This window comes from Aotus nancymaae, unplaced genomic scaffold (genome assembly GCF_030222135.1).
Source record: "Aotus nancymaae isolate 86718 unplaced genomic scaffold, 86718_ANA_hifiasm-v0.15.2.pri h1tg000025l, whole genome shotgun sequence".
NCBI lineage: Eukaryota > Metazoa > Chordata > Mammalia > Primates > Aotidae > Aotus > Aotus nancymaae.
In genome coordinates, this window is record NW_026988438.1 from 37,335,229 (window position 1) to 37,388,458 (window position 53,230).

A 53,230-nucleotide genomic window follows, 5' to 3' on the forward strand; every position below is an offset into this window, starting at 1 on the left:
TCCTGGAATTGCACCGTTCTTCTGAGCATAGTGGTCTTAATTAGGACGAGAGGTTAAACAACATAAGCAAAAATAACAAAGCATTTGTCCTTTTATGTAGCAATGTTCTAGAAAAATCTTAATGGATTTCACTAATTTAAATGTCACAACGCAATTAACTTTGTTTTTCCATCTCTTCTAGAGTGTGGGTGCATCCTAATTTTTCTTAATTATAGTTATAAACAGTGTTGACTATTCCATATACACAAATTAGTATTGTAATTACCACAACTGTGGATAAAAATGTCATCTCTTGTTCATCTTCTCACGCTGTTAACTTGTGAATTGTGGAGTGTGATGTGGAGGGCTGTTTGGGGAGGAGAGATAAAGGTGGGACCCCCCCAACCAAGAAGGCTGACTCACAGAGAGGGCGCCTTACTCCACATTAAATGTTCACAGTCTTTTGCCCCACTGTCGAATTGAGAAGAACATTAGCACATCAGGAGCTCAATCCCAAGTAAATTTCCAAATGGGAATTCTTACAACACTTTTAGAAGATGTGTGGATGAGGCTTTTAGGTGATTTGTTGGTCTTTTTTTCTTTTTTTAAATATTTTTTGAGACAGAGTCTCCCTCTGTCGCCCAGGCTGGAGTGCAGTGGTGTGATCTCAGCTCACTGCAACCTCCACCTCCTGGGTTCAAGTGATTCCCCTGTCTCAGCCTCCGAGTAGCTGGGACTACACGTCTGCGCCACCACACCTGGCTAATTTTTGTGTTTTTAGTAGAGATGGAGTTTCACTGTGTTGGCCAGGCTGGTCTCGAACTCCTGACCTAAACTGATCCACCTGCCTCCACCTTCCAAAGTAAATCAGCTTTATACATTTAAATTTAATCAGCGATTAACTTTAAATCACGCCCAGCCTGATTTGTTAGTGTTAACTCCAAAGCTTTATTCCAATCTTCCCAGGGGCACTATGGGCCCAGAGCCAGCATAGGCTAGAAAGTGAACTTTGTAGTCACAGGAGGAGAGAGTGGAGAATGTTTCTATTTTATTAAAAGGAGAAGAAGGCCAGAAGTGGTGGCTCATGCCTGTACTACTCTCAGCACTTTGGGAGGCCGAGGCAGGTGGACCATTTGAGGTCAGGAGTTTGAGACCATCCCGGCCAACATGGTGAAACCCCGTCTCTACTAAAAACACAAAATTAGTGGCCTGTAATGCCAACTACTCAGGAGGCTGAGGCAGGAGAATCGCTCTAACCCAGGAGGCAGAGGTTGCAGTGAGCCGAGATTGTGCCACTGCACTCCAGCTTGGGTGACAGAGCGAGACTCCATCTCAAAAATAAATAAATAAAAATAAATTAAGTCCTGGTGTGGTGGCTCATGCCTATAATCCCAGCACTTTGGGAGGCTGAGGCAGGTGGATCATGAGGTCAAGAGATTGAAACCATCCTGGCCAACATGGTGAAACCCCATTTCTACTAAAAATACAAGAATTAGCTGAGTGTTGTGGTGCTCACCTGTAGTCCCAGCTTCTTGGGAGGCTGAGGCAGAAGAATCGCTTGAACCTGGGAGGTGGAGATTACAGTAAGTTGAGATTGTGCCACTGCACTCCAGCCTGGTGACAGAGTGACACTTCATTTCAAAAAAAAAAAAAAAAAAAAAAAGAAAATAAAAATAAGTACGTAATAAATTACAATTTTTAAAAAAGGAGAAAAAATGAAATGAAATCCCAAGTTCCATTTGTGTGAACATTTATGTGAAAATTTTATCCAACCAAAAAACACATTTTTGTGTTAAATGTGTTTTGTGATAAAGGAAACCGAATACGGATTAGCGCTCAGGTGATATCAGAGAATCGTTCACATTCTTAGGAGGGATAATCGCATTGTGGTTATGAAGGAAAATGTTCTTTTTAGGAGAGATGTGCTGAAGGGCTAAAGTGTTACGTCTACAATTTGTCTTCCACATATATTGAAAACTTACACACAGAGAGAAAAAAGCAAATATGGTAAATATTAGAAGTAGTTAAATTTTAGATATTGGGGGTATGGGCAGTCATTGAACTAGCAATTAACGGTCTGTGAATCAGCTGGAAACGCTTCCGGCTGCAAATAAAACTCAATTGAGAAGCATTTCAGTTTTAAGAACCTTCAGCCTTGGCTGAACAAAAATTGCAGTGGTCGTCCACTCAGTGTTGGTGCAGCCCTCGGTGATGCCATTGAGACCCCATATTGATCTAGCCATCTGCCTTGTCATTTTCAGCAGATTGGCTTCTGACACTGTCAATTCATGATTGCAAGACAGGGCTGCAGCTGTAGGCACTGTCACACTCACAGACGGGGTGTGGGTGGGGAGGAGCAAAAGCAAACTCTCCTCTTGCACTTGCATCATTTATCAGACCGTAGAGTCTTTCCCCGAAGCCCCCAGGAGACTGCTACCTGTCCCTCAGTGTCCAGAACGGCCCTATGCCAATCCCAGCTACAGGGGAGTCTAGGGACGGAAATCACCACATGGAATTTATATCTACTGTGATTCATCCCCTTGGGCTACAGGTGCACTGTCACCCTGAACAAAAGTGCCATTTTGTTAACAAAAACAAGAAAAAAGAAGAAGAAAAAAAAAAAGAAAAAAGAAAATGGGAGCTACTTGTCATTGGCTCAACAGATACCCTTCTTCTCTAGAAGGGAAATTGTTCTGTTTCACTAGATAACAGAAATGATTTTTAAATGAAACTGAAACTCCTTCCCCACTATATCAGATTGATGTTTAACAGAAAGATAAATGCCCAAAAGGAGCTTTTAGATTACTTGTCTTTCTTTCGCTCAGTAAAATAGAAAGTTTTTAGCTATCCATGGAAACTCTTTCTTGCTTCACTTTTGATTTTGGTAGTACATTTCAATATGCGGTTTACTTCCAACAATTGTTTTCATTGTGATAGACACTGTGCAGCAGAATGGAATATATATTACTACTCATTGTATTATTAGCCACTGTTTGTTGAGTGTTCTTTATGTGCAAGGCAATATAATAGGTGGTTACATCTTCTCTCATTTATGTAAGAAAGATGTGCCTGGCTGTTACAAAAAGCCCTAGATCAAGTCTGAGTCATCAGACTTAATAAAGAAGAAAACTGAAAGCTTTCAACAACGCTTCTAATTTCTACTTCATTCCCAGCCTGTGTGAGGCCATTATAATAAGATACTCTTGACATCTGGGCTCTTAAAATGGAAACCCATTTATTGGTTAAAACAAAGAACAGTCATAAATAGAATTCCCTTCTATTTCCTTCCCTATCCCTTGGCCCAAGGGTAGAGTTTCTTTTAGAAAGGAAGCAAGACACTCATTGTAGAGTCTTAGCCTAGTAATAGCCACCTAACCACCACTGGGGGCCACAGTCATGTGTCCTGGAAAGGCATAAAAAGGCATGACCTATGCTCAGAAGGTCTCTAAGTGTGCAGAAGTCCCTCATCATCAGGCCATCTGCTGATGATTTAGCACGTGGTGTTGATGACTGAGGTCCACCTGCTAGCTCTGGTTGACTGCCGAGAGATGCTGTGAAGCGCTGCGTTGTTTTCTGGAGTCTTAGCAAAGAGAAGTATCGGCTGACAGCACTCTCGGGCTACCCCACGGCTCTTGGCCGTTTGTTGTCCCAGGTAAGCCTCATTGAAGAGAAGCTCAACCAAGCCAAGCCTGGCAGAGAGGACCAAGAGGCTATAGACGGGTGGGTTGAGGTGAAGGCAGTGGGTACACCACTGGGAAACTAGATACTGGTTTCTGAATGAAGAAGCCACTCAGAAGGAGAAGGGCTAGAAGAACACATGAACTTCCAGGTCAGGAGATGAAAGTTCGATCAACATCTAGCAAATTAGCAGAGAGCAGACATAGACAGAGAGCAGACCAATGTCCGAGTGGAGCTTCTAGTCTTCCACTGTATGATCCTTCGCTCAACCAATATTTTTTTTCATATGTACTATGTGCCAGAAACTGTTCTAGGTACGAGGAATATAGTAGTGAACGAAACAGTCGAAGATCCCTGCCCCTTATTCTCCATGTAGTCATAATTTGTTCTTTCCATTTACATTCTAGTGAGAACAAATTATAAACAAGGTCTACAAATGAATTACATGTAAATTATATAGTATGTTAGTGGCAAATAGCAAACACAGAAAGCAGCAAAAGGAGATAAAGTGTGTAAAGGTGCTGTGCTTACAACACAGTAGCCACTAGCATTGTGTGGTCGACAATATTTACATTAAAGTTAAAAATTCAGTTTCCCAGTCACACAAGCCACATTTTCAGCGCTCAGAAGCCTCATAGTGGCCTTCCTATTTGACAGTGAAGATATAGTTTCATCAAGCAGAAAGTTCTATTGGTCAGTGCTTTTATAAATGGTGTAATTTTTACGTAGGGTAGGTAGAGAAGGCTCTACTGCAAAGAGAACTTTTAAATAAAGTTATCCCAATGGAGTTGATGGGGCTGATGGGCTGATGGGCTGAGCCATGAGCCTGCCTAGAGGAAGAGTATTCCAGACAGGGAACGGCGAGTGCGAAGGTTTGGAGATGGGAGCAAAGTTCATGTGGCTGGAGCATAGTGGATGAGGGAGTAGTAAAAGATGAGGTCAGAGAAGGGAATGGAGGAAACAGATCCTGAGGACCTTGTGGGCCATTATAAGCACTTTGTATTTTACCCTAAGTGAGATGGGAACCATTAGCGGTTTTGAGCAGAGGAGTTTCATGATCTTAGTTTTTTGTTTTTTTTTTTTTTTACTTTGTGTGTGTTTTCTTTTACTATTATTATTATTATACTTTAAGTTCTGGGGTACGACTTAGATTTTTAATAGAACCCCTCTGGCTGCTATGATGAGAATAGATTGAAAGTGGGCCAAGGCAGAGGTGTGGGGTAAACGCGGGGATGTTGCAATAACCCAGGAAGGAGGTGAAGGAGTCTAGGCTGGTAGCAGTGGTGGTGGTGAAAAGTAATCAGATTCAGGATATTTTTTTGAAGGCTGAGGCAACATGTTGCCTGACTGGGGTGTAGGGTTTAAAAGAGAGAATAGACGAAGGTTTTCTGGTCTGAGCAACAGGAAAGATGGAGTTTTCACTCACTAAGATGGGGAAAACTGGGGGTGGAACCAGTTTGAAGATCAGGAGTTCCATTTTGGACGTGTTAAATGTGATACGCCTTCTCAGCATCCCATAGACATTGAGGAAGTGGTGCTTGCTGGACTTAGAAATTTGGGACTTGTCGGCTTTGTGATATTTTAAATCATGAGGCTGGTGAGATCCTTAAGGGAGTGGGTTTAGATAGAAAATAGAAGAGGTGGCTGGGCGCTATGGCTCACGCCTGTAATCCTAGCACTTTGGGAGGCTGAGGTGGGCAGATTACTTGAGTCCAGGAGTTTGAGACTAACCTGGGCAACATGGTGAAATCCTGTTTGTTAAAAAAAAAAAAAAAAAAAAAAAAATAGGCAGACATGGTAGTGGGCGCCTGTAATCTCTGCTACTCAGGAGGTTGAGGTGGGAGAATCACAGGAGCCTGGGACCTCAAGGCTGCAGTGAGCCGAGATCACCATCACTGCACTTCAGCCTGGGCAACCAGAGTGAGACCCCTGACAGGGGGAGGGGAGGGGGAAGGAAGGGGAGGGGGAGGGGAGGGGGAGGGGAAGGGAAGGGGAGGAGGACAGAGGGGGAAGGAAGGGGGAGAGGATGGGAGGAAGAAGGAGGGAGAAGGGAGGGGGAAAGGAGGGGGAGAGGAGGGAGAAGGGAGGGGGAGGGGAGGGGGAGGGGAAGGGAAGGGGAGGAGGACAGAGGGGGAAGGAAGGGGGAGAGGACGGGGGAAGGAGGGGGAAGGGAGGGGGACGGGAGGAAGAGGGAGGGGGAAGGAAGGGGGAGAGGATGGGAGGAAGAAGGAGGGAGAAGGGAGGGGGAAAGGAGGGGGAGGGGAGGGAGAAGGGAGGGGGAGGGGAGGGGGACGAGAGGGGAGGGGAGGGGAGGGGTGGGGAAAGGGAGGGGAAGAGGACGGGGAGGGGGAAGGGAGGGGAGGGGAGGGGAGGGGAGGGGAGGGGAGGGAAGGGGAGGGGGAGGGGAGGACATCTAAGACCAGATACTTGAGGAGGCTAAAGGCAGGAGGTTGGGAAAGGAGGCACTAGAAGGAGCGGCCAGTGTGCGAAGAGAAAGGCCAGGAGAAGGGGGTGCATGAAGCCTAGTTCTTAAAGGAGGAAGGGAGCAAGATGTCACATGCAGAGATGAGATGCATTCAGAACTGATGGCTGGATTGAACCTCATGGGGGTCATAGATGACCTTGTGAGGAGTAGATAGATATGTTGAAATTTGTTCAGAGGAGGTTCAAGGGAGAATTGAAGCAAGAGCAAATGATCCTTTCAAGATAATAGGTGTGAGTAGAGAGCCAGGGTAGTAGCCAAGAGAACGGGGACGCAAGAGAAAGTTGTTGTTGCTGGTTTTTTGTTTTTGTTTTTGTCAAATGATCCTTTATTGAAATATTTTCTGTCGTGCTTCTTAACTAGCTGGGCATTCGACAGCACCACTGTTGATGCCATCTACGATGGCATGAGGGTGGCGGCCATCAGCATTGCAGCCCACAGACTGGGCAGTCCCCAGGATCTCTTCAATGGTTCCAGAGAGTTCTCTGACTAAAGATCGGTGCTGCATCTGTCTAGCAATGTTGACAGTCTCATAAAAAGTGATATTTCCACTGTGTTTAATGTTTTTCTGTTTCTTTCTGTCTCTGGCGGTTCCTTGAGGGCTTTGATGATCAGGGCAGAGGCAGAAGGCCCCACCTCAATCTGGGCCTGTCTGTTCTGAACGGTCAGTTTCACTGTAATCCTCAGATCCTTTCAGTCACTGGTTGCCTTGGCAATGTCATCACCAACCTTTTTTGCAGACAGACCCAGGGGGCCGATCTTGGGGGCCAGCACAGACGTGGCACCCGCTTCACACCCGGTGCACCTCAGGTACACAACTTTGATCTCATTGGGGTTGAACTTCGGCAGCATGGCAGAGGTGGCTGGTGTTAGATGAACCCAGATTCAGGACGACTGAAGAAATTTGCACCTTGGCCTCCTCCCAGCTGAAACCCGAAAGCCTGTTGCTGTTTTTTGAAGAGATACTTGGAATAACAGCTTATTTGTAAGACCTAGTAAAGAGAAAGTGTGAGGACACATGAGCGGAGTGGGAGAAAGGCTGGACCAATGTCTTCCAGAAGGGAAGAGAGATGTGGGGGAGGAACTGGCCTGTGCCAGGAGCCTGGAGACAGGAGGGGAGGCAGAGTCCGGGGCCAGGTGTAGGTGTCGATGGGGCGGGTGTGCGGATGAGAACTCAAGGAAGTCCTCTTCTGTGGTTTAGATGTTTAGTGACACAGGAAACACAGTCATCAGTGCAGAGTGAGTGTGGGAAAGTTTTCAGGAGAGAAGAGAAGTTATTTAGGGAAGTGGGAAAGTCAGTGGACAAGAGAAACGCAAGCCCAGCCTGAGGACCCACCATGGTGCTGAGACTTTGAAAGGAGACTAGTCAGTGAGGGGTGATCTGCCCCCTGGCCAGATCCTCTCCCCAGGCTGGGCCAGATGGAAGATCCTCACACATTCTGGAGAATTCCTGATGTGGCAGGCTAGCTCCCAAGAAGCTGTTTCCACAAGCAATGGGCCAGAGGGGCTAAGCCGAGCAGACAGGGGTTCCAGCACTTCAATGTAGTTTCTGTCACTGGAGGATTTGTCCAGTGCTGGGGTGTGGAGTGACAGCAAAACCCTTATGCCTCAGGCATTGCTGAGGTGCCAAAGCACAGAGGGTGCACCTGGGGAGAGGCCACAGGGTTGGTGACTTCTTTGGGTATGAATGACCCCAGGCACTTGTTTCAGTGTTGGGGTGGGTGGCTGGGCAGTGCTCCTGTGTCAGGGGATGACATGGCCAGCGTCAATGTCCTTCCTCAGTGTCGTATGCCAAACTTTCGGTTCCAGAGGGCCTTTTGAGTGACCTGCCATGGTTCCTCCATGAGTAGCTTCTGGGGTGATGGGATGGCACCTCGCCCTGTCTAATCTGTAACTCATCACATTGGGTTGTAATTCACGGTCTACTGTCTGTTATCGCTGGGCTGTAGATATAAGAACTCTCTCCAGTTCTCTCACCACTTTATCCCCAGTGCGTGGCAAAACCCCTGAATACGTGAATACATACAAGAGGGCAGGTGGGAAGGAAGGACAGGAGGAAGGAAGGAAGAAAGAGGGAAAGAAAAGAAAGGAAGGGAGGAGGGGAGGAAGGAAGGAAGGAGCAGACATGGAATCTCTGCCACTATAGCAGGGCTAGTCTAGTGAAGGTTGCAAGGATGGATCTGAATAGGTGGTAGCCTCCATAGACGATGTAGTGACGAGGTAGGGTAGAAGGTAGTGAGAGCCATAAAGAGGGCTTTCAGCAGGGCTCTCTAAAACCCAAAAGACACACAAGAGATTGCAGGGCATGTCAAGGAAGACTGGGATGCCAGTGCCTGGCCAGATGGGGGTCTGATCCAAAACTTTCCCACACTCACTCTGCACTGTGTTTTCTGTGTCACTAAAGATCTAAATCAGACCCTATTTCTGATGGGCATCAGAAAGGTGAAAATAAGGAGTGATGGTTAGGATGGGCAAGAGGAAGCAGGAGAGGAGTCCTGCCCCCAGCTCTGTGGGAAGGTGCGGGGTGGCTGTGCTGAAAGGCTGGAGAGGAGGCCCCCTGCAGCTGAGAATCCACAGAGGACTGTATTAGTCCATTTTCACACTGCTGATAAAGACATACCCAGGACTGGAAAGAAAAAGAGGTTTAATTGGACTTCCAGTTCCACATGGCTGAGGAGGCCTCAGAATCATGGTGGGAGGTGAAAGGCACTTCTTACATGTGGCAGCAAGAGAAAAATGAGGAAGAAGTAAAAGCAGAACCCCCCGATAAACCCATCAGATCTTGTGAGACTTATTCACTACCACGAGAATAGCATGGGAAAGACTGGTCCCCATGATTCAATTACCTCCCCCTGCGTCCCTCCCATAACACGTGAGAATTCTGGGAGATACAGTTCAAGTTGAGATTTGGGTGGGGACACAGCCAAACCGTATCAAGGCACAGAAGCTTTGGCGATCCACTACTCTTTCCTGCTCCTCCCAGGTAAAGGAGGGTCTCATTTCAGACTTGCTTCATCCCTTCCCTTTCTTATCCCTTTTTGACTTTTGGACCTTACACCCCAACCTCTGGATCTTGTCTGCAGTTATGCTTTCTCTTTTCCAGGCCTCTGTACCCACTGTTCTCCCAACCAGGAGAGCTGTCTCTATCCCTAATACTTACTTGCTAGGGCAGTTCCTTCTTGGCCCTCAGATATTGCCCTGGGGCAGTTTCCACTGAAAGCTCTTGTCCTGCCTTCACCAGTTGAGTTGGTTGCCATTTCTACATTCTTCCATTACATTCTGGGCTACTTCCTTTATGGCACATATGACAATGGAAATCCTTGCTTATTTCTCTATCTCTAGCCTTAGAAAAGGGACTGGGCATGGTGGCTCATGCCTGTAATCTCAGCACTTTGGGAGAGTGAGGTGGGTGAATCACCTGAGGTCAGGAGTTCAAGACCAGTCTGGCCAACATGGTGAAACCCCTGTCTCTAATAAAAATAAAAAATATTTAGCCAGGTGTGGTGGCGCATGCCTGTAGTCCCAGCTACTCGGGAGGCTGAGGCAGGAGAATCACTTGAACCTGGGAGGCGGAAGTTGTAGTGAGCCAAGATTGTGCCATTGCACTCTAGCCTGGGCTACAGAGTGAGACTCCATCTCAAAAATAAATAAATAAATGAAAATAGAAGAAAAGGGATACAGGTGGATATTTCCCCCTTAGTCACTCAGTGTCGAATGAATGAAGACAACTTTGTCAAAAGAAAACAAAATCCCTGAGAGTTTCCTAACTTGGTGCTTGTATTTTCATCCAGCACTGGTCTACTCTCTGAAAGCAAATTAATGCTAAACAGCATCTTACTCTTTCTGATTGACGGGCAAAATTTGCTCCAAATAAATATGTATACATATTTATTATTTAATAATGCTTATGGTTTAAATACATGTGTTTTAGGAGCAACTTTGATCTACCTCATGAGTCCGAGATTTTTTATTTTTGTAAGCTGTGCCTTATCAATATGGGTAAAAGGAATCAAAATGAAATTAATGTTTTGTCTTTGGATGGTTAAGAGAACTGCAATATTAAGGACATTAGGATGTCTCAAAATATTAGATGCAAAATGTGTATTTTTGTTTAAATATGTTTGAATTATCAAATATGGAACAAATAGAGGAAGGTGGCTGGGTGTGGTGGCTCATTCCTGTAATCTCAGCATTTTGGGAGGCCAAGGTGCGCAGATCACTTGAGGTCAGGAGTCCAAGACCAGCCTGGCCAACATGGTGAAACCCTGTCTCTATTAAAAATATAAAAATTAGCTGGGCATGGTGGTGCATGCCTGTAATCCTAGCTACTCAGGAAGCTGAGGCAGGAGAATCGCTTGAACCCAGGAGGCAGAGGTTGCAGTGAGCCGAGATTGTGCCACTGCCCTCCAGCCTGGGCGACAGAGTGAGACTCCATCTCAAAAAACAAAAATAAATTAATTAAAAAAAAGAAAAGAACAAATATATTAGAGACAGGTGCATAAAAACATGTGTTGGACTAAATATAATGAATAATTATAAAGGCTGGGTATCGTTGCTCACACTTGTAATCCCAGCACTTTGGGAGGCCAAGGTAGAAGTATTGCTTGAGCCCAGGAGACCAGCTTGGGCAACATAGTGAGACTCCATCTCTACAAAAAAAAAAAAAAAAAAAAAAATTAGCTGTGTATCATGGTGCATGCCTGTAGTCCCAGCTACTTGGGAGGCTGAGGTGGGAGGATCTCTTGAGCCTGGGAGGTTGAGGCTGCAGTGAGCTATGATTGCATTATTGTTCTCATCCTGGGAGACAGAGTGAGATCCATTCTCAAAATAAGAAGAAGAATACTTTTTATATTATTTTATAAAATTTTTTATTTTATTATTATTGTAGGAATACTTTGAAGCCAAAGATGGTGGCAACTTCCTTTAGAAATAATTTTAATTAGCTTCTACCAGATGCATAGTGGACACTAGTCATTTGGTAACACTAATCCACATTCAAGGTGTGAGATTTCCTGGCCCCCATGAGGTAGAACTAGACTACAAATCCAGGTGAGTGTCAGTTTACTTCAAGTTTACCCTTGCTTACACTTAGGATGTAATTACATGGGATTTCAGCTTAAAATGGGAACTGGTTTATCTTAGTCCCCATCTTTGGTAGCATGGACTTCCATAGTCTGCTGTTCTATTTCACAGCTGTTGCTCTGGAATCAGCAGATGTCCTCAGGGCCCTGTGGGCTTTGTTCTTGGAGTTCTCTTCTTCTTTGAAGTGTTTGTCTGATATCTTATTAGCTTATTGACTCTTTGAAGGTTTTAAGATTTTAAAATAGATTCTCTTTAGCTTTTAAAATTTAAAACTATATAGCACAAAAATGAAGTTATAGACGTACTGCATAGAAGTATAATTTTGACATTCTGTCTTGTAATCCTGCATATTACATCCCCTTTGGGAGAAATGCATCTTTCTGGATTTTAACTTTGATCCATCTTTTAGGTCAACGATTAAAACATGCTTTGCCTGTACTGCCTTGCAGGGAGACTGAATGTGGCACTTTGCCATGTCTGTTTCCGATAGAATTATACGGACATAATCTGCTTTTATCAGCAGTGTTTGGCTTAGTGCTGGCTGGATCTGTATTAATATTTGGGGTCTTAATTGGTGATTGTATTGACAAGAAACCAAGACATAAAGGTAACACTCTTACCTTTGACATACATATTTATGTGGCATATTATGACTTCACTGGCTTTTTTGGTTTATTTTGTGAAATAAAATTCATAAATTGCTATGAACTTAAGAGCAAAAGAGCACAAGTTAAAAACTAGAAAAAGTTATACAGGCCGGGCATGGTGGCTCACGCCTGTAATCCCAGCACTTTGAGAGGCCGAGGCAGGTGGATCACAAGGTTAGGAATTCAAGACCAACCTGGCCAAGATGGTGAAACCCCGTCTCTACTAAAAATACAAAAATTAGCTGGTCTTGGTGGTGAGCGCCTGTAATCCCAGCTACTCAGGAGGCTGAGGCAGGAGAGTTGCTTGAACCTGGGAGGCAGAGGTTGCAGTGAGGCGAGATCACACCACCGCACTCCAGCCTAGGTGACAGAGCGAGACTCTGTCTGAAAAAAAGAAAAGAAAAGAAAAACTTATCCAGCTTTGTGTCATTATTCTCTGATTCTACATGTAAAATATCTTAATGTAGTTTTTAGATTTTTGCTAAGTATAGGTTTTTAATATCAAATTCCTGAAAAATGCTTTCAATATTTTGGCATTACCTATGTATAATATACTTGTGTTGTTTTATTAGAGGCAATTTATTTGTGTAAATGATGTTTTGTACTGGGTAATCTGTCTAAACTAGTCATTAGTATCTGGAGACTTATTTGCTCAAATGTAGATAGATCTACTTTTAGCTTTTGGCTGTACTATCTCTTTAAGCTTCTTTTGTTCAATAAGAATGTAGGCTATTTTATGTTTTTCCTATTCTTTGATTTCTAGTCAACATGATTGTTTTCCTTCTACGACGGAATGTATGACTTTTCTCCTTCTACCATGAAAAGGCATTCTCTGAAGCCACACCATTGAAAACATTAGCTGATTAAAAATCTGGTGTGCTGGTCTTTAGACTAAATTGGTTAACTTCTGTTACAAATTAAATCCAGGAGAGTGTAATGTAGCACTAGAACATTTTAAGTTTCTTGACTTACGCAGAATCCAGTTTTTCACATGATCTGTCTCTCAAATATGTTTTCACTCATTGCAGAGTCCAGCTTTTTACTCTTCTGGTTGCAAAGGCTTTGTCTTTGTCTGCGTTTGCTTCCTACATAAGCCCGTGATCACCAAGGGAAATGCTAACCCTGGTTGCACAGAGATTTGGTCAAATGTAACTACTCTGCATTAATTTTTATTCTATTTTATTTTTTTGAGACAGGGTCTCATTCTGTCGCCCAGGCTGGAGTGCAGCGGTATGATATTGGCTCTCTGCAACCTCTGCCTCCCTGGTTCAAGCGATTCTCGTGCCTCAGCCTCACGAGTAGCTGGAATTACAGGTGCATGCCATTGTGCCTGGCTAATTTTTGTATTTTTAGTAGAGACGGCGTTTCGCCATGTTGGCCAGGCTCGTCTGGAACTCCTGCCTGCCTTGGCCTCCCAAAGTACTGGGATTACAGTCGTGAGCCACCGTGCCCGGCCGTCTCTCCATTAAATGACATGGCTGTGACCTGCCTGTTAAAACTGAGAGTAAAGATTGGGCCAGGTGTTTCCATTCACAGTTGCTTGTGCCTCGCTCTTCACTTAGAATGCCTTCGTCACTCAGAACACCTTCATCACCCAGAACGCCTTCGTCACTCAGAACGCCTTCATCACCCAGAACGCCTTCGTCACCCAGAACGCCTTCATCACCCAGAATGCCTTCGTCACTCAGAACGCCTTCATCACCCAGAATGCCTTCATCACCCAGAACGCCTTCGTCACTCAGAACGCCTTCATCACCCAGAATGCCTTCATCACCCAGAATGCCTTCGTCACCCAGAACACCTTCATCACCCAGAATGCCTTCATCACCCAGAACGCCTTCATCACCCAGAATGCCTTCGTCACTCAGAATGCCTTTGCCACCACCTGTTACACCTGATGCTCGTGCTCCCCTGCAAGAAGCAGACGGAGCAAATCCGGCATGGCTGGCTCACTGTGAGTGTCTCTCGTGCCCCTGCACCACCAGTGAGAGTGCTGAATGTCCACCAGCTAGTGTTTTCTTTGTGGCCCTGCTCACTGGTTTGGGATCAGGCTAGTCATTCCTCAGTGTTTTCCTCTCCCCTAATTTGTTAGTCTGAGCTGAAATCCCACTGACATGAAGGCAATAGAACAGCAGAGTTTGTATCTGCAAGATACAAACTAGCATCTGCTCTGGCTCTGATGAGGTGGGAGGAAGAAAATACTTAGCATTAACACAATAGCATTGGGCTCCAAACCTACGTTGAATCTTTTTCTCTCTAAGGTCTTTGTGTTCATTTAGATATTCCTTGAACTGTCAGATAAATAACCGTATGCATTGCAGTGGAGCCAGAAAATCTATTCTCGGGTTCCAAACTCCCTTTCCCCTCCTTCGGCAGGTGGCCTGCTGTGCACTGGTGAGCACCCTAGTGGCCTTGGAGATTCTGGCCGGCACAGTGCTGATCATCACCATTCAGACGGACTGGACTGTGAGCTGATGGTGACAATGGAGGCTAACTGGTTGGTGAGTGGTACCGCCGTGGGCACTAGTCCTCTGATCAGCTGAGCAGTAGAGAGCTGACAAGGCAATCAGGGCTCTGAGAGAGGCAGATAACAGCCTTTAGGAACATGCTATTTGGACTCAATGCAGACATAGGTTTAAGTTTGAATTTCACTAAAACCAGCTTTGCCTCTTACTAGACACATACTCGAGGGCAAGTTACTTGACTTTTCTTATCTGCAGAATGAGGGAAATAAAGTCACGCGTGCACACACACACAAACACACACACACACATTCAGCTTTGGGAAGGATTCTATGAAATAGAGGATTTGGAAAGCACTTAACACTATATCTGCATATAAGAAGCACCTAAGAAATGGTTGATACTCTATTATCTAAAGAGTATATAGACTGTACTTTTAGGAGAGAAGCCTCTCAAAATGTATCATAGAAGTTCCTTGGCCATTTTAGGCCTGGAAAATAAGTAAATTAAAAGATTTATTGGCCAGGCTTGGTGGCTCCTGCCTGTAATCCTGGAACTTTGGGAGGCCAAGATGGGAGGATGGCTTGAGGTCAGGAGTTCAAGGCCAGCCTGGGCAACATAGGGAAACACTGTCTCTACAAAAGAAAAAAAAAAAAAAAGAAAAAAAAGAGATTTCTATTTCTTAATTCTGGCCAATGATAAAACTTCCTCTTTCAAAAAAAAATTAATCCTCAAGTGTGACTGTCAATTATCATTGATAATAGAGGTAAAAAAATTTGATTTAGTAATAGAGCTAAATGAAAGAATCTAGCATTTTTGCTTTTTCTTCCATTTGCAAAACTCGGATTATTCACACTGAAATATATACACATTGCCAACTTAAAGCCGAAGGTCTCATCCTACTCTCTATTTGCGCGATCGGTGGTCTGCCAGAAAACATTTGTGAGCTTTGATGGCCAAGGTAAAGGGAGCTATTAAGGAGGAGTCTACAGAAATCATGCCTTGCAAAGACTAGGAACCCTTATAATCATGTTTTCTTTTAAACTATACTTATTTGGATATATTCTGGCTTAAATAACAGCACCTAAAATAAAACAGCTATGTGGGTAAAAGCCAAGTGACACGGTGACCTCTGTCTCTGAATGAAAAAAGTCTTCCTATCTCTGTTAATTAAATTTTTTTAAAAAGATAAAGGACAGAATTTATTACAATTTAAAAAACAATCTTGTAAGTATATCCTTCGATGATGGTGGAATAGTTAAGATGAGCAGCTTGGTAGTCACACTGCTTCGGTTTGAATCTCAGCTCAGCCATATGCCCTCTGTGACTTTGAACAAATAAAATCACCTCTGTGTGCCTCAGTTTCCTAATCAGTGAAAAGGAAACACTATTGCCCTGTAAGAGTTGTTGTGAGGATTGAGATGCATAGATGTAGAAAGCTTAGGGCTACTGCCTGGCACAGAGTAAGTGTTCGACTAATTCTGTCCTGTACCCACCCCTTGTCACCTTTCTTCCCCGACAAACATGTTGATTATAATAATGACTGTTAACACTATTATTGTTGCTAAGACAGTGAGCTGTGTTGGGAAAGAATGATGAGATGGAAGTTAAAATAATTAGCTACAAGTAACATAGTTTCTCTCTTTCTCAGTTTTTTTTTTTTTTAAATCTGTTAATTGTCCAAGTTCCAATAGAATTGATCTTGAAGGTCTTTTCCTGGTTGCAAATCCTATGACTAGCCTATAGTTAAACCCAAAGGGATCTTTCCTGTTTTCACCATAATTTCATGACTAGCAAATCTAGCAAGTGCATGATGTTAAATTCACCGGAAGGAAGGACTCACCCATTAGGTTGCAATGTTTCCTTCCTTTCATTTACAGGAACGAGTGCAACAGTCTGGCAGATGGACCAGATCATCGATATATTTGCTCCTCCATCTGTGGGTCAGGCAATGACATGGGCATGTCATGTGATTGGTTGTTGTTTCATTCTTGGATGGAGCTTGGTTTCACTTTGTGTAGTTTCCATATCTGTCCAGGGTTTGTCAGCTAGTTCCCCAATTGGCTATAAAACCTCAGCAACACACAGTGAAGAACTTCCTAGAAAGGCAACGGGAGGCTGTGAACATTCAAAGTAATGCAAACTCAGAGGGAGCTCCTATGCTTTTCTTCTCCTTTATGTCAGTGTTTCTTTCCAGAACTCTTGAAAGTTCTGACCATAATCAGATCTGATCATAATCTCAACATTTTATTTGCAAATATGCCTAGAAACAGTGACAATGAGAGGGCTCCAGCTGTGCCGTTGGTCATGCGGTTCATAGGGCTGATCTTATTGGTGACAGCAGGTGGGGCTGCCTTATACATAGGTTGTGCACTGCATAACTCTGGGGGCTCCATTCAGAAAGACTAAGACCCCATGGTCTGTGCAGTATACAACAACTCTCCCACAGTCCTGGGGGCAAATTACTCCTCCTATCTCACTTATGAACCTCCTCCCCCAAAGATACTAGAGAGGCTACTTTGTCAGAGTATGGGCTGCTCTTTGGTGAAGACAATACGAAGAATTGGTCATTCCTGTTTTCAAGTGTATTTTTTTTTTAATCAGAAATTCCTGAACACTATGGTGGGAATAAAAGAAGGGGACCTTGCCAGTATATGACCTCATTTTTCCAAAGAAAGAGACAGCACTGCATACTGACCATGCTGCCCGTCTGCCTGGTACAGCACAGTCCAGGAATTGCTCTGCTCTGTTTCTTTTTCTGTACTTCTTACAATTAATTCTCTTTTCTCTCAAGTTATTTTGCAATTAAAGTCCACCAGATCTCACTGCATAAATAAAATATATGTATTTGGAGAGCTAGATAGAGATACATATTTAGATGATGGATGAATAGATAGATATATAAGCAGTTAAATGGACAGATAGAATAAGGTATCTCCTTCCCCTCTGTGGCTATTACCTGTGTGGCCATGCAAGGTTAGTTTATTCACACTCTCTGTCTCACTCTCTGTAAATTAAGGACAACGAAACAAGTGATGTCATAGGGATGTTGTGACAATTAAATAAGAGTTTATATAAAGCCCAATTTTAATCGCTGGCATATAGTAAAACTTAAGTCAACATCAGCTATTTTTTTCATTGTGGTTGTCACTGTGATCTTTTTAAAAACTGTTATGGCAATACATTCATTTCTGCAATTAAGAGCTTCATCCTTCTCACACTTCCTGGTCTAGAACGGATCTGGCCCACCTGCCCCTTTCTCCTTCCTCCACAGTCCTATTTGGCTCCTCTAGTCCTTTGCAGGATTTGTCTTAATTTACACTAACTACCCCTCACAAGTGGTTATATATTTTTAAATCTACACTTAATCATTGTCTTTTCTATCCTGGAAGACTGCAAGGTATTTAGCCTTTTTTGCGTAAATATCTGTTTCTTCAGAAAAGTAATCAAAGGAAATATTTATCACTATTTCCTGGAGCTCATGACTGAGTTCCAAGCATGTGACATTTTATCTTCTACAAAATGTGTCCTCCTCTTCCTCCTCCCTTCAGTGCCATCCTCCTGGGGTGACTATGTCTTAGTTTGGATTCTTTCAGGAGTAATCCCTGAGATGAAAATTTGGGGTGAAAAGTCATCTATTAATATTTGGAAGGTGATTCCAGGAAGCATGGTGAGGGAATGGTAAGTGAGACAGGGATGGGAGAAAAGCCAATCAAAGGTGTGTTAATATATAGGTTACCACTGATGGCCACTGGGCTCAATCCTACTGGGGACCTTTTGAGAGACTATGTAGGACATACCTCAGAACTGTACCATCAAGGCCCAAGGAAACTAGGTGTTTATCCACCAACTCTTGTCCATCTTTTGCTGACAGCTGTTCTCAGGGCAACTTACAGCCCACCCCTCATGTTCCTGTGGCTGGAGAGGGATCTTTAGGCAAACAGACACAGGTGCTTGGGGTAGGAGGCCATCAGTGTACACCGGAATTGTCCAACAAAGAAGCAGATGAGACTGGGGATGGGTTGAGGGGAGATGGACAGGCACTGACTTAAAGCTTGTCTGGATTTTATTTTGGATGAAATGGACTGCTGGGAAATCAATGATGGATTTATCTACAAGCCCAGGACTTTGGAAGAGCCAAAGGACCACAAGTTTAACCTTGAAGAACAGACCACAACCACAGGTTTTCGTCTTCACCTTCAAAACATGCAAAGGCTACTCCGCATGTGCCGTGAGGGATGGGAAGCCTACTGCAGACAGTCTTCTTAGCTGGCGCGGGCTTGGCCTTCCTCTACATGACAGTTCTGGGGTCTGACTGTATCACCACTGGCTATGCATATACTCAAGGGGTTAGAGATTCCCTGCTTAGCATCCTCATGGCTCTTTCAGCTCTCTTTGGCCTGTTAGGCACTATTTTCTTCACCAAGCTTAGGGGGCACTATGGCGTGGTCACAACTGGAGTCATATCTAGTTAGCCAGCTCCACTTTGGTTGTCTAATGCCCTGTGTGTTTTCTGTCTTTGCTCCTGGAAGTCCTTTTAATCTGGCTGTTTTCTCACATCCATTAAGCAAAAAATCCTTCAAACCATGAGTTGTTGGTCCAGTGGATGGAAGAATGGTCCAGAGGAATGGCTTGGTTCAGGTTTCTTTCAAAAGAATAAACATATGTCTGGTTCTCTTTTAGCAACTCATGGTAAGACTTGGGATGCTCAGGGTCCTGCTTTTTGAAGGCCAGCAGGGCCCTGAGCATCCCGAGTCTTCCATCTCCGTTATCTTCCTCCTCTCAGGTGTGATTGTAAGGTTTGTTCTCGCCGAGTTTAAAGCGAAGAAAATGAGGCCAGCACAAGAAGATCCAATGCGAAGGAATTTATTCAGCCTCCTGGGTGAGGTTCTGCTGCCCGACAGGAGGGGCTGGAGAAGTCGCACAGACTCCTTTTAGACATGGGGTTTTATAGGGAGTGAAACAGCTCAATTGGTTGTGGGAGAGCAGGACTGCTATTGGGTAAGTTACAAGCCTTTACCTAGGACTTGGCTTGTTGTTGGTTGGAATTACTCGGCTGCTATTGGTTGTTAAGACTCGGCTGCTATTGGTTGTTAAGACTTGGCTGCTATTGGTTGTCAAGACTCGGCTGCTATTGGTCAATAAGGCTTGACTGCTATTGGTTGACAAGAGGCTAGGGTTACAAGAGCTTGTTTGCATATTGGGTTCTTTAAGGGAAGGCCGGGCTGTGCGAGCATGGGAGAAGGGAACATGCCTGAGCATGTATGAACTTGCCCGAGCTTGTCTGGGCTTGTCTGAGCTTTTTGAAAAAGAAAAGGGAGGGGTGTGTGCGTCTGAGCTCCCAGCGAGGCAACCGGCCTTACAGTGATCAGGCAAGAATCAGTAAGCAGCAGGTTGTATGTGGCATGGGATTCTGCGGCTTGCAATGTTGCTGATTTCAATCTTAGAAGCATTTGATGGCCTCACCACTGTGCTATTGTGTCTTTATCATTCATTCATCTAGAACCTGTCATGTGACCAGAACTGTCTTAGACAGTGGGGATACAATAGTTATTTGATCACACAAGGCGTTAGCTCTATGGAACTTACAGTCTGACCAATAAGTAAGTAGTTAACAATAGTCAGCAATACAGAGTGACAGGAGCTATGATAGGGAAGAGCAGAGCATTGAGGACACATGGGAGGGATGCCAAGTGTGGTCTTGTGGGTTAGGAAAGCCTTCCTAGAAAGAGGCACAATTAAGAAATCCCTGAAGAGCAAGCTAGGCAGGTGATGGAGAGGGGCAGACTGTTCCAGGCAAGGCAGAGACAGTAGTGCAAAGGTGAACACTGGGAGATGTGGGGAAGTTAAAATAGTTATTTCCCGGGTGTCAAGCGTGTAAATGCTACAGATGATGTCTACATTAAAGAACTATATTGACCTGAATCCTTTTTCTGCAGAATTGGGATAGGAGAGAGGAAAGAGAGCAGCTTGAGGGGAATGGCAAGTTTTTCCTTAGCTGCCTGGGGGAGGGCAGCACAATTCTTCCCCAAGAATGGCATGCCTAGCCTTGAGAGTCTACAAGCTGGTCTGCTCCAAATACTTGTTGTCTGAACTCTGCCGTCAACCATGTGTCGTTCATACTTGGCAGCAAGGATGTATCTGGTTTTGCAAGCATGTCTATTAAAAACAAGTATTTTTAAAATGTTGGTCGTTTGATGCCTGACAACTCCAAAAGTAACATGTTGGGGATCAGTGGTGATGGTGGCAGAAACCACTTAGTGGCACATTGGCCCTAGTGGTTAGACCTGCAGATTTCCAGCCTGGGAAGAGCCTGGGCCATGCTCTGAGCTGGTCTGGAGGTTCTAGCAGGGAAGTGCAGCTACTCGTATACCCTTGACCGAAGACTGGTCCTCTATCAGGGATGGTTGTCCTCTTCAACCAAGCGCGCAGCTTCGGGAGGGATGCACATGGAGCGGTGAGGGAGGAAGGGGACACTGCCTAGCCAGCCAGATCAGCCGAATCAACCCTGGCGATCAATGCGGTGACAGATGTCGCAGCCAGATCACCTTCACATCCTGGGCCATGCTTCTTGACATGGAATTCTCACAATCAGGTTTCTACCAAGAAAACATTTCTTTGAGCCTTTTTACTTCCTCCTCAATTCAGAGTCACCACCTACAAAACCCCTCTCTGAGGCCATACCTCAGAGCCAGGAGATTCCTCACTCTCAGGCTAGAAACAGGGTGGGAAGAGTGGAAATTGTGACAGTGAGTGGTGGAAGTTACAGATCAAAAACCCCCTTCATTCACCAGCCCTTCCCACACACCTCCTCCGTGCGCCACGTTCCCTACCCCAGGCACTGAGTCGAAGCACGGCCCTTGCCCTCCCGGGACTCAGAGCTTCACTTTCTCATCTCTGAGGCCACAATGGGGTGGGACCATGGGGTTGGGGGAGGCGTTCCTGACTTCTGCTATACTGACCCGGAGCCCCTTGGTCTGCAGAAGCTTTGAAATACTGGGAGAGAGGAAATAAGAATGTTGTAGGCTCACTTAAAGGGGTTACAAAACCATGAGCTAGCTTTGGAGTCTCCTTCCTTTGATGGAATATGTATATGTGAGAAAAAACTGTATTCCTAATTCCAAATGATTTAGAAACCTATTCTTTCATCTAAAGATTACCTAACTTCTAAAATATTTTAAGTTGGGAACCTGATGGGTAGATTATCTTTTATTGGGGTATTTGACTTGAACTTCTAGTCTTTAATTGCACAAAACTGAAGAACAGGCTGGGCACGGTGGCTCATACCTGTAATCCCAGCAGTTTGGGAGGCAGAGGCGGGTGGATCACCTGAGGTCAGGAGTTTGAGACCAGCCTGGCAAACATGGTGAAACCCTCTCTCTACTAAAAATAAAAAATTAGCTGGGTGTGGTAGTACACGACTGTAGTCCTAGCTACCTGGGAGGCTGAGGCAGGAGAATCACTTGAACCTGGGAGTTGGAGGTTGCAGTGAGCTGAGATCGCACCACTGCACTCCAGCCTGGGTGACAGAGTGAGACACTGTCTCAAAAAAAAAAAAAAAAAGATTTATGCAATTCACATAATATCACATTAAAGTATTTAGCTCAAAAAGAAAAAAAAAAGGTCCACTAGCAACTCCTGTCTACCAAGATAATTTGGCTCTTACTGACCCAAAGGAAATGACCACATTTGGAAAACACGAAAGCTCATCACAGTGCCTGAAATCTGGAAGAACATTCAGTATGAGAGACACTTGGTGTTTTCTCTATTGCAATAAGCAGTCTTTTTTGCTGTATCCTGAATGAAGATTCCAGAGACATAGATTAAAATTAAAACCTTTAAATTTTTTGTTTTATGTTTTTACTCTACATGAGATTTGGATTAATTTTTTTTTTCTTTTTTTCTTGAGTTGGGTTCTCGCTGTGTTGCTCAGGCTGGTCTCAAACTACTGGGCTCAAGCAATCCTCTCATCTCAGCCTCTTGAGTGGGTGGGACTACCGGCGTGTGCCACTGGCCCAGCAGAAACACAGAACACTCTTGACACTCATGAGGGATAAAGCTCAGGACCTGATGCCAGGCTGTCTGATGATGCTGGCAAGTTACTGAAGCTCTATGTCACTATTTCCTTTGCCATAAGATGGGATAAGAATAATGATGGTAGCTACTTATCAGGGAAATCCAGAGGATGCACTGAAATAATTTCCATTGGTAACATGTTTAGCCCAAAACTTTCTCAGTTGTACAAACTACTTGTCAAAAATGAAAACTGTCATGATCAGTCCTCATTGCCATTATAATTTAGTTACAATTTTGGTGGCTTTCATGAGTGTTGCTGTGTGAGGGCTGGGGTGCAGGGTGGGTAGTGAGACATACAGAGCCTTAGCCTGATGGTGAAATGGATACTTCTGACTCTCACACACCTAATGCCAGCAAGTACCATTTACATTCATTCATACTGGGATTACACATGACCTTGGGGTCGGTGGTGAGGGGTTGAAACTGCAGACATGAAAAGCACCAGTGCCACTGGGCACAGTGGCTCACCCCTGTAATCCTAGCACTTTGGGAGGCCCAGGTGGGTGGATCACCTGAGATCAGGAGATCGAGACCAGCCTAGCCAACATGGTGAAACCCCGTTTCTACTAAAAAATACAAAAATTAGCCAGGTGTGGTGGCGGGTGCCTGTAATTCCAGCTACTACTGAGGCTGAGGCAGGAGAATTGCTTGGACCTGGGAGGCAGAGGTTGCAGTGAGCCAAGATCATGCCATTGAACTCCAGCCTGGGGGAGAAGAGTGAAACTCCATCTCAGAAAACAAAAACAAAAACAAACAAACAAGAAAAGAAAAGAAAAGCACAAGTGCCCTAAATGATATATCATTTCATTTCTTAGCATGGCTCACACTATTGAAACTGGTGGCTATGATGACAGGTCCTCTCCCTGGTAGGGGTGGCCTGTGGCCTACCTTGGTATTCAATATGTATCACCAAGCACAGGTCTCATCCAGCTGCTTGCTCAGTAACTATTTATTTCCATTCTGGTGGAAATTAAGTTACAGAACTCTGACAACAGCAAGATTTGATGCATTGCTTAAAAGTTATTTTGCTTTTTAAAATTGAAGAACTGTAACTCTTTATGCCCTCAATTTAGAAATAATTCTCAGTGCATCATTAGCCCTCACTTCTTCTAGTGCTTCACGTTATACCATGGCAGCATTTTGTAAATGTTTCCTAACTTTATAAGCACTGCTTGCTAAGAGCCAAGTGTGGGGATTTTACAGGCGAACTCTGGGTCAGAGTCCAGAGTGAATCAAGGTCCTTGACAGGAGGTCCCAAGAGACATGGAGGCCAGCCAGAGTGGTCAGGACAGCCCAGGAGGATGGATGATGGGGACCTGGTCAGGACCTCCACGTGGGAGCCACAGATGGGGGCTGGATCAGCCGGGAAGACAAACGGCCTGGCCCGTGCCCTGCAAAGGGAGAGAATGGCGGACACAGCACATTATTCCAAATAATTCTTCAATCTGGAGTTAAGTGCAGGGATCAGGACAGAGGCAACCAGGAGGACTTTACAGGGCTGGCGGTGGATCTCAGGGAGAATCTAGAAGCTCAGCTGGCTGGGAAACCAATCAGGCTGGCAGAATCTGGGAGTGGGTCCCATGGGAGCAGGCACCAGAGCCCCAGGGGAGATGTTGTCATGTGAGGACACGGTCATTACCACAGCTCGCTTCTGTCCTATTTGATGCTGGCACAGTAAGTTCTGAGGCTGCTTCTGAAGTGTAATCAAACAGAGCCTCTTCATGTGGTTGAAAGGTGGGGAGGGGGGATGGGGAAGCGAGAGGCCAATTTGTCCTCTGCTAAACCAGGAAAGGAAGAGGAAAAATCTAAAATTGGAACTAGATTTGAAGCTCAATCTTTTCTTTTTGTCTTAAACACGTCTTAAACATTTTTTGTAATGAAGTGGGGGCATAAATAAATACCTCCAAATGAAGTTAGAGTGCCTCTGATGATAATGGTGGTGATGGTGATTCAAAAAGATAACTATAATACCACAAATTATGACAGTTACTACCATGTTCAGATGTCCAGGCACAGGGCTACACATCTTTTTTTTTTTTTTTGAGATGGAGTCTCGCTCTGTCACCCAGGGGGGAGTGTAATGGCACAGTCTCAGCTCACTGCAACCTCCGCCTTCTGGGTTCAAGCAATTCTCCTGCCTCAGCCTCCTGAGTAGCTGGGATTAGAGGTGCCCACCACCACACCGGCTAATTTTTTATATTTTTAGTAGAGATGGGGTTTCACCGTGTTGGCCAGGCTGGTCTCGAACTCCTGACCTCAGATGATCTGCCCGCCTCAGCTTCCCAAAGTGCTGGGATAACAGGTGTGAGCCACCACACCCAGCCAGGGTTACACATTTTATAGTACTATCATAGAATCTTCCAATGAGATAGCACCTGAAATATTCCTATTTCACAGATGAGGAAACTGAGCAACAGAAAAGTACCCAAGGCAACAGTCAATGCCAGAACCAGAATTCTCACCAAGGTCCTCTGATTTCTATTCACATTCATTCTTATCCTACGCTGCTGCCCTGCCAACCTCTTGTCCTTTGACCTCACAGCTGCTCCAGGAGAACATTTCAGAAGTGAATCGAGGGGCTGTGAACGGTGTGCAGTGCTCCCTGAACTACCATGGACCTTGTATTCGTCCATTCTCACAATGCTAAGAAACATAGCCCAAGACTAGGTAATTTATAAAGAAAAGAGGTTTAGTTGACCCACAGTTCTGCATGTCTGGGAAAGCCTCAGGAAACTTATTTTCATGGCGGAAGACACCTCTTCACAGGGTGACGGGAGAATGAATGCCAGCAGGGGACATGCCAGACACTTATAAAACCATCAGATCTCATAAGAACTCACTACCATGAGAACAGCATGGGGGAAACCACCTCCATGATCTAATCACCTTCCATGAGGTCCCCACTCTAACGCATGGGGATTACAATTCAGATTGCAATTCAAGATGAGATTTGACTGGGGACACGGAGCCAGACTATATCAGACTGCATCCACTTCATCCTCATCATGCTGGCCCCACAGCCCCGGCAGTTTGGCATGCTGATCTTCATCTCCATACTGTTTGTAACCATAGGGCATGTGCTATACTTTTTTTTTAATGCAAGAAAGTTTAAGATTAAAAATGTCCATGCAAATAAGACAATGAAGGGCATTTGGATGCCTTTAACCTAAGAGGTAGGCAGCACCTTTGGCTTCTCAAAGCTCGGGTAACACTGGCACCATCTCACACTGTTTCCAATGATTTCCCTGTGTTCCTGCTGTGTGTCTACCTTGTGCTTTGCTACATTTGAGAGCAATTGTGTCATAACCTGTTGCTGAAAGCGTCAACTGCATTAAAGATATCTTGCCAGTGGTGGTGCTATCCAGAGTTTGAAAGGGTCTGCTTCACTCCTGGCATACTCATTAGCCAAAGTCAGAGAGATTTCACCCCAGATATCTTGAAGGGACTTGTTTTGTTTTTGCCAATATAGTAAGTCAATGTTTTCAGGTTCTTATTGTTCTTCGATTTTTAAAATTAGCATTGGCTGGGTGCCATGCTCACGCATGTAATCCTAACACTTTGGGAAACCCAGGTGAGAGGTTCACTTTAGGCTAGGAGTTTGAGACAAGCCTGACCCACATAGCAAGCACCCGTCTCTATAGAATTTTTAAAAAATCAGCTGGGCATGGTGGCGTGTGGTTGTAGTTCCAGCTACTCAGGAGGCTGAAGCAGGAGGATTGCTTGCTCCCAGAAGTTTGAGGCTGCGGTAAGCTATATTGGTGCCACTGGACTCCAGCCTGGGAAACAGTGAGATCCTATCTCTAAAAAGATAAAACAGGCCGAGACAGGTGGATCACGAGGTCAAGAGATCGAGACCATCCTGGTCAACATGGTGAAACCCCGTCTCTACTAAAAATACAAAAATTAGCTGGGCATGGTGGCGCATGCCTGTAGTCCCAGCTACTCGGGAGGCTGAGGCAGGAGAATTGCTTGAACCCAGGAGACGGAGGTTGCAGTGAGCCAAGATCGCGCCATTGCACTCCAGCCTGGGTAAAAAGAGTGAAACTCTGTCTCAAAAAAAAAAAAAAAAAAAAAGATAAAACATAAATAAATAAAATTAGAATATTCTGGTCAATGTTAAAATTAGATAGGTGGAGGGTGATCACTGATGTGTGGTCTCAATTTGCTGGGTGTGGGTTTTTGGTTCTTTTTCCAGTTTGTACTCCCCCGAGAGGGACAAATTTTTCCCCTGGCCCCCAGTCACTATTAAGAACAACTACTTAAGAGAAACGTGAAAACTAAGGGAAGAATTCAATTACTGTTAAACACAAAAAGACAAAATGTCATTATTAGTAGCAAGGAAACTACCAAAGAATTCACACAGACCTGTTTTTTAGAGCACAAAGTGAAGACAGGAAAGGGAGAATTTTATGGAACATTTTGCATAACGTAAAGGGTTATCTTTAAAAGGGTGCTTTATATAAGGTAATATTTATGGTGCCAGTTGCCACAATCTCTTCCCTTCCATTAAAAACAAAACAAAACAAAACACCAAAAAACCAAAACCCTGAAAGACACTTTAGTACACACACACACACACACACACACACACACACACACACAACTGTATCAGGGATCAAGAAACTAGAATTATCCTTTATATGGTTTTTCATTAAGGAAGTTATATTGTGATGACATGTAGCATACCAAGTCCTCTTGCTCTTGATTTTTTTCTTAATTAAAAATATTTGGGGTCAGGCATGGTGGCTTATAACTATAATCATAGTACTTTGGGAGGCTGAGGTGGGTGAATCACTTGAGGTCAGGAGCTTGAGACCAGCCTGGCCAACATGGTAAAACTCCGTCTCTACTAAAAGTACAAAAATTAGCCAGGCATGGTGGTGTGCATATGTAATCCCAGCTATTGAGAGGCTGAGGCAGGAGAATTGCTTGAACCCAGGAGATTGCAGTGAGCTGAGACCACCATTGCACTCCAAGCTGTGTGACAGAGCAAGACTCCATCTCAAAATAAAAAAATTTTTTTTTTAACATTTATTTAGAGTTGGGATCTTGCCATGTTGCCCAGGCTGGTCTCATATTCCTGAGTTCAAGCAATCTGCCTGTCTTGGCCTCCCAATGTGCTGGATGGGAGCCATTGTGTGAGCCACTGCGCCTGGCCTGCTCTTGATTATTTTAATGAACACACAAATGCTTGCAAAGTGAGCATAGTAAAGTGTTTACTAAATACACTCTGAAGTCTTTCCTTTAGTCTCCAGACCAGGCGTGGTGTCTCACACCTGTAATCCCAGCACTTTGGGAGGCCAAGCCAGGTGGATCATGAGGTCAAGAGATAGAGACTATCCTGGCCAAGATGATGAAACCCCATCTCTACTAAAAATACAAAAATTAGCTGGGTGCAGTGGTGGGCACCTGTAATCTCAGCTATTTGGGAGGCTGAGGCAGGAGAATCGCTTGAACCTCGGAGGCGGAGGTTGCGGTGAGCCGAGATCATGCCACTGCACTCCTGCCTGGCAACAGAGAGAGACTCCATCTCAAAAATAAAATAAAATCTCCAAAAGTACTAGCAGCTTGAGTGAAGAATTTATGTCAAATCTTCTAAGTAGTGCTGACTCTCTACCCCTGCACCTTCTGCCCTTCAAAAAATATCTGTTTACCTTAAATTTTGCATTTTCAAGTACTAATTTTATTCTTCTTTTCCCTGAAGTTCCTATATGGTAAAACAGCAATACTTTTCTCTCTACTGGAGGGTGAATCAACTGTTTTAGACCAGTACTGTCCAATAGAAATATAACGCACACCATGTATCTAAAAAGAAGCATTTAACTCAATATATTCAAAACATCATTTAATTTGCATCAATATAAAATTGAGATCGCTTACATTCTTTCAAGTCAATTCTTCACTCCTGTTTTTCACCCTACAGCACATGTCAACTTGGTCTAGCCACATTTTAGGTGCTCAGTAGTATACATGACTAGTGGCTACCCCATCGGACTGCAGTTTTAGACTCTGATTCCTGAAGTTCCACATACTTCTCACTGTGAGAGGCATATAAATGACACAGTGTGCTCTATTCTGCCTGAAAGAGTAGCAGTAACATGGCAGGGCACTTGTCCAGCTGCAAAACCAATCGTATGAGACCTCATTCCCTCAGCTACAACATTCGGCTCTGTTCCCAGAAACATACATCAAACTGATTTGACCGGATTTTGTCTGTGTCTTTGAAACAGATTAGTGTGGAGCTGTCCTGGAGATGCAGATGTCACTGGAGGATGATTCCGAGAAAATTGGCCCCTTGCAGTGCAGATAAACTCCATGAGGGGGCCTTCTAGTCATGGTGGCATAATCCCGGATTGTGATCAATGTCAGTATTCATAACAAAATACTGCCATCAGAACTTTCCAGTTTATGAATACAAAGTCAATTTTGGAAAGGCAATGTTTTCTAGTACAAAATGAAAATAAGCCTTTCAAACAGATCTCTGGCTATCTGTTCACAGAACCTGAGCATGGCGTTTGTCTCCTCAAGAGGAAAGATATCCCTGGTTTTGGCTTGACAATCAGCTGAGTTGATCCAGAACCACCAGGTCATCTGGTCCACTGAGCTCCCTGCTCCAGAGGCAGCCTCCATTTTCTCTAGATCCCCATTTAGTTATGCAGACACCTTCTGATCCATTCCTTCCGTCAAAATAGAGTACTTGAGACCATGAAGAAAACATCCTCACTTGGCTTTAAGGAGCTTAGAATGCAAAGGGCCACTCCCCTCCTCCATTAGAAAATTAGGGCAATTGTCAGATTACTAACTTGCCAGTTGGCTCTTTGTTCTTAGGAAGCTCAGAGCCAACTTGGCTGGAGCCTGCAGCATGAGGTCTAATGGCTTAGTTTTTCTATTCTTGCTTTCTACTTGCTGAGCTTTTATCTGCTAATTATTGTTGCTTGATATTTGTTATAAACCACCCTAAATTATTTTGGGAATGTGGTGTGGGAAGGTATAACTAGATCTTTTCAGTTTGCCTTAACAATTTAATCTTTCAGATATTGACCCCGACACGAAATGAAAGTATTCCTTACAACAGAAGTCAACCAAAGCACATTCTATTAAAACTGACTTACATACTGAAATGAGTCACACTGTGAAAGCTTCAGAAAGGTAGGACTTGTCTCTATCACAGGACTTAACACAACAAAACGTAAACATTTGCCAAATCATATAATTAAATTTCTAAGGCTTAAGGACCTTCGAAAGACACATATTTTAGTCTGGAATATTCACTTGAACTACAAAGATTTGGCTACTTTTAGGAAACAGAATCTATTTGTATTCAAGTGCTTAGGAACACTGCAGGGTAAGATAAAATGGGATATGGCCATTCTTGAAATCAAATTGTGACTCAATTTACATGAACTGACATGTCATGTCAATGCCACAATTGTTACACTGGGTTTTACGTCACTACTTTGGAAGGTTTGGTGACCAGAGTTCTTAAATAAGATTTTCTACTTTCAATGAAATCATAACCATTAGCATAAAAATTATATTTCCAATCACAATTTCTTTTATAGTCATAATTAAAGATTCACATGCCCAAGTTTCTCACTTGAAATTAGTTTAAGTCCTCTTTAAACAAAAACATTTCATTCGACTCCAGGCTTACTTCCTTCATGGCGCTTGAGAACAAAATGGTGGTTTAATAGCCCATTCCTGCTTTTAGCTCTGCTAAATACGTAGACGTGCACTGTACTAAGGAAGGCAAGTTGATTCTGCAGAACTGTGGCACTGACTGTAACCACTCATTCCATTTTCCCGGGTGATGCTATGCTTAACCAGGGTTTTATATTGGACAACTCTGCATTGCTAGGGTATAAGTTAAGGAGATTTGGTAGTGGGGGAGTGGCAGGGAAGGTATCAAACTTAGAATCATAAGGGACATCTGAAGTACTTTGCTCATACAGGCAAGATGACACCACTGTTATGTCAGCAAATACTCGGTCACCAGGGCAGGGCTCAACAGGCCCTGCAGTTAGACCTATTACATACAGAAACAGTGACTCACAACCCAGACTTGAATCTATCCTTTTTAAGAAGCATCCTTGATTACTTTAAGGCAATAAGGACAAGGAACGCAGACTGGCTCTTTTCAGCCAGTCTTTCAGAGTCAACCATGTGGTTTATGCAGCATCAACCCGTTTCAACCCCAAACCAATTACTCCGCTTCCTTTCATTTTTCTAATTTCTTGGTTAGCCAGTATTTGTCAAGAACATCCTAAGCTTTCTTGGAATGGGAAACAGCCAATGTGGAAAGCAATACTGCAGGGAAGCCATAGTATTCAGAGTAATGGCACATGTAACAGATTTTCCATATCCCACTTTGTGCCACCTCATAGGCACTGCAATGGACACATCACAGATGAGACTTAAAATGCTGCTGTGAAGTGGATACAGCAGTGTTGTTGCCATCCAGAAGAGCAATTTTCACAGTACTGATGAGCGTGCCGATACATAACTGCCATTTGGCCCTGCTTCTCAGGTATTTATTGTGTGCATGAGTCACCTCTGTGACTTATGTCCCAAGAGTGACTTTGATGCATTTTTGCTATTTCAACTTGGCAGTTAATGTAAATAGTGACCCCTAAACCACCTTGCCATATATAGATTTCACCAGAAAGGCCACTGAAATGCCAAGGAGGGTTAAGTTTTTATAAAGTCATGTTTATTGAAGTATGGTTTTACATTCAGTAAAATTCATCCTGTTAAGATTTGACAAATGCATAGTCATACCATAATCAAGATGCAGAACAACTGTAGAATCACTCTAATGATTCCCTCCTGTCCATTTGCAATCAACCCCTTTTTGATCCCAAGGAACTCACTGACTTGTTTTTCTGTCAAAAGTGTCAAATTTAATCACTAAAATGATCTATAGTACTATGGAAGAATGTATAAGCACATAAAATACACAAACCAATTTTTTTAAAAAGTGAGATACTTTAAAATGAAGGTAGCATTGCATTTTACTATAGTTGTGCAAATATTCCAAGTCCACCATTTTCCTATATATGGCTCAACAGTAATGTTTAAGAATATACTGGGTGGGCATGGTTGTTTGTGCCTGTAATCCCAGCACTTTGGGAGGCTGAGGTGGGTGGATTACCTGAGGTCAGGATTTTGAGACCAGCCTGGCCAGCATGGTAAAATCCTATCTCTACAAACATTAGCCTGTAATCCCAGCTACTTGGGAGGCTGAGGCAGGATAATCACTTGAACCTGGAAGGTGGAGGTTGCAGTGAGTCGAGATTGTGCCACTGCACTCCAGCCTGGGCACTAGCAAGACTCAAAACAAAACAAAAATGTGTAAAAATACAAGATTAGCTAGGTGTGGTGGTGTGTGCCTGTAATCCCAGCCACTCGGGGACCTGAGGCAGGAAAATGATCCCAAGAGGCAGATGGTACAGTGAGCTGAGATCACACCACTGTACTTCAGCCTGGGAAACAAGAGTGGAGCCTTGAAAAAAAAAAAAAAAGACTCAGATCTCATAAACTACAAAAAGAAAAAAGAAAAAGAGACTATACTGTAAAATAACAATCTTAACAATCTTTAGAGTTAAGTCATATCTTTGTTGAGTATATGAACCATGATTAAGGTATTGCTCTTTGGTATTAACACTGTCAAGTTACAGACCACAGCTGGTTCATAGAAAAACTACTTTAAATAATGAAATTGAATTCCATGAAAATTTTCTACAGGATCAACTCAACTATAAGGCAGAGACACAAAACTGTCAGGTAATATTCTTATAGATGGTTGGGGCCATATCAAAATTCATCCTTGCTACCACTATGAAAAGAACAACCAAAAAAAGCAACCTCTATTCTGTAGATACTAAAGGTAATGTATCCAAATATATCTCATCTACTTGAAAAGCTTCACTGATTCTTCCAAGCGCCAGACCTGTAAAAAAAGTATCACAGTAGGTATTACTAAATAGCAAAATACAGTACTCTCTAGAGTATGTTTACAAAAACTGTGCAGGTAAGTATATAACGTTCCCTAATATCTTACACAATGTTGTGACATCTAAATTTATTTTTTTTACTTAAAATTCTGTTTTTCGCTTGACTTAGTAGTATTATCTATTTACTAAGAGCTTTTCCCTGTGTTTATCTAAAGCACAATTTTAAAAGGGGGAGTGGTGTGATTCCATCTAATAAATTCCTGCATATCAAGTTGGCCTCAGGTAAATCCTTTAATCCATCAGAGCAGAAGCATATGAAATCAGATTAGAGTTCTCATCCTTGGCCAGGATTTCAATTCAACTATTAATAACTTAACCCAAATTCTTTCCATTTGGCCCATACCTTAAGTTCATCAGCATCTTGAAACTCCACGCCTGGTTAAAAAAAGTGAAAGACAATGTTAAGAATATCATGCAATTTTGTTTTTTATGGAGTGGTCTCTATAGTGGCTATCCACTAGCTAACTTTGATGAGTAAGTAAATTGCTATCTCTGAATATAATTCTTGTACAAAGCTACATTCTCCAAATTTTTCCTGACACTTGGGAGTCTTTTGTAGTTTCCAGCTTGGAGAAAAATGGTCAAGTCACCATCTTTCCATTCATCAGCATCAAATACTATCCATTTTCGAAAAGAAACACTATCCCAACAATATTTGCCTAGGAAAAACGAAACAAACCTTCCACAGATTTAAAAATTAAAGGAATAGGCTGGGCACAGTGGCTCATGCCTGTAATCCCAGCACTTTGGGAGGCTGAGGTGGGCGGATCTCCTGAGGTTACAAGTTCGAGACCAGCCCGGCCAACATGGAGAAACCCTGTCTCTACTAAAAATACAAAATTAGCCTGGTGTGGTAGCCATGCCTGTAATCCCAGCTATTCAGAAGGCTGAGGCAGGAGAATCACTTGAACCCAGGAGGCAGAGGTTGCAGTGAGCTGAAATTGTGCCACTGCACTCCAGCCTGGGCAACAGAGCAAGAGGCTCAGTTTCAAAAAAAAAAAAAAAAAAACCAAAGGAAGCACTAAACTCGTTTACCCTGAGGCTGAGTTCAGGGGGCTAAGAAGTTTCTAGTTCTGGGAACTTGCTCAGTTTTCACAATCCTTAGGTAGACACTAGCTCACACTGCTTCCTTAACATGGTGTCTCTCACAGTTTAAACTGAATAATTAAAACAATTTGACTCAGTAAGAATCCCTAACACATAAAGCAACGGTAAAACAAAGCCTCACCACTGCCATCTTCCTGTGCTGTGTGTGGCTATTCGCCAGAGCTGGAGCTATTCCAGGGAAAGAAAATTGTCCATTCTCTGGGCCCATCTATATCGCTGGAAAAAAGGTGTCTAGAACCTAGACTGCAAATGTACAAGTTTTCCTTGTTAAAGCATGGTAAAATGGGTCGCATTTGGTTTCGTTAAAAAGGCAGCAATCTTTCACAAGTGAGGAAAACACAAACCACAAGGTTCACATTTCAACAGAAAACTGTGGTACCTATGATAGCCACAAAGATTCTTTCCTTTGATGACTCAAATCTAAATTTAGATCTTTATCGATTTTACTAAATTCTCAAAGTATCCCTTTATATGGCAATTTGTACCAGTAATGAACAATTAAAAGAGAGCCGCTCCCCGAGACAAACGTTCTCTAGGGCCGCCTTGCGTATTCCTGCACCTTGGTAGACATGTTAGGCGTTCAACGCCTTGTCCTTGTCCCAGTCAGAACCCAGTAGTTCAGACTTTTCCCAGGACAGAAAGCCAGGAAGGGCCTCCTCACACCCTGAAAATGCTGGAAGCTGGCCTTGTGTTGTACAACGCTCTGGCCACTCTGAAAAAGCAGATCTTGGGGAGGAAACCGCAGGCTCCCTTATTAGGGCTCACGGGGCTCTGCTCAACTCACTGCCGGCCTCGGCTCCAGCAAGACTCGTCCCTCCAGGCCTTTTAAATTATCCGACTGCGGGCCAGTAGCAACTGAACGGCACTGGTGGCGGGAGCTGGTGGCTGCGCGAGTGAAGTGACCTCCGTGTGTTTGGTGACTGCCCCGCTTGGAATCTTAAAAGGGCTTCAGACCTCAGATCTCACTCACTTCCCAAATAGGCGACGTCCCCTCGCGCGGTCAGGCGGGAGCCCCGGGTGTGCCAAGAACCAGGAGACCTCCGGGGCTCGGCGCCTCCGCCCGCGGTCGGAATTTGATCCTCAAAATGTAATCACTTCTTTAATTGAAAAGGGACTAAAAGCTGCTTGTAGGCTGGATCCGTGGACAGCAGGGACTCAGGGGCGGGCGGTGACGGGCGCCTGGCAGCTTCTGCTGGGTGGGGGTGGGATCCTCGAGGAAGGGGGGCTGTCCCTTCAAGCGCACGAGGACACCGGCCGTCCTAACCCGGGACGAAGGGCCCAGGTGCCACGAGGACGCCCCCCGGTGCCACGAGGACGCCCCCCACCCCCGAGGAGCCCTAACTGAGGCTTCCCCGCGGCGCCGAGCCGAGGCCGGGGCGGGCAAGGGGGCCGCGAGGGGCGCGCCTAGGAAGGGCAAGGGGGAGCCCTGGAGCCGCATGGCCGGCTCCTGAGTCCGGCAGGTCGGAGCCCACTTACCCCGTCACGCGCCACGGCCGAAAAGGAAGGAAACCGCGGAGATCAAGTTTAAAAGGGGCCTGGGTGGGGCGGCACCAAGCAAAAAGTTGTGCCAAGGCCCCTCCTGCCCCAGCTCCCGCCCCACTGGTGGCGCCCGGAGGCCCTCGCGCGTCCCCTGCCGGCGGCCCGGGCCTTCCCCGCCTTGGGTCCTCTCACCCCACACGGCCCCGGGTTCCCTTCTGCCCCGGGCTCCGAGTCTGGGGAGTCTGTGGACTCGGGATCATCTGTCCCAAACTCTCGCCGGCTGTGATGTCTCTTTATCTCGTCGAAGGTCAGAGGAAGCTGCTGCCACTCAAATAATGTTGAGTGTCTCTGGTACCTCCTCTCCCCTTTGCCTGGTGTTTCTTAAAGTCTTCAGCCACGCCCCTGAGTGCTTATTTCAAGACTCGTCTAATTACGTAACAGAAGACTGGCTCCCTAGGACATTAGCGGGGGTCGGGGGTGCAAACTCATTGAAGAGAGGTTGCAAGGTGCCTGGAGCGCCACATGCTTAGAATGATGGCCATGCCCTGCACATGTCTTGCCCACAAAGCACCTCTGTGTCATTGGGCTGGGAGGAGGAAGGGGAGAAGGTATTTTGACTGCAGTAAATAAACAGGTCTATTGGCTGGATGCCTAAGCAGCACTACCTATACAACAAGGGTGCTACGGACTGAACTGTGTCCCCATTCCCAAAGACATACTGAAGACCTAACCTCCAGCACCCATGAATGCGACCTAACTTGGGAACTGCATCTTTACACATGTAGTCAAGTCAAGACGGGGTCACTGGGGTGGACCCTCATTCAACATGACTGATGTCCTTATCACACGATGTCAAATGCCACAGGAAGACAGAGACAGATGGGAATGTGGCGGGACAGGGGCAGATAGGAGTAATGCAGCTGTAAGCCCAGGAATGTGGCGGATTGCCTGCCACCACCAGAGAGAGGCTGGGAAGAGACAAGGAAGGATCCTCCCCTGCAGATTTCAGAGGGAGCTTGGCGTTTGGTTCTGCTGATGCTTTGATTTTGGGCTTCGAATCACCAGAAATGTGAGACAAGACATTTCTGTTGTTTTAAGTCACCAAGTACTTTGTGAAGGCATCCCTAGGGAATTAATACCGTGACTGTGGGCACTTTCCCTCTGCCATTCTGTGTAAAATCTGGCCATAAAGACTTATCTGACTTCTCGTTTGACTGTAGGTCATAAGACTCCCATTCCAGAGGGGCTCCTGTCCCATATCCAGAAGGAAAGGGTGTGTGCTCAGAGAGGCCAAGAAGTATCTAGACAGACAGGCTTGCTAGGTTTTCCCTCTCTATTAGTCTTAGATCATACCCTTTTGGTCCAATTATATTTATACGCCAGTGCCCATACTTTGTTGAACCTAGGCATAAAAATGGACAATTTCCTCTGTATCTTTGGGTCTTTATTTGAAGGCTTTCAGGTATACACATTAAATACATTTATATGCCTTTTCTCCATTAATCTGCCTTTCGCAAGTAGATTTTGTAGTGAACCTTAAGAGGGCAAAGGGAAAACTTTCCATCTTGGCCCCTACAGATTGCTCGGTGCAACAAGTATTTATTAAGTGCCTGTTCTATTCCGGGTACTGTGATTGGTGTTAGAGGGTGTCAAGTTCAATGAGAAACTGCCCCTGCACTAAAGTGAGGAATATAAAATGAGATTCACCCACTGATAGAAGCCCACGAAGAGTGCCAAGAGTGCAGCACAAAACCAGAAAGCCCAGCCTGCTAAGGCTACAGGGAAGGCTTCCAGAGGGAAGAGGTACCTATAGGTACAATAAGTGTAGCATGACCAGAAGGAAACTCATATACTGCATGAAATTTAGGAGTTCAAAGAAGCAAGAGGCCAAGAGAGTTAAAGAAAAATCATAGGGGCCGGGCATAGTGGCTCACGCCTATAATCCCAGCACTTTGGGAGGCTGAGGTGGGTGGATCACAAGGTCAGGAGTTTGAGGCCAGCCTGACCAACATGGTGAAACCCTGTCTCTAAAAAAATAAAAAAGTAAATAAAAATCATAGGATAATAGAGTGCAGGGGACTTTAGATCATCTAGAATTATTATTTTTTTAGAGACAGGGTTTCACCATGTTGACCAGGATGATCTCGATCTCTTGACCTAGTGATCTGCCCACCTTGGCCTCCCAAAGTGCTGGGATTACAGGCATGAGCCACTGTGCCCGGCCCCATCTAGAATTTTTCTCTGGTGGGTGGAGCTGGTCTTAGGGTGTTCTCCAAAAGCAGACTTGTCATGATGGTGGAATGTAGGCTCCATGGGAACTCTGTTTCCTTCTCTACTGAATCCCCAGAATTCAGCGTAAATGCCTAGATTATATTTAGATAAGGGGGAAAAACTCCTTATCTAAATATCCTTATCAGAGAAAGATTATTCCCCAAAGTAGTTGAAAGTTTGTACCATAAAACTCTTCAAGGCCCACAATGAGACAGTGATAGGGTTTGATCCCAGCCTTGGTCACCTTGAGTGTGAATTTATTCCCGTATTCCCAGTACCTAGCCTAGGGCTTTGCACATTGTCAATGCTTGATAAATCCTGCTGAATTTTCTTCTTTTGGTATCTGTTTGACTTATCTTTCACGTATGTGGTGAACTATAGACAGTAGTTATGATGGTTTGAGTTATGATTTTTTTTTACTTTGTGATGGGTGTAAACGCAATAGGTAGCTCAGTAGAAAGTGTGTTTCAAGTATCCATACAACCATTCTGTTTTTCACTTTCAATAAAGGGTTCAATAAATTATGTGAGATATTCAACCCTTTATTCTAAAATAGGCTTTGTGTTCAATTGTATTGTCTAACTGTAGTGTAACGTCAGTGTCCTGAGCACATTTGAGGTAGACTAGGCTACACCGGAACGTTTGGTAGGTTAGGTGTATTTTTTTATTTTGAGATGGAGTCTCGCACTGTCACCTGGGCTGTAGTGCAATGGCATGCATGATCTCAGCTCACTGCAACCTCCGTCTACCGAGTTCAAGTAGTGATTCTCCTGTCTCAGCCTCCTGAGTAGCTGGGATTACAGGCGCCTGTCACTGTAATAACCTACCCTGGGCTAGCATCACTGACTCTATCTTAGCTGTAAACTCCAACCTGGCTTCCCCCTCCCTACCACAGCCCCTCTGAGTGCATACCTGGGTCATGCTGCACTTAGAAGCATTGAAGCATACTGTTCCTAACACTTGTAACCATTGTAACTGCGTCCTGCTTGGCATACACCTCCCCCACCCCGCCTGCTATTGTAAGAAAAAAATTTCCCTTTGATCATTGTGTAGAAGGAGCCTGAACAACCCCCTTCTTGGTGACAACTGTGCCTGCAGCCCCTTCCTCTAACCTGCTTTTCTGCTTCTGTAAAATTCCACTTCAGCTAGGCTCCCCCTCCCCTACCTAAATCAAGGTATAAAAGACAATCAAGCCCCTTCCACGGGGCCAAGAGAATTTTGAGCATTAGCTGTCTCTCGGTCGCCAGCAAATCAATAAAGGCCTCTGAATTTGGAAATCAGAGCGTGGTGTGTTCCTTCTAACTCACTTGGTTACAACAGCCACCATGCCTGGCTAATTTTTTGTATTTTGAGTAAAGACAGGATTTTACTATGTTGGCCAGGCTGGTCTTGAACTCCTGACCTTGTGATCCACCTGCTTTGGCCTCCCAAAATGCTGGGATTACAGGCATGAGCTACCATCCCCGGCTTGATTAGGTGTATTAAATTATATGCACTTTCTTCACTTCCTTTTCTTTTTTTTTTTTTTTTTTTTTTGAGACGGAGTCTCGCTCTGTTGCCCAGGCTGGAGTGCAGTGGCTCGATCTTGGCTCACTGCAACCTCCGCCTACTGGGTTCCAGTGATTCTCCTGCCTCAGTCTCCTGAGTGGCTGGGACTATAGGTGTGTACCACCACACCCGGCTAATTTAAATTTTTCTTTTTTAGTAGAGACAGGGTTTCACTATATCGGCTAGGCTGGTTTTGAACTCCCGGCCTCATGATCCACCCGCCTTGGCCTCCCAACAGGCTGGGATTACAGACGTCAACCACCATGCCAAGCCTTAAATGCACTTTCAACTTACCATATTTTAAACTCACAATGGGGTTATCAGAACATAAGTCTATTGTCAGATGAGGAGCATCTGTGCTTGGAAGGTAGGAATCCCAGGGCATTGGGAGGCATTGCGCACTTCCCTGGCTTGTTTTGCTGCTGTTAGTGGGGAGCCTTTTCCCCCAGTCCCATGCTTTTCTGCAGAGGAGTTTCTCACAGACAATGGCCTGGGCCTTTTTCCCGTTCTTTTCTCATTCCTTTCCAGAGAAGGAAGGAATTTCAATACAATTCTGTGCTAACATAAATGCTGAAATCATGCAAACTGAGGTGGTCCTGTTGGCTTCCATCCTCTGCCTGTCCCCTGTTTTCAATGTGAACTGGTGCAGACTATTATTTTCTCTGATGGGACTAGAGGAAACAGGGTGAGGTAAAGTGGTGAGTGACTGCCTGGCCATTTTTGTGCTTTTTTCATGGTCAAAAAGAAATTAAAAACAGTGTCTCTCCCAGCACTTTGGGAGTTCGAGGCGGGTGGGTCACCTGAGGTCAGGAGTTTGAGACCAGCCTGACCAACATGGAGAAACCCCATCTCTACTAAAAATGCAAAATTAGCTGGGTATGGTGGCACATGCCTGTAATCCTAGCTACTCAGAAGGCTGAGGCCGGAGAATCGCTTGAACCTGGGAGGTGGAGGTTGCAGTGAGCCGGGATCACACCATTGCACTCCAGACTGGGCAACAAGAGTGAAACTCCATCTCAAAAAATAAAAAATAATGTCTCTCGGCTGGGCGCGGTGGCTCAAGCCTGTAATCCCAGCACTTTGGGAGGCCAAGGCAGGTGGATTACGAGGTCAGGAGTTCAAGAGCAGCCTGGCCAAGATGGTGAAACCCCGTCTCTAAAAAAAAAAAAGTGTGTCTCATTAACCCTGCAATACATAATCCTGGAAGCTACTGAGGGTTTTCTCAGTTCAGTGTATAGTCAGTCAATTGGGGATATTATAAGTGTCACTGCCTAACTTTTGTGCTTTTCTTTGTTTTTTTCTTGAAATAGGGTCTTGCTCTGTTGTCCAGGCTGGAGTGCAGTGGCATAATCATAGCTGCCTTGACCTCCTGGGCTCAAGAAATCCTCCTGCCTAAGCCTTCTTAGTACCTGGGACTATAGGCATGTGCCACTATCCCTGGCTAATTTTGTTTATTTTTTATTTTTTGTAGAGGCAGGGGTCTCGCTGTGGAAGCTAGCCTCACTTTGCCAGGCTAGTCTTGAACTGGGTTCAAGCAATCTTCCTGCCTTGGCCCCCCATAACACTGAGATTATAGTTGTGAACCAGTACGGCCTGCCACTTTTGTGCTTTTTGATGGTCAAAACGGTAATAAAAGTAGTGTCTCTCAGCTGGACGCGGTGGCTCACGTCTGTAATCCTAACACTTTGAGAGGCTGAGGTAGGTGGATCACATGAGGTCAGGAGTTCAAAACCAGTCTGGCCAACATGATGAAACCCTGCCTCTACTAAAAATACAAAAAAATTAGCTGGGCATGGTGGCAGGTGCCTATAATCCCAGCTACTTGGGAGGCTGAGGCAGGAGAATCACTTGAACCCAGGAGGGGGATGGTGCAGTGAGCCAAGATTGCGCCATTGCACTCCAGCCTAGGTGACAGAGTGAGACTCTGTCTCAAAAAAAAGAAAAGAAAAAAAAGTCTCTCATTAACCCTGGAATAACATAAACCTGCATTTTACCCAGCTTAAATTTTTGGCCATCACTTATGTTGGCCATCACATCCACTGGCTCATCTTTCTCAAAGAAGAAACACATCTATTTGAAGGCTACAGCTATGATGATTCACTCCTCTTTTTTTCCCTCACTGCCCAAAACCAGCATAAGGCAATGGTGGCCCAAAGTCTAAACTGGGACGAGAAGTAGGGTGTCTCAGCTCTGAAGACACAATCTGAACAGTAATAAAGCTAGCACATTAATTTCCATTCTATGTCTTATGTCTGAGTTGGTTCTGAATGCAGAAGGAAGGGAAAGTGCATTGTTTTTCACCCTCCCCATATCCTACAGTTGCCTGATCCTTATCCCTAGGAGGGTCCCAGACTCACATGTTATCCATAGAGTAACCTCAGACATTTGCTTTCATGAATCAGTTGGCCCATTCATTTACTCTTGTGTCTCTTTGGTGCACATTTTAGTGTGTTGTTGCAGTGTGTAGTCAGAATATAAAGCAACTGCAGACATTATTTATGATTTAAATGATCAGTTCAGTTGGGTAACATTTTAATTGGGGTCATTGGGCTGTTTGCCATGAGCAGGTCTCTGCCCAGTAGCTTGCCTTTTCCAAGCAGCTGTACACTTGTTTTCAAGCCAAGAGAGAATATCTGTCCTTGCTGAAGCATATTGGTTTCATCTGCTTAAATAAACCCAATGGCTGATTTCAGCAATTAGAAGGTATACATGTGAGTATCCTAGAAGCCCTGGGATAAGAGCGCTCTGATCCCCATGTGGGTACAAAATAGCCTATTGTTTCTGATCCTCATATAGACACAAAATAGCCTGTTAAAAAAAAATCCCCTGACAGATTTGTTATTTAAAAACCTGAGCATTGTGGTTCACAATACTTCTAGAAAACACATTAATAGAGTATAAAACAGAATTAAGTTATATATTTAAATATATCAAATATGTCACCTTTATTGATAAGAATGATCAGATTTTCTAGAAAACAAATAAAATATAAATATTTTTAACTCTATATCCTTCTGCAACGAACCCATTTCTTTGTTTCTCCTTACAGCAAACGTTCTCAAAAGAGTCACCCATATTTGTCTCTAATTCCTCACTTCTATTCTCATCTGAATCCAATTGTGGTGGGTAGACTCTGAGATGGCTCCTCATAACCCCATCTCCTGCTATTCAGGCCCTTGTATAATCCTTTCTCCTTGAGCCTGGCTGCACAGCAGAAGTGATGGGGTGGCAACCTAGAAAAGATGCCAAGCATTGTAAGTCATTAGGGAATTGCAAACTGAAACAACACTCATACCACTACATACCTTCTAGAATGGCTGAAAGTCAAAACACTGACCATTCTGAATGTAAGTGAGGGTGTGGAGCAACAGAACTCTCATTCATTGCTGGGAATGCAAAATGGTACAGGCACTTCAGAAGGCAGTATGGTGGTTTCTTACAAAATTAAACATACTCATACGATAGGATCCAGCAATTTTGCTCCTTGGTATTTACTCAAAGGAGTTGAAAACTTATGTCCACACAAAGGCTTGCATGTGAATGTTTGTATTAGCTTTATTCATAATTGCCAACACTTGGAAGCAACCAAGATATCCTTGAGTAGGTGAATGGATAAATGAACTCTGGTACATCTAGACAGTGGAATATTACTCAGGGCTAAAAATAAATGCTCTATCAAATCACAAAAAGATGCTCAGGAGCCTTAAAGACTTATTACTTGCCAGTTATCGTGGCTCACACCTGCAATACTAGCACTTTAGGAGGCCAAGGCTAGAGGATCACTCAAGCCCAGGAGTTTGAGACCAGCCTAGGCAACATGGCAAGACTCCGTTTCTACAAAAAATTAAAGAATTATCCCAGCGTGGTGGTGCTTGCCTGTGGTCTCAGCTACTTGGGAGGCTGAGACAGGAGGATCACTTAAGCCCAGGAGGTTGAGGCTGCAGTGAGCCAAAATTTCACCACTGCATTCCAGTCTGGACAACAGAGTAAGATCCTGTTTCAAAAAAAAAAAAAAAAAAAAAAAAAGGCCTGGTGTGGTGGCTCATACCTGTAATCCTAGCACTTTGGGAGGCCAAGGTGGGTGGATCACTTGAGGTCAGGAGTTCAAGACCAGCCTGGCCAACATGATGAAACCCTGTCTCTGCTAATACTACAAATATTAGCCGGGCGTGGTGGTGGATGCCTATAATCCCAGCTAATAGGGAGGCTGAATGAAGCATGAGAATCATTTGAATCAGAGAGGCAGAGGTTGCAGTAAGCCGAGATTGCACCACTGCACTCCAGCCTGGGTGACAGAGTGAAACTGTGTCACCAAAGGAAAAAACAAAAAAAACGCCCACTACTAAGTGAAACAAGCCAACCTGGAAAGGCTACATATTGTATATTGTATGATTCCAACTAACATTTTGGAAAAGGCAAAACTATGGAGATGGTGAAGACATCAGTAGTTCCCAGGGGCTGGGGATAGGGAGGGATGAATAAATGGAACAGGGGATTTTTATTATTTTATTTTTAGAGATGAAGTCTTGTCCTGTCATATAGGCTGTAGTGCAGTGATGAGATTATAGCTGACACAGCCTCAGACTCCTGGGCTCAAGGATCCTTCTACCTCAGGCTTTCAAGTAGCTCTGATTATGGGTGCAAACTACCATACCCAGCTGAAGAGAGAATTTTTAGAGCAATAAAACTGTTTGGTATGACACCATAAGAATAGATACATGTCATTATATATTTGTCAAAACTTGTAGAGTGTATAACACAGAGTGAACCCTGATGTAAACTATGGATTTGGGTTATCAGTGATGTGTCAATGTTGTTTCACCAACTGTAACAAACGCACCTTGCTGGTATGGGGTATCGTGGTAGGGGAGGCTGTGTGGAGGAGGGATGAGGACATGTGGGAACTCCCCATTTTCTGCTCAATTTTGCTATGAGCTTAAAACTACTCTAAAAAGTGAAGTCTTTTTTTTTTTTTTTAAATTGATGTGGGCTGTGTGTGATGTCTCACACCTGTAATCTCAGTGCTTTGAGAGGCTGAGGCAGTAGAATTGCTTGAGGTCAGCAGTTCAAGACCAGCCTGGGCAACACAGCAAGACCTTACCTCTACAAAAAACTGAAAATTAGCCAAGTGTGGTGGTGCACACCTGTAGTCTTAGCTACTCAGGAGGCTGGGGCAGGAGGATCACTTGAGCCAGGAGCTGGAGGTTGCAGTGAGCTGTGATTGCAGCACCATATTCCAGCCTGGACAACAGAACAAGCCCCTGCCTCAAAAAAAAAAAAAAAAATATGATGTGATATCACTTCTAAGATTAGGTTGCAAAATACTATAGTTTCCGCTGTGAGCTGCTTCTCATTCACTTGTAGATTCTTTGCTCTAGGGCAGGGATCCCCAGGCTGCGACTGATTGATCAGTCCAAGACCTGTTAGGAACTGGGCAGCACAGCAGGAGGCTAAGGGCAGGTGAGCGAGCATTACCGTCTGAACTCCACCTCCTGTCAGATCAGCTGTGGCATTCTATTTTCACAGGAGTGCAAACCCTATGACGAACTGCACATGTGAGGAATCTAGGTTGCATACTCCTTATGATAATCTAATGCTTGATGATCTGAAGTAGGACAATTTCATCATGTCTCCCCACTCCACACCAACCCCTGCGGTCTGTGGAAAAACGGTCTTCCACAAAACTGGCTCCTGGTGCCAAAAAGCCTGGGGATCACTGCTGTAGGGGAAGCAAGCTACCCCATTGTGAGCTGCCCTATGGAGAGTCCCACTTGGCATAGAATACGTACCTCAGGCCAGCAGCCAACAGAGATCTGAGCCCTGCCACATGAGCAAGCTTGGAAGCAGATCCTTCCTGTCGGGCTTGAGACCACTCTCACCCCAGTCAACATGACAATCCTATCCTTGTGGAAGATCATGAGCCAGAGAGGAGGAGCCAAGCCACACCCAGATTCCTGACCCATAGAAGCTGGGAGATAATGAATGTTTATTACTTTCAGCTGTTGGTTTGGGGTAACTTGTTACACAGCAGTAGCTAAGTAATATACCAGTCCATCACTCTAAAAGAATAACTTTTTTTTTTCACTGTTGAACATTTCTTATTTTTACAAATGTTATATGGTACAATTTTTTTTTATGCATAGTGCTATGAACTTTTAACTATGAATTTAAAAAAAATACTTTTAAGGTATATAGAAGTATAATTTCTGGCCTGTTGCGGTGGCTCATGCCTGTAATCCCAGCACCTTGGGAAGCCAAGGTGGGCGGATCATCTGAGGTCGGGAGTTAAGAATAGCTCTTTTTTAGGGCAGCAGTGATTTTGGTCTGCCTTAGTGGCCCTGCGTCTCAGCTGTGCGATCACCCCTCCTTGAAACACTCTTGATTTGACTTCCAGGTGACCACACTTACTCTGTCTTTCTCCTGTCTCCTGCCTGCCTCTTTTCCGCCTCTGTTACTGAATCCATTTCTTTTTGCCCGCCTTTTACTGCAGAGCTCTCCAGGGCTCAGCTCTCAGATCTCTGCTCTCCTTGATCCACTCCTGTCTAGGTGATGACTTCGTTTAGTCATACGATGTGAAGTGACATTTTTATTTGATGAATCTTACATTTCCGTCACAGGCCTACACTATTTCCTGACTTGCAGACTCATCTCTCCAACTGCCCACTCAACATTTGCACTTGAGTTTCTAAAAGGCATCTCAGAATTAACTTATCCAAAACTGAATTCTTGATTTTTCACCCTCAAAAACTGATCTTGCTACCAATAACCCCACTGGAGTAAATAGCTATTTCATCCTTCAGATGCCTGTGGCAGAAACCTGAGCAGCATCCCAGACTCCCCTCCTGCTCTTACAACTTACCTCTGTGCGTTGCAGCAATCCCAGCTCTACCTCTAAATCCCAAATCTGACCACTTCTCAACAACCCTCATCCAAGTCTCCATGATCTCCCTTCCTGATGATTTTAACAGCTCTCTAGCTGGTGCTTTGCTTCCATCTTGGCACCTGCAGCTTATTCTCCATACAACAGACAGAGTGAACTCTTAAAACATAAGTGTGATCATCTCACTTCTCTGCCCAGAATTCTTGAGTGGCTTCTCATTTCTTTCAGTGTAAAGTCAAAGTCCTTTCAGTGGCTTACATGGCTGTACATGACGTGGCCTCCATCAGCTGTCCATCCTATGTCTTGACTCTCCTTTTCGCATTTGCTCCAGCTACACTGGCCTCCTTGCTGTATTTTGAATGCAGCAAACATGCCTGCCTCCGGGCCTTAGCACTTGTTCCTCTGCCCAGAATGCTCTTCCCCAGGTTTCATTTTGGCCTGCACTGTCTCTTCCTTGAGGTCTCCAGTCATAAGCCACCTTTTTTTTTTTTTTTTTTTTTGAGACAGTCTCACTCTGTTGCCCAGGCTGGAGTACAGTGATGCAATCTCAGCTCACTGCAACCCCTGTCTCATGGGTTCAAGTGGTTCTCCTGCCTCAGCCTCCTGAGTAGCTGGGAACAGGCGTGTGCCACCACGCCTGGCTAATTTTTGTATTTTCAGTAGAATAGGTGTTGGCCCGGCTGGTCTCAAACCTCTGACCTCGTGATTCGCCCACCTTGGCCTCCCAAAGCTCTGTGAGCCACCGCGCCTGGCCTTCCAGTCATAAGCCACCTATTATGCTGAATTGTGTTCCCCCAAAATGCATAGGTTGAAGCCTTAAGCCTCAATGTCACTGACTATACAGTATTTGGAGATATGGCCTTTAGGGAGGTTAGATGAGGTTTTGAGAGTGGGGTCCTAATCCAACAGGACTGGTGTCCTTGTAAGAAGAGGAAGAGACACCAGAGACCTTTATCCCTCCCCATGCACACACGAACAGAGGAAAAACCAAGCGAGGCACTGCGAGGAGGAGCTGCCCATACTCCAGGAAGAGGGGCCTCACCGCCAACCATCCCTGCTGGTACCTTGATCTTGGACTTTGAGCTTTCAGCACTGTGAGATAGTGAGTTTCTGTTGTTTAAGCCCCAGGTCTGTGGTCCTCTGTTACGGCAGCCCAAGCTGACTAAGACACCAGGTTAGAAGTGAGGCCTCCTCTCACTGCCTCAGATAAAGTGCCGACTCTAATTGACTCCTCATGGTCACACATCCAGCATTCTCATCTGCATTCTCAAGAAGACCAAGAAGGGCAAAGGGCAAAGGCAAAGGTGAATGTCATCTGAGGTAGCCCTTTTAAACGTTGTTTTCCAGGCTGAGCGCAGTGGTTCACGCCTGTAATCCCAGCACTCTGGGAGGCTGAGGCGGGCAGATCACCTGAAGTCGGGAATTTGAGACCAGCCTGACCAAAATGGAGAAACTCTGTCTCTACTAAAAATACAAAATTAGCTGGGCATGGTGGCACATGCCCATAGTCCCAGCTACTCGGGAGGCTGAGGCAGGAGAATTGCTTGCACCCGGGAGGTGGAGGATGCAGTGAGCTGAGATTGCGTCATTGCACTCCAGCCTGGGCAAAGAGAGTGAAACTCTGTCTCAAAAAAAAAAAAAAAAAATTGGCTAGGTGTCCAACCGTGTGGGCCTCTTCCTGTTTTACAGGAAAAGCAATTTCCCCACTTTTCAGTTCCTACAAGAGTGTGAGCCAGCACCACCTTCCAAGTGTCTACTATAATCTGGATGGAGTTACAGGTAGTGAGAACAGCATGTACAGATTTCTGAGTGGACATGGGAAACAGCTTCCCTGTGGCTGAATCTCAGAGTGGGCGTGTGGGAGAATAATTGCAGGTAAAGCTTTGTTTGGTTCTTTTTTTTACATAATTGTTCAAATCAACATTACCAAGTTTAACTTTCAAGAGGGTAGGAATTGCGACTGCTTAATTTCTGCATGTGAAGCCCAGGCTGCCTGAGCCACATGCAGGCAGTTACTAACAACTGCTCCTTACAGAAATGGTAATAAATGACAAAGCCACTTGATTGCTTTGTCCTTTCTGATTAACGCATATTTATGACCCACATGTGGGAGCCTGGAAATAGCTGCCAGGCCCATCCAGATCTGTGCTGGGTAACTGAATGCAGCAATGCCACAAGTGGCTTCTCCTAAATCATGTTTTTTGCTTTAGAGAAATTATAGTGAAAAATGAATAATCCTTTTGTTCTTTCCAGAGAAGTACACAACGTGTATTTAGTTCCTAACCAGTGACATTCCTAAGCATCTGCTGGAGCCTGACTTCCTGCCTTCCAGAAAAGCAACAGGGACTGTTTCGGTTCTTTCTGCTTCCATCCTGTGTCATTTCTCCTCTCCTTGCCAAATGTAGTCTTCACGTGGGGCAGCAGCATCACGAATGCTGGCTTGAGAGCAGAGTTACTTTGTATTTTTCTGTTGCTGGTCTGTACTTCCTCATGAGCCCCTGTTGTGCTGGATAGGGTTTGAGGTGCCTTGTGGGCCTTACATTTTAGTCCAGCCAAGTAATTGATTCAGATTCAATAATTTAAACAGGCATTTGAAGTAAATGTTCAGTTTACTTTTGTAAAAGCCTTCATCTTTCGGGTTTCTGCTCCCCATCCCTTCGCCTCTCTAGATGGCATCTGGTGCATGTGTGTGTGAGGGGAAGGGGAAGGTGCTCATGGCAGGGGAAGGGAAACAGGGTTACAGGGTTGTTGCGCATGCTCACTGGCCTCTGCTGGGGTCTGAACTGCCCTCGGGACAGTGACCACTGAGATGTGACTGTTCCCAGTCTTAGGTCTTCTCTGCAGTTTGCTGCTGAAACCTGAGACGTGATCACATGCTCTTGGGTTAGGCAGGCCTTGGGAATCTGCCCTGGACAAGTCCAGTGTTGCCTGCTCTGGCCACTCTATCTTTAAAAAAGCTCCCTCTGGCCGGGCGCAGTGGCTCAGGCCTGTAATTACAGCACTTTGGGAGGCCAATGTGGGCGGATCACTTGAGTTTAGGAGTTCGAGACCAGCCTGGCCAATGTGGTGAAACCTCATCTCTACTAAAAATACAAAAAGTAGCCCAGCGTGGTGGCAGGTGCCTGTAATCCCAGCTACTGGAAAGGCATGAGAATCACTTAAACCCAGGAGGTGGAGGTTGCAGTGAGCTGAGACTCTGCCTCAAAAACAAACAAACAGTCTTTCTTTTCTTTATTATTATTATTTTTGAGACAGAGTCTTACTCTGTCACCCAGGCTGTAGTGCAGTCTTGTGATCTCGGCTCACTGAAACCTCTGCCTCCTGGTGAGGGAAGAGACCCCTCTTCCCTGTCTCTTGTCTCAAAGGAGGAAGAAGTAAAAGTTGAGACATAGAAGGCCTGAGGTCAGTGGCAATGTCAGCTGATCAGGCCTGGAGGTTAAAGATTAAGCTCCCCACCCTTAATCGAACTCCTATCTATAGATGGCAGGCAGAATATGGAGAAACACCTCCATTGTTCTCTCAATCTTGCTCAAACCCTGACCTGGTCACTACCCAATGCCTACTTCCTCGATCAGGACACTCTCACATGTACTTTCTAGAATTGTAAGCCTAGGATTACAAAAAGGGCTAGGATTTGCTTTGTCAGGGAGCTCGGTTCTTGAGACGCAAGTATGCTGATGTTCCCGGCTGAATAAAGCCACTTCCTTCTTTAAATCTGGTATCTGGGAGGTTTCGGCTGAGGCTTCTCCTGCTGCACTAGGTTCAAGCGGTTCTCCTGCCCCAGTCTCCTAAGTAGAAGGGAATACAGGTGTGTGCTACCACGTCCAGCTAATTTTTGTATTTTTAGTAGAGACAGAGTTTTACCATGTTGGACAGGCTGGTCTCGATCTCCCAACCTCATGCTCCATCCGCCTCCGCCTCCCAAAGTGCTGAGATTACAGGTGTGAGCCCCAAGTGCTTCTAGTGCCATATGCTGCTCTGTACATGTTGGCTTGGTGTTTAGGTCTATCTGTCCAGAGAGATAAGTCCCTCTTCTCCTTGCCAGATCTTTTATTATTAATTACTTTGTTTCTTTCTTTTTTTTTTTAAGACAGAGTCTTACTCTGTTGCCCAGGCTGGAGTGCAGTGGTGTGATCTTGGCTCACTGCAACCTCTGCCTTCCGGGTTCAAGTTATTCTCCTGCCTCAGCCTTCCGAGTAGCTGGGATTACAAGTGTCGGCCACTTTGCCCAGCTAATATACTTGGTTCTTTTTATAAGGTGTTGAGAGAGAAATCCGCTCAGGGAGAAAGATATATAAATATTTCTATAATTTTTAATTTTAATTTTAATTTTTTTAGAAACGGGGTCTAATTCTGTATGTTTAGTAGAGATGGGGTTTCTCCATGTTGGTCAGGCTGGTCTCGAACTCCTGACCTCAGGCAATCCGCCCGCTTCAGTTTCTCAAAGTGCTGGGATTACAGGCATGAGCCACTGCACCCAGCTGACAAAGTTACTTTCTGCAACCAGTCAGAGATACTTTCAGTCTGCCATGCCCAAAGGGGGAGCAGGGTTTGCAAAGGGAGTAGCCTCTGGTCCTTTTGTTACTTAGGTGTGGAAAGTTGGGGTTTTTCTTTTGATTTAGTTCTAGGAAGTCAGTGTGACTCAGCCTTAGGTTCCCTGCCTCCAGACCCTATTCTTCCGCTACGTGGCCAACTAACTCACTAACTCATCAGTTATACAACTGCAGATTCTGGGTGTCGAGGTGAAAACACACACACCCCTGTTCCAGGAGAAATTGCAGCCCAAAGGCAGCTAACTGCAGGGTAGCTGAGCACAGGAGGGTACCTCGTCTGTCCTGGGGATGGGCCAGGGAAGGTTTCCCTTAACCCCTGAGTATGCTCTGACTCTAGTTTTACGTGGCTCCTGTCTTCCTCCTGCCTGTCCTTTCTGCTCCACCTGCTGTCTCAGTCTCCTTGTCTTCCCTGTCAATTGGGCATTCCATTTGAGTCCTGCTCTGGCCATGCTCTCCCCCTACATTCTCTGCCTAGCAGGTCCGATCATTTCTTATGGTCTTCGCCCTGCATAGGTCCCAGTTTCTCCTTTCAGTCTCTGCTTGCCTCCTGAGCCAGCCCTGACCCACCTGCTCTCTCTAGCTCCTCATTTTGGACTTCTAGAGGCTCTTTCCTTCTGACTTAATTCAGCCTCATTTTTTAATCAACTCTGACTAAATTTTCCATCCTGGTTTAAAAGTGCTGTTGGGAGACGCAATCTGCCATAGACATTGAGCATGCCCCCATGTTCCTCCTGAGCATGCCAAAAGTGGAAGGCCCTGATCATGCTTTGCCCAGGCCATCATTTGGGGTTAAATTTGCAGGAAGCAACCTTCAGGGAGGAGTTAATGTATCCCACTAACCAAGGAGCAGGCTTGCTTCTGTTAATCATAAAAGCAGTGAATCCCCCATCTCAGTGTCCCTCTCCCCTAACACAATTCTCTGCATGTACAGTCACCCTTGATAGGTCTTTTCTGTCACCATCGTAGAACTTGGTGGGCATGGGGAACAAGTGCAAAGCAACATACAGCTCTGGCTACTTCTTTTGCCCTGTATGTCAAAGTCCTGGACTCTGACCCAGGAGTCTCATGTCTTTTGAAAGAGTGTGTTAAAAAGAGAAACTGAGGAACAGTAAAATTCTTAAGGAATTTATTTGAGCAAACAGTGATTCATGAATTGGGCAGCTCCAAACCAGAAGTGATTTGGAAGCTCCACTGAGGGAATGCAAAGGGAGGCTTTTGTAGGATGAACAGAGAAGTAAAGCAAAGAAAATATTTGATTGGTTACAGTTATATGGTTGCCTTATTTGGTCTATCCTGTTGGAAAGTCCCTAGTTATGTAATTATAAATTTGTTGGCTGTTTCTGATTAATTGAGCTTAAGTTCTGTTTTTCTTTGATATAGCCATTTACAAGAAATAGTTCAGGTTAAATTTTGCTTATGTTTGCAAATCAAGCAAGGTTAAGACACTTATCAGGTCTAACTGGCTTGCTCTGCTCAGGGACTCTTCAGTTTCAGTCACCATTTTAATTTACTTTAACACTTACAAGCGTGTAAGTAGGGTAAAATTTCAGACCCTGCAGAGTTTTTTTGTTTTGTTTTGTTTTGTTTTAAGATGGAGTCTCACTCTGTCACCCAGGCTGGAGTGCAGTGGTGTGATCTTGGCTCACAGTAACCTCTGCTCCTGCCACACCCTCCTGAGTAGAGCTAGGATTATAGGTGAGGCACCGGCCACCATACCTAGCTAATTTTTTTTTTTTTTTTTTGAAGATGGGGTTTCACCATGTTGGTCAGGCTGGTCTTGAACTCCCGACCTCAGATGATTTGCCCGCCTTGGCCTCCAAAGTGCTTGGATTACAGGCGTGAGCCACCGTGCCCGGCCAATTTTTGTATTTTTAGTAGAGACAGGGTTTTGCCATTTTGGCCAGGCTGGTGTCAAACTCCTGACCTCAAGTGATACTCCTGCCTCAGCCTCCCAAAGTGCTGGGATTACAGGTGTGAGCCACTGCACTTGGCTGCCTGCAGAGCTCTTAACAAGTGTCACCTCTAAGACCACAACTGAAACATCCCATTTGATACTGCTAGCAACCATGCTGCTTCTTATGCACGGAGTGGCTTCTTAGCATTGTTTTTTCCATTATACCTTATTCGCCTCCCTCTCCCCACCATTCATCATCACCACTGACACAAGAGTGGGGCAGGGAAGTGCTAGGAGGAGAAGGGTGGGGTCCCTGGCAAGGACTCCCCCAGGGAACTGTGCCCAAGGATCTAGGTGAGGCCAGGCACTCCTGCCTTTGCACCCAAATGTTGCATTTTCCAAGATCCCTCTGGCCCACTGCGCCCCCATACTGTGCCTGTAAAATCCCCAAGACTCTAGCAGGCGCAGACACAAGTGTATGGACATCAAAGGGAACACACTGGTGGAAAAGCACACTGACAGGCACCTGCAGATGCCAGCAGGCCGTCGACCGGCAAAACTATGGAATTTGGCCAGGGCAATCAGGGGAAAGTCCAGCCGCTGGGCGGCCTGACTCCAGGGGAGAACCACCACCCTCCCGCTCTGGCCTCCCCATCCACCTTGCTGAGAGCTGCCACCACTCAATAAAAAACCTTACACCCATCCTCCAAGTCCACATGCGATCCAATTTTTGTGGTATGCTAAGGCAAGAACCCAGGATACAGAAAGCCCTGTATCCTTGTGATAGAGCAGAGGGTCTAATTGAGTTGATGAACACAAGCCACCTGCAGATGGCTAAAATGAAAGAGCGCGCTGTAACACATGCCCACTGGGGCCTCAGGAGCTGAGAATATTCACCCCTAGATGCTGTTATGGGGTGGGAGCCCATGCTCCCCATGACCTGCCAGTTTGTCTGCTCCCCCTAGGTTTTTGAGCTCCCCTAAGAGGTTTAGAGCGGTGAGGCACTGAAGCGAGCCACACCCACGTCGCACACCCAGCAGGTGGACAAGGGAACATTTCCCATTTCACCACTACCCTGC

The 53,230-nt window shown here is 44.9% G+C and overlaps 1 long non-coding RNA gene, 1 other non-coding gene and 1 pseudogene across 2 annotated transcripts; all 3 read right to left on the bottom strand.

Moving 5' to 3' along the window:
- Positions 1-6,471: 6,471 nt before the first annotated feature.
- On the bottom strand, positions 6,472-16,233 carry LOC105713925 (large ribosomal subunit protein uL11-like; annotated as a pseudogene).
- A 12,003-nt stretch (positions 16,234-28,236) lies between these two features.
- LOC135276533 (uncharacterized) lies at positions 28,237-34,441 on the bottom strand. Its single transcript, XR_010344100.1, has 2 exons — positions 32,763-34,441; positions 28,237-32,355 (listed from the first exon to the last, which is right to left on the bottom strand). It is a non-coding gene; the product is annotated as an uncharacterized LOC135276533 (long non-coding RNA).
- On the bottom strand, positions 32,633-32,706 carry LOC135276591 (small nucleolar RNA SNORD93). The gene has a single exon (XR_010344149.1). It is a non-coding gene; the product is annotated as a small nucleolar RNA SNORD93 (small nucleolar RNA).
- Positions 34,442-53,230: the final 18,789 nt, after the last annotated feature.